The sequence below is a fragment of the Centruroides sculpturatus genome, unplaced genomic scaffold (genome assembly GCF_000671375.1).
Source record: "Centruroides sculpturatus isolate CEXI.00-Female unplaced genomic scaffold, Cexi_2.0 scaffold804, whole genome shotgun sequence".
NCBI classification, from domain to species: Eukaryota; Metazoa; Arthropoda; class Arachnida; order Scorpiones; family Buthidae; genus Centruroides; species Centruroides sculpturatus.
In genome coordinates this window covers 1,177-73,265 of record NW_019385046.1, presented here as the reverse complement: position 1 = coordinate 73,265, position 72,089 = coordinate 1,177, and the positions used below count along the sequence as shown (strand labels likewise).

Below are 72,089 nucleotides of genomic sequence, written 5' to 3'. Positions count from 1 at the left end.
TGATAGTACTAGGTATGTTACCTTACAGTGAATACTTTTCCTGGAGATTGTTTTAAAATTAATTATTTAGGTTTTTCTTGTGTTCTATTAGTCTGTTTTGTAAAATTATGCAGACAGTTTTTTTTTTCCAACTGCATAATATATAATAAAGAAATTTCTTTTATGTATGAGTTCTATAGCCCATTTATATCTTGAAAATGAGCATATTCCTAGTCATTGTTTATAGAACAAATAAATTTTATATTTGTGTTAAAACAGACTTCAGGTAATTCTTAAGTTGGAACTATCAGAAAAGCTTTCAGTCACACTTTTGGCAATTATAATCATTCTAAATTGCATATTTGCCTTGTATCATAGCAGAGAAACTCTTCATACTCTGTTCTATTTTGTTACCAATAAGGTCAGATGCAAATCTTATAAAACAGATCCTTTCCATCTGCTGTCTGGACCAGATTTCATGTATTAGTTTTACCTTTGTTAATTTCTTAGCCATTCCTGTTCTCAACATTTTATTATTGTTACTATGAATATTTCTGCTATATTGGGATTAACTATAACCTTTCAACAACAAATAAATGAAACCATGAGTTTTATTTAAAATTAAAATATATTTGTTTCTTTGCAGACACACTAAGGTGACATATATCAACACTTGGCAACAAGTGTTGATATATGTCACCTTAGTGTGTCTGCAAAGAAACAGCTTAATAACAACAACACGGTTTCATCAGAATCAAATTAAAATATATATATATACAGTGGTGATATTCAGCGGGTTCGCACAGGTTCGGCCGAACCCGTTGTTAACATTTTCAAAGTTTTCCGAACCCGTTGTTAAACACACGTAACATTTCTCGGTGGTTTTGTTTCTTTTAAAAAATATATTAAAAAATACGTATTATACTCTGTAACACTACTAAACTAGAGCCTTATACCCCGTTCGCCATGGTGCAACATCCATCGACCGTTTCAATCTCGACTGAAATGAGATTTAATCGCGATCGACTCGAGAGTTCTTGAAACTAGGTCCAGTCATACGAGAGATCCCACAATCCCACGCGCGCGAGAAAATACAAGATGGCTGCGGAACACGTGTTGGGCTATCGACAGCGAAATAAAAAAGATATTGTATCTTGAGAAACGATGACATCTGTCTATTATTATAATAATACCTAATGATAAAATAAATGATTTAGAAAAGTTTTTTCTTGAGAAAAAGTCATAGGGAAAGCAGTTAACTCCTTGGGACTCTAGCAATTTTTGATATTAATGTAATTAAACATAAAAAATACTTAAAACTGAAAAAACGAAAGAAATGCGTTAATTTTGAAGAAAAAGCTTCAGATTTTATTTTCCTTTGTCTCGTCTTTCTGTGAAATCTTACGCTGATGAGTCATTGTTTAAACAGCTGGATGACCTTGAACACAGCTGGAGTCCGATTTTCCGGGACATTCTCATAGAAGTCTCGGGAGGCGATAGGTTTATAGTAGGGTGAATACTAGTTGGCCGTATATTTTTAAATATTTTTAAAAAATTAAAATTTTTATTGCGATTTCCGACCCCCCGACTTAATTAAACTTATATATAATAAAATCTATTAATTAAAAAAATTTAGAAACTATCGGAGGTCGTTTTTGACATCAGAAACTAGCTTTAAATAACTTTACCGAAGTAAAATCCGTGCGCTACAACTTTAGAACGATGAATGAAATTTGATATCAAACTCCCATTAAAAAACAATTAAAAAGCAATTAAGGGTGAATCGTGCGTCATTAAAGGTAAATTAAAATCGCGATAAAATTTTTTCGCACGGGAAAAAAATTTTGAAAAAATTTGGAGACTTAAAAAACATTTCAAAAATAAAAAAAAAACAAAACATTTTTAGGGGGTCCAAACGCCCGTGTTTTATTAACGCTATGTAACTTGCCCGAGATATCTCGGGCTTGGGGCTTAGGAAACATTTTCTGTTAGCGAACCCTTTGTTAAATATTTCGAATATCACCACTGTATATATATATATATATTCTTAAATCTTTTAGATTTTAATTTGTGTTTGTTTGTTTAGTTAGGAATAGCTAATAAAGGAGGATTTTACACAGTTGATCAACAAATGTGTCAAATCACTGCAGCTTTTGCTGGGAATCTTGTTGCAGATGTGGTTTTATATCCATCAGAAACAGTTCTTCACAGGTATTTATATATTTTTAATATTACTAAAAAAATTTATTTAAATAAAATTATATTTATTTCATTAAATTCTAACTTAAAGTTATTAAATAAATATTTTTTGAATACAGAAGAGTTTATTCTTTTCATTATAATAATTTACATAATTAAAATTACACTTTCAATTATATTTGAGTTTATTTCTTAATCTTTCAATAAAGAGAGAATAAAAAGGTATTGATTATGAAGATTAATTTGTCCACAACACAGACATTTATATATTTAAAATTTTAGTACACTGGAAAAACTGAAGAGGAATGTGTAGAATGCCTCTTAGAACGAGGTCTGCAGGACTAGACAAAAAAAAAAAAAGACAAGTCAGCTTGACAAATATACTAGGCTTTTAATCCTTTCCTGTTGACAAATCACAATATATACATAGAACGTAAACTATCACGCGATTGACAATTTCCAATGCACATCTAATAACAATATAATATTTCACATGTTTTCACATTCCTCTCTCTTTCATCCTCTCCTTTCAGGGGCTCACAGCATGTGACAAAAAATCAAAAGGTGTGTAACACAACATAAAAAATAAACTTACTCACGACACTTTTTTTACCACATATAAATAATGGAAAAGAAAACTAATACATTCGGGCGAATCTCCCACCGATCTTCTTTTCCTTGAGTATGTTCTATATTGACATTAAAGTGTCCTTGGTTGGATGGAAATGGATTTCTGTCCCATCGGCCTCTTCCCTTAGTTCTCTCATGCTCGCCACCTCAATCTCTTATTGTTCACAGGTAACCAGAACAAAGCAACGGGGGGAAAAAAGGTTCCTTCCACATGCGAATCATGACCTTTTATACCAAGCCAAGCAGATATCCTCCCCCATGTGACCTCTGCTGGCCAATCCAGTTGCCAACATAATGTGAACTGGAAAAAGGAGGTATCATGAATGAAAACAAAGGGGTCGAGGGAAAGAATGAAACACAAAAATACGTAGTTGCAAAGCACTACAAATGTTCTAAAAACTTTCAGGTACATTCAAAATGCATTTTTATTTAACCAGATGGTTTTAACACAAATTACACAGATAATTTTAATTAAGAAAATTTATTTGTTTTTTAAATAGAAGATTTTTGACTTGTTGAAAGATTTTTAAGAAATAAACTCAAATATAATTGAGAGTAACTTTTAATTATAATTAAAAAAATTGCTGAAACAAAGATTAGAATAAGTTACATAATAAATAGTCAAAATACAAACTGTCAGAATTTAAACAACAAAATTTAATTTATGAGTACAGGAAATCTTCATTTGATTTGAACTCAGTTCGAAATCCTGTTAGTTCATAACTGTACTTTTGTCTTGGCCAGGGATATAGAAGTTTGTGTGTTCAGGAATTTGATTAGTTTGAAATACAGTAGAGCATCGATTATCTGACCCCCAATCAACTGTCACATTGGTTAACTGACTGCATTCTAGTCAGCAAATTCAAATGTTCACTGGTGATGCAGTGCTATAATATTTGGCTGTCTTGGCAACTTTAATATTATTTTCGTTAAATTTTTGGTGTTTTAGCTGGCAACACTAGCTCGACCATGAAAGGGATGCCAGTATTTAAACGAGGCTTAATTTTCTAATTATGAGTGGTTGTTTGTTTTGTAAGCAATAAAACAATTTAAAAATAATTTTTAACGACAAAATAACGACGATTATTATTTTAAAAAAATTTTGTTAGGCTTAACATCAATGAAAATTCAACGTAAAGTAGGTTAATAGCGATATACTAATTACGTGAGATATAATAATATACTATACTAATAATGTATTTTTTCATACTTTTCGGTTATCCGTTTTTTCAGTTATCCGACCAACCCCAGTTCCCAATTGAGTCAGATAATCGATGCTCTACTGTATGGCTACTATGTAACTCGAAATGAAAATTCTGCCCAAACTGTGATGTGCCTGCATTAACTCATTCATTTAAATTAAAGTGCTTCCATGCTATAAGAGAATAAAAGACCAAGAACAACTCTAATTTGGTCAATATGATTTTCCTGTTACAGTAACACATTTTCAGATGTCATCTTACCCATGGACAACTCTCTTTTATCTCGTAAAACACAGCTGGTTTTTGGGATTGCAAAATTGAGCTACAAGTAACAGATTGAGATATTTGTAGGACTTTAGGCTACCAATTAAACACACTTAGAACACCTTTTAAATGTGCAGCTGTATTTATTAAATTCTAATGTTTTCAGTCATATTTAATGACATTTATCAAGAATAAAAACAGAAAAAATTGAACTCTGAGAAAATTTGAATTAACGATACATGAGTTTTGGAACATTTTTAAAAGGATATTCTATGGGAATAAAGGCTGTCATTATATAAGCACAGTAGCTATTAGAATGTTAAAAAATAATATGACATTCAAGATATAAAATAACAGTAAAAATAACAATAAAAAAATACAAACAGACATAAAGTACCAAACATAAAGAATGTGTTGATCAAATACATTAACTTAAGTATGTTGCCGCTTTGCTACCATTCTTTACGCTTAAAATATGCTTGATCACCAGGCTGCCGATAGTTTGCTTGCATCTTGGAAGTTGATAGCTAGTCTTTTTTGGCTGGTTTTGCAGATATGCCAGGCTTCAGCGTACCAGGAGGTGCTTTTTGTCGCAAACTATTTGTATCAATCTTGCATGGTCCCATTTAGCTTTGACCTCTTGGGGGTCAGCTAAGATGTAAGTTGCCAGCGCTGTGCACGGCTGTTCACGTCTTATGTTTCTCTGGTGTTCTTACAGCCTTTCCTTGAAGGATCTTCCGGTGGCTCCGATGTAGAACATCTTATTCTGCAACCGTGTCTCTGTAACAGGGATTCTGTAGACTCCTGGAAGAGAGTTCTTGTCCAAGGCATTTTTGTCTGCCCTTAGCAATTGGTAAATAGTAGAATTCCTTTTATATTTGTAAAAAAGTTTTGTTTTTAGAATTTTGCCGGATGATAATTTATTTTAATCACAAAAGACAGTCTGTCCAAAAATTATTTTTTGAAACCACCATTTATTCTGATCATGTGTTCCAGAACACCATTGACAACCCGACCTTTCTTTGTAGCCTTTATATTCACTTGATAAATGCGCTGTTAAATGTAAATTTTGGCCTTATCCCTCTGGTGATGAATTACTTGTAAAAAAGGACTGAAATTCCCTAACTGGAAAGGATGCAAGTTCAAGACGTCTGTAAGGCCGCCAGTTCCAATTCTTTACTTTTAATGTTTTAATTGGATATTTTTGTGTGTTTTTTAAAAGAATGTTTTAGCCTGATGACCTAGTAGCCTACAAAGAAAGGTTGGGTTGTTGATGGTGTTCTGGAACACATGATCAGAATAAATGGTGGTTTCAAAAAATAATTTTTGGACAGACTGTGTCTTTTGTGATTAAAATAAATTATCGTCCGTTCCTTTTATATATTATTCTTTTGTTTGTAGTGGCTCCTATTTGCCTATAGATGCTGCTCAGTGAGGCCTTATATTCCATCAGTGTGAACTCTTCTGTATTTTGTAAATTTCACAACGTGCTGTGTGTCTTAACTTGGCTATTAACTTAATATTAACCCCATACCTCTTAGCTAGTTTATTGATATAACACAGCTCTTTGTTTCTGTCTTGGGTACTGCTGCAATGTGAGTAAGCTCATGCGATGAGTGCCCAGAATGCGGCTAGTTTATACGTTGGTGGGTTGTGCAAATTCCATGGGAAAAAAATCGGGTTGTACATAGGCTTTCTATAGACTTTACAACTTGACAGCAAAGGGGAGTTTTTTCCTAAAGTCTATAGAAAGCCTATGTACAACCCGATTTTTTTCGTAAAGTAAAGTATCAGCAGCCTGGTGATCAAGCATATTTTAAGCATCAAGAATGTTATCAAAGCGGCAACATACTTAAGGGTTCTACCCTTAAGTTAATGTATTTGATCAACACATTCTTTATGTTTGGTACTTTGTCTGTTTGTATTTTTTTATTGTTATTTTCATTTTTACGGTTATTTTATAAGTTGAATGTCATATTATTTTTTAACGTTCTAATAGCTACTGTGGTTATATGATGACAGCCTTTATGTAGAGATGACACTCTTTATTCCCATAGAATATCCTTTTAAAAACGTTCCAAAACACATGTATCGTTAAATCAAATTTTCACAGTTTAATTTTTTTCTGTTTTTATTCTTGATAAAGGTCATTAAATATGACCAAAAATGTTAGAATTTAATAAATATGGCTGCACATTTAAAAGGTGTTCTGAGTGTGTTTTAATTGGTAAGAAATGCCATCTACAATGAGTTCTTTAGGCTACTGCATTTGCGTGACATACTACTAGTTTGTAGCCCAAATTATTTTTAAAGTGGACATTTTGAGGAATTCTGCTTTACATTTTATAAAAACTATCTGGCAACCTCACCAGGTTGCCAGATAGTTTTTATAAAATTAATAATTAATGAATCAATCTTGCATGGTTCTTGCCAGACATGTGCTGTTTACCTGCAGTTTATTTATATTTTTACTATTATTAATTAATAATTAATGAAAACAGCATTTGGCATATTGTACAAGAAATATGTAATTGCGGATAATTTGAAGTCTTGATTATTTTGTCACTTGAATTTTGAACTAACAAGGATTTCCTGTATCTATCAAAACTTCATATATACAGGTTGATTTTTAATTTACAAACTTTAAATTGCTTCTTAATAATAGTCATTATCGTCACTCTGGTATTGATGATTCTTTTTTTTTATAATATATTATAAAAAATTTTTATGAAATTAGGATTATTTCAATACAGTGCTATTCAATATAATTTTTAGTATATTTATGAAATTACTTGTCAACTTTATCATCATCAACCAATAATAATTTAATTTCCATTGTATGAGCCAAGAAATAATCTTGATTCCATCATCTATTTTCTTCTATTATTTAAAAGTTTAAAAATTGCTAAGAAAAATATACATAATTGATAAACAATATTTATTATTATTTTTTTTATTTTGTTTGTAAATGACTCTGCTCTTCTACATTATAAATTTTATTATAGTATTAACTTTTATATTAGAATTTTAAAATTTAGCCTACAGTATATATTTCATTAATGACAGGAGTATTGAATTTTCGATTTATAACTTTATTATTTTTTTTAGTAAACAATCACAAAATTTTGTGATGATTTTTTAATTTTTTTAAATAAAATGCAATTGGAAAACTTATTTATTTATTCCAAAATCAGATTATTATTTTGTCCAAAATATGAACTGCTATTAAAATTTTTATTATGATGAAAAGTGATACTTAAATTAAAAGTGACTTGTAGAATAATTATAAATTGCTTTTTAAAGCTAACATTAAAAATTTAAGCCATTTTAATGATGATTTAGAACGTTATTACTTGCCATTAATAAAATATTTTTTGTGTAGAATTAGAATCATTTTCAAAAGAAAAGTGTTAAGACAAATTAAATAAATATAATGTTTTTTATTTATTTCACTATTTTAAATTTGCATCAATTTGTTTCACTTTCTATTTGAATTAGAATTAACAATATTTAATATTTTTCCTTTTTTATAGAATGCCAAATTTATGAAGTGTAGATTCGACTCCCCCCCCATAACACTGTTGATAATTCCGTTTTATATGAATTCCATGTTGTACGAGTCACTTAGATTTTACAAATACATGTGCCATTCACAGCCTGGCACATGTATTTGTAAAATCTGAGTGACTCATACAATATGGAATTCATATAAAACGGAACTATCAACAGTGTTATGGGGGGTCAACTGTACTTTGTTATATAACTCCAACATATAAACTGTTGGAGGAAATGACTGGATAGTTTTTACGGGAACAAAATATACCAAAATTACTAGAATAACTCCCAAAAAAATTTGCAAAAGTACACACAGTAAAAATTCTTTATTCATTTGTTGGGGGGAACTTCTAGAGCATTCATATATAAAAGCAAATCCTTATCTTATATTAACAAGTCTTGACTTGATTAGTGTAATGCACTGCTGACAAAGTACTCCTGTTAGCATTATATGTAACTGATGTTAATGAAATAACAAAACTTTTCAATTTTAGTATAGAAATAATCATAATTTTTATTTCTTCAAATTTTTAAAGTGTGAAATTTTTAGATATTAAAATTCTTTCATAGAACTATAAATATTGTCTTTAGAAAGTAAATATCAATATATTTTTCTTTATTTAGGTTATACTTGCAAGGGACAAGAACTATTATTGATAATCTTGACACCGGAACTTCAGTTACACCAGTCATCTCAACCTATCAGGGCGTGTTTGACTGCTTCCATACAATTGTACAAGAAGAGGGTGCCGCTGGGCTTTACAAAGGTTTTGGCGCTCTGATATTGCAATATTCCATTTATGGGATGTTGTTAAAAATTACCAGAATGTTAATTTTGCAAGTGAATTGTGCATTTAATAATGAAACAAAAAGACAAGATTAAGTCAGAATTACTTTTTTTTATAACTTTGTTATAAAATATTTAAACTTTTTAGTATTCATTTTAAATAAAAAATTTTTTGTAATTTTTTGAAAATGTATATAAAATTAACAAAATGACTTAAGGAAAATAAATTGATGAATTTGCATTAAATTTTAATTATTATTATGATTTTTTTTAGAAAGAATTTATTCTGTATTTGTGTTAATTAATGATGATATTTCAATTAAAACAAAATCAGGTTTGAGTAATTCTACTTCATAAACAAAAATCAGTGTCTTAATGTATTTTCTGCATTAATGTAAGTTCGTATATCATATATTTTGATAAATTTTGAAAAAATATAAAATTTAAATAAATTGTCAGCATATTTATTCTAGTAAGTTACCTTATTTCATAATCTGTCAACATATTTAATTGATATGATTCTTTTTAATTTTGTAACATGTTATATTTACTGTTTATATATTGAGCTTTCTTTAAGATAGCTGCTTTAAGATCGTTCATAATAACAGATAGGTATGTAAATCATGTTTTCAACTATAATTACAGATGTCCAATCAAATTAATCACAGATATAAACAATTATGCAATATTTATTTGTTGTTTATTTTTATACATATTTGCAAATCATTTAATTTTTGACTGTTCAATGCTATATTTCATATTTATTCACTCACAAATCCAGTATACAAGTTTAGATTCAGGTCTTACTGTAGGCTTTTGTTTCTAGATTATAAAATTAACAAACTTCTACGCACTATTGATATAAATCATCTATGACATCAGAATGGTGTTGGATTATCAACATTTTTGCATATTTGCAAAATTAAATAAGTTACATGCAGTCTAAACTTGCAGATGTTACTGTACATTTTGTACCAGTGCAGTTGGTATAAAATGTGTGACAATGTACTACCTTACACAAAGTCTTATACCAAAATTGCATTATTTATCTCTGATCCATGGTTAACCTCCTGATGTGTAACAATGTGCACATCTTCACCCCCACCTTTACCTTAATTTCGACCAGAAGTCTTTGGCACATCACATTTTCATACAAATTTCAATATATACAAAGCAGAAGTTCATACATAGTTAATCTGGGCCTAAGCTGCCCCTAAGCTTTCATATCTGGTCTGACTTTCATCTATCTAACACCATTCTCAAGATTAAGGATGGACAGATGGTCAACAGTGGGAATTTACAGCTCCACAATTTTTCAAATTGTAGCCCAAAAATACTAGTATGCCAGATTATTATTGGACAATTGCAAACTATTAGTTAGTCCAACATCCTCTGAAAATTAACAAATATCTACAGTTTAATAAGCCTTAAACTGGAGTAAAGTAGTTCTAACTAGTTTAAGTTTTAGAGTTCTAACCTGTTCCAGCAACAATTATTTATTTATTCATCAAAGATTTTTGGCTATGAGTAGACATTCTGCAGTATGTTAAAAGTATAGTATCATTTGTGCACTATTAATTAATTAAGTAATAATTTATTTAATAAAAGGAATTAACTAGTATTTTGGAAAATTTATTTGATTTTAAATTACAAGAAAGCAAAATGATTCTTACTAACAATTAAAGTGAATTCATTAGTTAACTCAAGACTTCAGTATCATAGAATAGTTTTGTGTTGGTGTATGGCCTTTCATGTGATTGCTAAACAGATTAAAGAAAATATGTAGGAATGGTGTTAATGTGTATTAAAATTCACTTTTAGTATATAATTGAATCATTAAGGTTGGTGCACACCAGCCACTGTAATACATGGTGCTATAATAATAGCAAACTCAATACAGTACAGTAGAGCATCGTTTATTTGAAAGCTGATCAACTGAAAGCATTCCAATTGGACTGTGCTGAATTGAATGTTTTTGATGCTAGATTAACTTCCAAAATATAATTTTTTGTTTTTATATTTTTCAATATATTTATTTTGTTTGTACAAACTAAAGAAATCATTTTTCACAATACAATAGCCATGATTATTATATTAAAAAATATACGTTAGGCTTAACATCAATGAACATTCAATGCGAAGCGACACACAATGGAGAAAAATTTAAACATGGAATAGGTTAATATATTTTTTTGTACATAATCTGTTATCTGAAAAATAAGTTATCTGAACAACCCCAGTTTCCAATTGATTCAGATAAACGATGCTCTACTGTATTTAACAAATGAAGTTCCACACTGCATATAGTTTACATTGTTACTGGTAATATTTAAATTGTCACCATTACAAATAATGTCTGAATTATCACTTTATTTTATATCTTAATATCAGAAAATACATCACCAATATTGTTTTCAGTTGCAAACATTCAAAAATGAAGAAAATAAGAATTTTATACCAAGTATAAAATTATAACAAAATTTAATTAAATAAATTTATACGCTAATAATTATTATATAAGAATATACAATAATGTGTTAATGGTCTGGACTGCCAGAAATACAGGATGCAAAATAAGCAATTAAAAGTTGGAATTGGTCATAAGTTATGTAATCAAAATATAAAATTGCAATTGTTTGATGAAAAGCGATTATTTCCATTAATATACATCTCAATTGGGCAAAAAGACAAATCCAGTAGTTATTTATATTTGATAGTTAATGTCTTGGTCAAGTTTTAGTGGAAAAGCTTTAGTTCTTTCAGAATGCAAGTCTAATTCACTAAAAATTTGCTTCATTTTGTGGGTTCTGTCTTTTTTTGGTTTTCTTGACATTCTGAGCTTTATGGTGATGAAATCTATAATTTCATAATACATCAATCTTCTCCAGTCATTTCTGTATTGTTTTCATCATTTATCCAAAGAGAAGTTAGGATATTTGCAATCCTGGATACGTTTCTGGTGTAATTTCTATTGACTATTTCAATTTTGGATGTTGTCTAACACTTCTTGAAAGTCAGAAAGTTAACAAATTATCTAAAGATAATTTATTAACTTATCACATGTAGGCGAGGGCTGTCCACTTCTTGCCTGTTTGTCTCCAAATCTGGATTGCATGTGTTAAAATGACATTGAAAGGGAATTTCATTTTCTTTTGCAATGTCAATAGTCAGCCAGAATAATTTCTAACATTTCTAAAAATAATTTTGAGATAAACTAATGAAGTAAAAACTGTCTGGATATTGAAATCATGTCCTCTTAGTTATCCTATCAATTGAATATTTCATTGATCTTATTATCATTTTTCTCTAATGCTCCTGTGGATAAACATTTCAATTCAGATTCTGTGGAAATGGAAGTTTTCAGAAAAATCATCTAGAACACAGGACCACCACAGTGTTTTGTGATGTGAATAAGCATGATTAACACTTCTGGCAACAAATATGTATTATTCCCTGAGACAACATATGATAGACATCTTAATCCATGTATTTGAATGTAATATGCAGATTGTTGGCACATCATGGCTTACATTCCAATCACAGAGGACAGTCAAATTTATTATAGACTTATCAGATGCTAATTTCTTAGAAAGATTATTTGTTTTATTTCATACATAGAGGGAAAAAGTCTGGATGGTGGTGCTGTGCAAAAAATTTCTTTAATAAACATAGGATTAGTAAATGTAGATTTCTTATGTTTCTCTTATAAAGGTGAGTAGTATAATTTTCTCTCAAAAAAGTTAGTATTAGAATAAATTGCTTGCATTATTAAATGAAATGATTTAACATAAAAATAAAAGATAATGTTGATATTGTCATATTTTATAAACTAAACTAATAAATAAAATCCAAATTGAGTAAGTTCAAATAAACCACAATTTTTTTTTTTTTTGGAGTAATGAATTGATGTAATTAATTGTAAACTTTTCTTACATTTCTCCCTGTCATATTCTTATATAATGCTTATATTCCACTGAAGTACATTTTACTAATTATTCTTTTACTGTTTTATATGATCCTCAGATGCATCTGCAATTGGGACTAGAGAGTTCTGCAGATTTCGGCACAAAGAAATTCTTCACAGAAAGTCCAAGAGCTGGAAATATCTGGAGATATAATGGTAAACATTACAAATAGTGGAATTTCTGACAGTTCAAATGCCATAGAAGTGTCTCATCTTATAAGTTTAAATTAAATTATTCTAAATTAATTTCTTAAGTTTTATCAATAATTAACTTTCAGATGATATAAATACAGCATTTTTTAGTTAGACATTCTTAGAAAAAAAAAATACTGTATATTAGCTATTGGCATCATGTCATTTTAGAGAACTTAATACTTTTATAAAAATCTTAATTTATCATATAATCAATTTTGTTTTTTATTTTTTAAAAATAATATATTAATAATTTACAAAATATTTCCTGTAAGAGGAGCTGTCCATAAATTACATAATGCAGATGTGGGTATGCAGGTAATTTTTATGATATGTTATAAGGGGTTGGGGGTGTTTACAAAAATATTTAATGCTAGGATCTTAACCCTTGGATAACAGAATGATTCATTTTTGTTTCTGAAGTGTTGCATAGCAAACCATTACTGTTTGTCACTGATTTGTATGTTATACATGCAATTAGTAAAATAATGTAATGTTCATTACCCCATTCTTTAGTACAATTAAAAAGGATATGTGTAATTTTGGGAGTGGATATATGTGACAATGTGTTATGGACAGAGATATATTCATAAACAAAAAAGTGCCAGACCAGATAATGATTTTATGGGACACCTGAGGCCTCCCACTGGGGATGTCACCTGAAAAACTTCCTTTTAAAGGGGTTCATCAGGTGATGCTCTCAGTGAGAGGTCCAAGAGGCTCTGCCCCTGGATCTCCTCCTGGATCTTTTGGTGTAGAATTGTTGTACCAAGTTGACTTTTGATAACTAATAGTGAGGCTGTGGCCAAAGTTTTCATCTTTAAAACGTGAATGTTGAACATCAAGCACCACTATCTTGTAAGTGACATTCAATGTTCACATTTTAGAGATGAAAACTTTGGCCACAACCTCGCTAATAACTTTTATAAAGTTATGAAATTAATTATTAAAATTCTTACCTAAATTTGTTCGTAAGTTAAGGATCTTAATTAATAGTTCATTAAATATTTGTAGATTGATGATCAGATCTTAAATAATAATAAATGAAGGCAGCCATTTTCAAAGCAGACATGAATTAATTAATTTAACATGCCTGAAACATCATGCTGCTTAAGCTCCAGTATTTAGAAGAGTGCTTGCTTCCTGTTTTGGTTGTGTGTGTGAGAGCCTAGACTTGATGAAAAGTTTGGGGGTAAAAAATTAAATTTTTCCAAAATTTATTTGTGGTAAAATTTTCTCAGCAAAAAAATAATTTAATTGTCAGAGGATATGATCATATCTTTAGCNATTTCAATTCAGATTCTGTGGAAATGGAAGTTTTCAGAAAAATCATCTAGAACACAGGACCACCACAGTGTTTTGTGATGTGAATAAGCATGATTAACACTTCTGGCAACAAATATGTATTATTCCCTGAGACAACATATGATAGACATCTTAATCCATGTATTTGAATGTAATATGCAGATTGTTGGCACATCATGGCTTACATTCCAATCACAGAGGACAGTCAAATTTATTATAGACTTATCAGATGCTAATTTCTTAGAAAGATTATTTGTTTTATTTCATACATAGAGGGAAAAAGTCTGGATGGTGGTGCTGTGCAAAAAATTTCTTTAATAAACATAGGATTAGTAAATGTAGATTTCTTATGTTTCTCTTATAAAGGTGAGTAGTATAATTTTCTCTCAAAAAAGTTAGTATTAGAATAAATTGCTTGCATTATTAAATGAAATGATTTAACATAAAAATAAAAGATAATGTTGATATTGTCATATTTTATAAACTAAACTAATAAATAAAATCCAAATTGAGTAAGTTCAAATAAACCACAATTTTTTTTTTTTTTGGAGTAATGAATTGATGTAATTAATTGTAAACTTTTCTTACATTTCTCCCTGTCATATTCTTATATAATGCTTATATTCCACTGAAGTACATTTTACTAATTATTCTTTTACTGTTTTATATGATCCTCAGATGCATCTGCAATTGGGACTAGAGAGTTCTGCAGATTTCGGCACAAAGAAATTCTTCACAGAAAGTCCAAGAGCTGGAAATATCTGGAGATATAATGGTAAACATTACAAATAGTGGAATTTCTGACAGTTCAAATGCCATAGAAGTGTCTCATCTTATAAGTTTAAATTAAATTATTCTAAATTAATTTCTTAAGTTTTATCAATAATTAACTTTCAGATGATATAAATACAGCATTTTTTAGTTAGACATTCTTAGAAAAAAAAAATACTGTATATTAGCTATTGGCATCATGTCATTTTAGAGAACTTAATACTTTTATAAAAATCTTAATTTATCATATAATCAATTTTGTTTTTTATTTTTTAAAAATAATATATTAATAATTTACAAAATATTTCCTGTAAGAGGAGCTGTCCATAAATTACATAATGCAGATGTGGGTATGCAGGTAATTTTTATGATATGTTATAAGGGGTTGGGGGTGTTTACAAAAATATTTAATGCTAGGATCTTAACCCTTGGATAACAGAATGATTCATTTTTGTTTCTGAAGTGTTGCATAGCAAACCATTACTGTTTGTCACTGATTTGTATGTTATACATGCAATTAGTAAAATAATGTAATGTTCATTACCCCATTCTTTAGTACAATTAAAAAGGATATGTGTAATTTTGGGAGTGGATATATGTGACAATGTGTTATGGACAGAGATATATTCATAAACAAAAAAGTGCCAGACCAGATAATGATTTTATGGGACACCTGAGGCCTCCCACTGGGGATGTCACCTGAAAAACTTCCTTTTAAAGGGGTTCATCAGGTGATGCTCTCAGTGAGAGGTCCAAGAGGCTCTGCCCCTGGATCTCCTCCTGGATCTTTTGGTGTAGAATTGTTGTACCAAGTTGACTTTTGATAACTAATAGTGAGGCTGTGGCCAAAGTTTTCATCTTTAAAACGTGAATGTTGAACATCAAGCACCACTATCTTGTAAGTGACATTCAATGTTCACATTTTAGAGATGAAAACTTTGGCCACAACCTCGCTAATAACTTTTATAAAGTTATGAAATTAATTATTAAAATTCTTACCTAAATTTGTTCGTAAGTTAAGGATCTTAATTAATAGTTCATTAAATATTTGTAGATTGATGATCAGATCTTAAATAATAATAAATGAAGGCAGCCATTTTCAAAGCAGACATGAATTAATTAATTTAACATGCCTGAAACATCATGCTGCTTAAGCTCCAGTATTTAGAAGAGTGCTTGCTTCCTGTTTTGGTTGTGTGTGTGAGAGCCTAGACTTGATGAAAAGTTTGGGGGTAAAAAATTAAATTTTTCCAAAATTTATTTGTGGTAAAATTTTCTCAGCAAAAAAATAATTTAATTGTCAGAGGATATGATCATATCTTTAGCAGGAGTCGCTTCCTTTCCCAGGTGACACATCAAATGTGTCACCAGGAACCTAACAACAAAAATTATTATTGGACAGAGAAATCAACATTACCAAAAATGGGCAGGAGAAGAAAGAGGGGAGAATCCCCAAATAAAAAGAAAATGTCCAATGATGACACAGAGAGTTTGTTCATCTCCAGAGTTCACCACTCATCTTGGATACATCGCCCATACTGCCAATCCTAACAAGTTATCCTCTCAATCCTACTGGACTGCTATCAACGCTCCAGTTTGACTTGTCGAATGATCCTGAACAAACAGTCCTGTGGACCATTGATTTGCTGAAATTCCAATTTAACAAAAGAACCAATCTCCTTGAATTTCACAAGGTATTTATCCACCTGCAAATAATTGTGAACTCTCTCTCTCAGTAAGGGACTTGCAATATTAATGATAATGGCTAAGTTGTAGAGATATAAAACTAGCTACAAATCCTTATAAAGCCTTATGAACTCTTGTACATAGATGTAATTTACTTATCTAATAAATGGGTATTTGTTAATGTTAATCTAATAGTTGAGTGCACTTCTTCCACCGGTTGTCTCTCAAACCTTCTCCATCTTGAGTCTGAGTGCCTACATGTGACCACTCATGCAAGAAATTGAACTTAACAGCCATCGAGGTTTCTGTGTCTGTTCTTAAAGACACAGTGGTGTCAGACCTGATGACTTAATTATTGCCGATGCAATGTTGACTGTTCGGTCCCATGGTACAGAAGTATGGGGGCGCTTTGCGCATTGTCGTGTGTGTGTAAATTGGAACGGAGGTAAACAAATTATTTAATTTACTTTTGGAAATCATGATTATATACAGATAAATGTAGTTGGTAATATAAAAATTAGTTAATTTTGTAATTTTTATATGCTACTTGCCTTTGAAAAATAGAGCACCATTTTGTCTTTCAAAAAATTTTTAGAGTGGCATCTGGATAACCCTAGCACAATCATGCTAGTGGTTACAAGAAGGTGGATAGTAGTTGAAAAGTATAAAAATAGCATTACATAATTTATGGACGGTCCCAAAGAACAAAAAGTAATAATAATGAATATACCATGGTTAATCATGTTTTGATTTATTATTATTAATCTGGGTTAATATAGAAAAATGATTTTAGTAGACACAAGCAATAGAGTTAATAGAATGTTTTTAACTTAATGTTTAAAAGTTTTTATTAAACATTGTTTTACAGAATTCTGGTCACCAGAAGATTCAAAGTATTGCTACGTCAGCAGCACAGATTTCAGTGCTAGTTAATGGACATTTTATTGAGAGACCATTATGGAATGCATTTATAAATTTAGAAGAGACTTCCTTAGTGAGCGATGTGATTTATGAAGAGGAAGAAATTGACTCTGAGGATGGGTTATCGGAATGTTGTCATATTATTAAAGAAACAAATCCTGTTAAGGCACAGACAACTCAAGAAATTGAAAAAGAAAATGATGAGTACAATATTGAAATGAGTGTATCGATGATGGCTTATGTAGCAGATTGTATTGAAGAAACAAATGAAGTGAAAGAATTGAAGGTAAGTTTAAAAATACAGTGGTACCTCGGTATACGTCTGCTTTAGAATACGTCCAGTTTGGAATACTTCCTGTTTGGACGAAACAAATTTTGCTCGGTATACAACTTTTGTTCGGTATACGACTTAATTCAATTATACGCGCCATCTATGAACAAGTAACACTTTCGGTGTACTAGACTAGACTAGACTAGACTAGACGTTCGCGATGCCACAGTTTCTAACTTTGTTAAATTTCTTCTGATTTTAATTTGTAAGTAATATTTTATTATTTTTATTAATCATGAATTGCAAAAAGGCAAGTGAAAAGCAACAGAAAACTAAAAAAATGACTAGAATCACAATGGAACTGAAAAAGAAATTGTTGAGGAATATGAAGGTGGCATGCGTGTTTGAGATTTAACTGTTGCATACCGTATTCCGAGAACGACCATATCGACAATCGCGAAAAATAAAGACATTATTAAATCTGCTAACATTGCGAAAGAGATTAAATCAATTTTTAAACAGAGATCGAAGACATTAGATCATGTTGAGAAATTGCTTTTGCTTTGGATAACTGTAAAACAGTGTGCTGGGGACAGCATATCAGAAGCAATTATTTGCGAGAAAGCTAAAAAGATACGTGCTGATCTCATGAAAAATCAAGCAGGAACTAGCCAGAAAAGCGAGGTGTTTAAAGCCAGGCATTTTTTCATGAGAACAGATTAATCATTTTTACATTACTTTTTATGGGAAAGGTTGGTTTGGTATATGTCCTATTCGGTATAAGTCCAAACATTAGGAATGGATTAAGGTCGTATACCAAGGTTCCCCTGTAGTAGATATGTTACGTTTGATGATTTCCTTTTGTAATATTTTTCAAATTGTTTTTTATATATAATGATTATTAAATTTTCAAAATAATTTATTTCAGGGTTGTGCACACAGGAGGTTTCGGGGTTTAACCCCCCTCCAGGATCATCAAGGGAGGGGAGCTGGGGCCCAGAGAAAATTTAGGAGTTAATAGTGGTTTTTACCCCTATAAATTAATATTTTTACTAACAAAAAATAAAGTCCTTAAGACTGCTTTTCATTAATATAAAAACATTTCTACGTATTTCATTCATTCAAAAAAATGACCTGCTGTACCCTTGTGCCCCATATGAGCTCTTGATTGCCCTATCCCTCCCATTTGGCAGTTCAAACAGAAAGAATATTACTATGTTAATAAAACAATATATTAAGTGTGTATATTTTGTACCTGTTCAGTTCTTTAGTCTACTGTATTGTTACTACATACACCTGTATTGTAAAAGTTAAACTATGTTATGAATAAATAATGCTTTTTTTTTAAATACCACCATTTTAAAGTCTTGTGTGGACCTGATTATTATTAACAGTTTTGAAATAAATTATTAATCATTGTTATATATAAAGTTGTCTAGATATTAAAATAATTCTGATTGTTTTTTATCAGAATCTATAGATGTAATATTTTACATCTATAGATTCATGTTTCTTTGACATAGTAATTCATTTTGAGTTGTTTTTTATGACTATAATGAATTATTTTTGAGAATTTTTTTTATTCAATGAAAAATATTTTAATTTTTTCTTGCTACTGTTTGAGTAACAATTTAAACTCAGTCGTACATGATTCATAGAACATTTAATAATTACTCTTTGACAAGAACTGACATAAATTATCTTAACAAAAAAATTAAATAATTGCAAGAAGAGAGAATATCCTAACATAGTATAATTTATAATACTGCCCAATGTTTATTTACTTATGGTAGTTAAAAAATTTATTTTTATTTGATACAATGATGGCTTACCGATATGAAATTTCCTATAGAATTGATAGACGTCAATAAAATTATATACAAAGGTTTCCAAGAGGTTTACATATATTCATTTTCTAAACTTGCAATAAATAAGTGATATTTTAATGTATAAAAAAACTCGTATCAATGTATTCACTGTTTTTTTTTTCTAGAGTTTGCATCAGATGGAAACTATGTAAAAGTATTTTGAATGACTAAACAATATTGTTGGCTAAAATTCTGTGTATAAGGTGTGGCAGAAAATCCTACAAGTGTTTATTATACATATATGGATTAGATAATCTATATATTTATATTAAACACTTATAGAATTGTGACATCAACAGTAAAAATGAAATCATTATTTATAAAAGTTGCCTTTGTCTCAGAAAAGTGACTTTTCTCTCTTTATTTTTTATATTTTACTTATGATGTGTAACATAAATACCAGAGGTAAACACATTTAATATTTCTTGGATTTTAGAACTAAATTTTTTCTATATGTAAATCTTTTCTACAAGTCGGAAATGTCAGCATATAAAATTATGTAGAAGTCCAGATGCAAACAGTTTCTCCAGATAACATTGGATAAGGAGTATGCTAATTACAATAATCTAATACAAGTATGTGGTTTGGTTCTCAAGATTAATATGTTGTTTTAATGCTGGATATTAAATGAATAATAATTAAATTTAGAATTTTCTTCTTCAATTTCCCTAATGATGAGTATATGGAAAATATGTTCTTTTAAGAATTTGTTGGTTCATTTGAATAAAGCACCACAATACAAGGACAATCTCCTCAACTTATGCCTTCTGGGAGGACTTCCTTTGGGGAAACTGGCTTCTATTTAAGTATTAGACACAAGAATAAAACCCAGAAAACTTCTCACAGCCAGCCCATTGGATAGGCACAAGCCCAAGACCAACTACCAATGTTCAGTGTTTTTTATCTACTCAGCCTTGGTGGGCTCTATTTTATGAATTAATCAGAATCTGTAACATTAAGAAAACAATTTCAGAAAATTTCAACTGTTATTTTTCTTAGCTAATATCATATTAAATTGAAAGTTTTATTTGCAACTTCCTGCCAAAAATGTGCTGAAAATTTTAAAAGATTTTAATTACTTCTGATTAATAGCTTTGCAATTTGGTTGCCAATTTAAAGAAAGAAAAAAAAAACAAGTTGATGTAATAAATCAGATCAGAAAATTACACCAGTTACAGGAATCATGTAATTTAACCAATCAATTATATTTTCAAAACTTTATATGCTTATATTATAATTATAAAAATTTGTAAAAAAACATTCTTATAAAAAAAAATACCAGCAATTGTAATGTATAGATGTTAAAATTTAATAACAATAACTGGCCCACCAGTGGCCAAACGGTTCCATTCCCTGAACACTGACAGTTCAGTCATAGGTTTGCACCTCGCAAGGATGGGCTGGTCACATGGAGTTTTCCACGTTTTCTCCACATCTTTAACATCTGAATAGGGGCCAGTTACCATAAAATGACCTCTCTGAAGGCATTCCCCATAGGCATATCGCCCAAGTGTTGTGTTGCCGTAACTTAACTAAACAAACAAACAATAACTTTTAACAATGATAAATTTTAATTGCATTAAATTGAAGTTAAAATGTACAAGGGCTATTTTTTTAAATAAGGTCTGTTTGTGAATGAGAGTGAGAATGACGCATGATTGCAGCAGTGTGCATGAGCATCTGCTTTCAGCATTCCTTGCGCATGTTTAGATGCCATTTGCAGTCGTTTCGTCTATCTGTGTGCTGAACTGTAGAAGTTTATAATGTTTAAGAAAATTGAGTCGCCCGCCGACCATAAGATATGATCTGTTATTTGATTTCAACACGAAAGATCATGGTAACTGTCTTTTGGGACAAGAAAGGGACTTTGTTGGTGGATTTTATGCCAAGAGGCACAACAATCAATTCTGATGCTTATTGTGTGACCTTAGAAAACTCCGCTGTGTCATACAAGACAAGCAGCGTGGCCTAATGTCTTCTGGCGGCAGGCGGCAGATTTCTTTGAAATTGGAATTAAAAAGATTTTTGAGTGGTATGACAAATCTTTGAACAAAAATGGAAATTATGTAGAAAAGTAGATAAAAGTATGTAGAATATGGGAAAAAATATATTTTAATGATATTTACAGTATTTTTCTTCTTATTAAAAAACGGACCTTATTTAAAAAATAGCCCGCATATTAATTTATTTAAAGAATAACTAACATATTCAGCAGTTTTAAATGAAATTAAAAATTTATTTTGATACATGATACAAAAATTTTAACTTGTGATTAAACAATTTTGAATATTCTTGTATAATCTGAAAAGAAAATTTTATTTTTTAAAAATTAATCTGTTAATAAAATTAATTTAGTAATAAATAATTTTTCTTATTTATTTGGAGCTAAATCATGAACAATAATTAATTTAGCATTTAGTACCATATTCATACATATTGTGAAATACACATTTTTTTTCATTTTATGGAAATTAAATATTCTTTGAATTGAATTTACAATTAAGTTATAAAGAATACTCAATTCTCTAAGATATTTAATCAAAATTCATTAACTATTTCCTTTTATATAATTAAAAAATTATAAAATTTTTATAAGAATAAAAGTAAATATATTTCCGAGTAATAAAACAAATCTGATAGTTCAAAATATTTATTTTATAACCAATCTCCAAAATTTTAATGACAATTTTTATTGTTTAAATTTGTTAAAATTCAATTTGTTGTTTGAATTAAATTAAAATGATTTTAATGGATTTTTTAATAAATTTTTTGAAAAATATTAATAATTTGATTTTAATGAATTAAAATTTCAGAATTGTTTTATTTCTGTTAGGAATCATTTGGATTAAATATTAGAGTAAACAAATTCACCACAGATTTGGAACTTACATAATCATTGAATTAAACAAAAATGAATAGATTAAATTAGTAAGTAAATAAATTATAATATAATAACATATGTAATTCAAATATGATATATATGAAAAACAGAAAATATATTTCCCAAATTTATCATGATGATTTACAAATTTTTCTGTAAATTCTAAATTCCACACGTAGATATACCCTTTTAATAATGGCTCTAATTTTCTTAAGTTCTTTGTGTATTTTCACATAATAAAAAAGCTGTAAATTTTTTTGATCTGTTAAATTCAAAATAGTTGATTTAATTAAATAAGATTGATGTTTTGAATGAACAGATCAAAAAATTTGGCTTTTTCAGCTGCAGAATTAGTTTTTGTTTCCTAAGGATGTTATTTAATTGTTACTTTTTTCAGAAATTATGGTATATTAGTACTTTAAAAGTTACATATTTAACTTTTAATGATAAATTTATCAACTTTTGTTATTAGTCTAAATCTGTGGATCTTGAATGATGATGTTCTATAAATTAAAAATTATATAAGAAAATATTCAAGTTATACAGGAAAAAATTATGTATTTGAGATAATATACAATTTTGTTTCAATTAAGTCTGTCTATATTATAGATTATAAATACAGTTTAAAATATACAACTAAAAATATAAGGATTTCAAGGAAACATTAAATATACTTGAATAGGACTTGATTCTAAATTTTGTTAACAGAAATCTGTTAACTGATAAAGAAAATTACTTATATATCAACTGAATTCAGAAAAAATAAATTATTATTATTATTTATAACACATTGTATAAAACTGATTTACTATTTACCATTGTGACGAGGAAATTTGCCGAGTTTTCTCTAAATATCCTCGATATATTCGTCCGTCTGTTCCTTGTAATGGAACCTCTTCCCTGATATTAAATTTCAATATTCAATAAAATTTATTTGGATAGATATAAATATAACGATAGCTTTTAAATATTTTAAAAATGTGTTTAGATGGTAAAACATTTGATAAAATTTTCTCTAAAGAATAAATTTTGTATGATGGAAAATTTGTAGATTTTCAAGAATCTAGTATAAAAATACACTCAACTAGCAATGGCAAATCTGTAAACCATGTAATGATTTCAAGGTACCACAACAGTTTTTATAAATTATTTAAAAAATGTTTGGTAGATTTCAAAATTTTGCATATACAGGGTATCTCAGTTAAATGTTTCAGAACTTCTAAGAGGGGTAGGGTGCATCCTGATGACTCGGAATCATATAGCAATGTGGGGTCAGAAATGCTTTCCTGAAGCGGTGATGTACACAGAAACAGTTAATCTCTGGTGCAGGCTTGCAAAGAAATTATGGCTGGAAATATGCCTCGTCAGATATCGTTTCACTTACAAGTGTTGTGTGGCTGGCCCACTACAATCTGCAGCCCTGTACACCAAATGCATATAGGCTAACTCTGTGTCCTTGTGCGAAATGATAATTCCCTGCAAGAACACTCGGAACTTTCACACAATGCCATCTACAGCGTCAAGAGAGCATTTCCAACCCCACATTGCTATATGATTCCAAGTCGTCAGGATGCACCCTACCCTTCATAGAAGTTCTGAAACATTTAACTGAGACACCATGTATAGTGTAAAAGCAGATCCTAAAGCTGTTGGAAAGAGTCTTACGGGTCACTAATTATAAACCTCGGACAGAAAAGTTATCATCAAATAAACAACAGCAGATATCCTATTAAATGAAATACAGTATTTGTTTCCATTATAGTTGCATTATTATTATTAATTTCATTTACATAGAATTTGTTGTTTGTTTTTGTTTTGATAGTTTAGAAAGTTCAGTAAAATTTCTTTTCTTTTTTTTTCTAAAGTACTCAAATTAAATATTTGACCTGTGATTTGGAATTACTAAATTTCAAATTTGATTTTGAACTACTATTGGAAAAAGACTTGCCACTGCATTAGACTTTTGCTAATCTGGCCATTCCTTGTGCAGAGGGGTTCCAAATTAGTGTGTGTCAAATTTACTGAGTGTATAGGCCTGAAGCCAACGAATGACATCTCCAAAAAGAATCAGTATCAAAGGGCAAGTCCTTTTGTACCGATTCTTTTTGGCGGCAGATGGGCAAACAATATGGTGTGCTGACATGTGATACTGTGCACAGAAATGAAACCTGAGTAAACGATAAACAGGATGTGTGACATGACAAACATTTTCGTGGATATCAAAACACAAAGGCAATTACACTGGGGTATGCCTGATAATCGTGAGAAAAGATTAGCAAGAGTGTACTGTACAGTCGACCCCCCCCTATAACGTGCGTTCCTATAATGACAATTCCTATAACGTAGCGAAAAAATTGTAGCAACATTCGTATAAAGCAGCTCCTAAAACGTCTTCGCCGACTCGTTTCGCGACAAGATTGATAGTCTGGACCAATAGTGGATGAGCAGCCAAACTACTTTCCTCCGACCCTGCGCCACGCTACGGAGCGGCTAAATTGAGTTTGCTATCGTCTGTTTAGTATTATATATAAATTATATATAAATTAGGTACTGTACATATAATTATATAATAATTATATATAAATTAGGTACTGTATATATAATTATATATTAACTTAATTTATTGTAACTTTATTATAATTATATATATGCTTTCTGCCGCCTGGCAACACGCTACGGAGATTTTAGGCTAGTAAGTTGAGTTTATTATCGTCTGTACAGTATGTAAATTAGGTACCGTAAGTCTAATACAGCACTAATTTTATACATTTCTTGTGAAAGAAACACTTCTTATTCAACGGCCATAAAAATTATTTATATTAATGATGTCTCCAAAGGTCAAGTTATTTTTCTGCGAAAAATTATTTATCAGAAATCGCGGCCGCCGTTTCGTGTGCTGTTCCGCGATGAAGACAAGCTTTGAACAACGGCGTAGTCGAATGGTGCACACTCAGTAAGTATTCCTATAATTTTTTGTTTATAACATAGTTTATACAGATTATTCCCAAAAAATTATACGTGTTTTGGAAATGTTGAGTGGAATTAGTCTAGAATCGGTTAATTTTATAGAAGAAAACCTTTCAAACAGCCTTAGTCCGTGAAGTTCACACCTATCACGCTGCGATTGGCTCATGTATTTAATCATTCCTACAACGTAAAATTCGATTAGCGTGGAACGTATCTAAGCGTCATAGGGGGTCTACTGTATTTTAATAAATTTTCTGTAAACTTTTTTGTATTATGATGGTAAAACTAAAAGAATAAACTGATACTTACCAGGCCTTATTTCCATCTGGACTGAAAAATAAAATCAGAATTAATATATATTAGAATAATTTTTAATATTTATTAGTTTAATGTCAAAGCTAATGTATAAATGCATATGCATGCTTATTGCATATCCTACTTTACATTTGCCTGAAGTTAATTATGCATAATTTTATATTGTTAAAATACATGTTGTTATTCAAAGACTTTTTAGTAATTTGCATGCAATTATTTTTCTAATATAAAATTAATTTATAAAAATTTGTCCAGATATTTTTGATTATTGAAAGCAGCTAATTGCAGATTTTGGATTTGTTTAGAAAATTAACACAATGAAAAGTTAAAATTTTTTTCATTACTAAATTTTCATGAAAGTTATTTAATTATAATATATAAAATGAAAACATGCAAGTGAATTTTAAAAAATAAATTACAATTGAGATTAATTAACTTTAAACATGTAATTATTATTATGATATTGAAGGAAGAGTTTTAAAAATAGATAAATATTTTTAAAAGTGGATGTAATCTTTAATAAGATAAACTTTAAAAGATATACTAACCCAGTTATTGCAGTCTTTTTCAAATAAAAGGATTGTGTTTTCAGTTTATGATAGCCTTCAGATAGGTTACCTTTGTTTACTGGTGGCAAAAAACCTTCACTAAATAAAAAAATGAATTATAAATTGCAAATTACTTATGTTACATTACACATACAATCTATATTTAATTATATAGGTAGTATGTTAGTTTATATGTTACCTATTATGTGGCATTTCAAATTGTAACAATGGATTTTGGCTTCCATCACTTATAACAGCACTGAAATAGAATAAATGTGTTAATGAAATCCATATACATTGCAATTTAATTAATATGAACTGATTTCTATCAATCTATGATATAAAATATTATTTTTATTCAAATATTTTTAAATATAGTAAAAATAAATGGTTCTCTCATTGTCTACTTGCTTCTGTATATAATATTTGTGCAATTCTGTATATAAATACATATAAACACAATAGTCTTACTCAACAAGCATAAGAGGAAACATCAATAAAAATTTATTATTTTGTTTTCAATATATGCCATTTCCTTGATTCTAGAATGCACTATTTTACTTATCTGAAATAGAGATGTAATGCACTATCAATTGTAAGACATTTTTAGTCCAAAATAGTACTTTTAATCAGAAGTCACTGCAAGTGGACCATGTGATGTAGTATGCACCAATAACAATTCTTTTTGGTTATACTGCTCAACGGTCTTGTCATTCATATTTGTTTTGCTGATAGTGAGCATTTAATTTAAGTTCTTTTTATTATATTAAAGTGCTTCAAAATTTCATTCTAATGCTACATTATAATGTCAAATTATATATGCAGCAGAAGATTATGGAAACAGAGTTGCCAAACTATCTGCTTTGTATGATTTAAATTCTTTTCTTAACTTGTTACTTGACCAATTTTATTAGAATTTGTTGTTTAAAAATTTTTTCCTTTGGAAATTAATTTTAAGATGTTTTTTAATAACTTTTTGGTATGTCTTAGAATCATCTTAGAAATATCTTAGAATTGAAGAAATATGGTATAATAAATTATTTCATTATTTTTAATTTGAACAATACAAGTGTATACAAAGTATTTTATTGTTATGAGCATATTCATTAATCATATATAGGATACAGACACAGTATTTGAGACAAATTAAGCATATAGGTTAAATCTAAATCTGTTTTTATTATTGTAACTTTACTTAATATAAATTTATAATCATCAATAACTGTTTTTAAAATGCTCCAATGGATTTCTCTTCATATTCAGCAAAGTCTCATTTTACTTTCCCTGGGTGTTATCTATACATAACAAGAGAAAGTATTGGAATCTTGTCAAATTTGATCATCTGAGTTTTTTGCAAATCTTCACATTTTGAGACCCCCTGAATCAAAAAAGTAGAAAAAACATTCCATGGGTGTTGGTGTCTATTTCGTTTAATATCTCAGGATGGGATAAAGATTAAGAAATAAAATTTGGCATAGTAACTTGTATTTAAGGGACATTGATGCTATTAAACTTTGATGGTTAAAGGTTGAGAGGTTGGGGAAATAGAGGAGATTGTGCCATATCTTGAGAAGAATCAGACTTAATGAATTTTACTTGTAATTGGCATTTACAATTTTTTTTATAAAACTCATCACTACACTCAAAATTAAGCTTTATGCCATTTTATAATAATACTGTAATAATAATAATAAAAATCTCATAACAGATGGCACCCCACACAATTTTATTTATTATGATTTAATAACATATAATTCATACTTAATAACATATAATTTTAGTTATTATGATTTAATAACATATTAAATCATAATAACTATTCCTATAACTATAAATTCCTGGCTGTTAAAAAATAACTTTTAACAGCCAGGAAAGTTATGCAACTCATTACTGGATTTTTTTTATTCATTGGTATCTTGCACTCAAGGAAATATGATGGTATGTTAAGCATTTATTAACAGGCTAAATATTTTTGAATTTCAATAATTCTTGTATTTTAAATTTATTTACATATTCAAAATTGTCGAGATAATTAATTACTACCAAATATCTGAAATAGAAATCATTGATTTTGTTAAGCAGATTAAGATTCAATTATGTTTTTACCCTAAATTATTAAAATAAAGTAGTTTTATTATTTTATTTTAATGTCTTAAAGGATGATGATTTTTATCTAAGAAAATATTTGAATTTTTGTAAACACAGTAAAGCCCCTCTAAAAGACCATCCTACATAAAAACCACTTTTGTCCAGAGCAGCAAATCCCTAATTTCTATGTATCTCAACCCCCCTCAACTGGACCATTCCTACTTCCAACTGCAACCACCCAATTATGACCACATAAAAACAAATCTTTCTCTGCAACATACAGCAGTGTTTCAATTAGTGTGTGGTGAAAGCTAAGTTGTCTCAGATTAAATTAACAGGATAAAAAAATTGTTGGAAATTATGATCTGTCTGATGTGTACAACATGAGTGAGACTGTTTTGTTCTTCAGAGCTTTTCCCTATAAAATGCTTACAAGAAAAAGTGTGTAGTGTAAAGGAGTTAAACTTGCAAAAGAACGATTAACACAGTTTGCCTTTTGTGTAGCACAACTGGTGAGAAGGAGCCTCCTGTAAAGCTTTCTGGCCAAGATGTTTTAGGAACATAGATGTCACAGTTAAAACTTCACTGATTATGAATTGAGTGACATGGATGATCACTGTGTTTTTTCAGAACAGCTTGAAAGATTGAATGATAAAATTAAAAAGAACAGCAAGATTCTCCATGCAATACAAAAATCAAGCTTCAAATGATGAACTTAAGTTTTCTCCAGAAAATACGACTGCTCTACTTCAACCATTTAGAGTAGGAAATCATTCGAGCATTCAAAATTCAGTATTGTAAGCAGTACCTTAAGGCTATTATTGTTCAAATCAGGTTGCATGCCATATTTCTGCTAGTGCTGGCCTGAGATTTAACCTAAAACAATCAAGAAATGTTTCCAGTAATATGGTTTCAAAATTCACAAAATTCCTTTGTTTGCAGTTGTTTGAGTATTTAATTTAGTAAGCAAAAACCAGAGAGGGGGTGAGAAAGTTATTTGCTCTAAAAATTTAGAGGGAAATTGGGAGGAATATCTGTTTAAGGAATATGACATGGAGAATGAAGAACAGGATGCTTATAACAATGAATGGTACAATGAACATACAGGATGATTACAACAATGAATGGCCAGAACCTTTTCCTATGAAACTAAGTGATTTTTTGGAAGTGCTTGCCAGTCAAAAGCTACTGACAAATAATTTAGGAAATACACATCTTTAAACTTTTTTTGGTGCAAAGTAAAAAAGGAATTTGAAAAAGAAATTGTATTGCAAAAAGTTACATGCTTAAAACAAGTGCTGTTTTTTTTTCATTTGGACTAATACAAGATTAAAATACACTATACTTTAAGATATTGTATTTATTATTTGATTTAATTAAAACCCCTTCAGAGTAATCCCTCATAAAAACCACTTTTGCTCAGAACCATTGATGGCTGTAAAGTAGGGATTTTACTGTGGGTATAATGTTCATCTATAAAAAAAGAAAGTCTTGATAGATTAGTTGTTTCAAATTTTGACCTTTGACTTTTCAAAATTATTTATTTAAAAAGGAATCAAATTTATTGACTCAGGCTGTTTTTAGAGACATTTTTTTTAGCATTTATATGATCAGAATTATAATTATTTTGCATTTTTTCAATCAATGAGTTGAATTTATATGAAACAAAAAGGCATGAAGCAAGAAGATTCAGAATGTAAATCTCAAGTATGGTGAACTGAAAAAGTTAGGATGGTGATGATTTTTATTTTATAAGTTTAATGTTATGATATTCTACATAGAATTTGAAAAATACTTACTTCTTATTAAATTGTTTCAATGGTCTATCACATGAAATGCATCTACTGAAAAATAAAATTAATGTTTTAAATACTAGTAAGTCCTGTAGAATATATTTTAAACTGTTTAACATTATTACAGCTTGAGATATTTACACTTTAACTCCTGCAGCAGAACGCTCTTCCTCATCATCTCTAAGTAGTTTCAATTTTGTGATGATAATTTTTAAACGTTCCTTCAGTATTTCGCGATGTTTATCCATTTCTGATATTTCAAGTTTTTTATCTAAAAGTATCTTTATTTTTTGAAAATTTCTTTCTGTTTCTTGTTCCTATATTAGTTATATGATTTAGTAATGTATATAAATTGTCTTCTATCATCATTAATAACAATTCAGTATTAGTATTTATAGTTTTTATAAATTCAATTTTTTTAATGCAAAATAAGATTGAATTAGTGAAATACTAAAACATACAATGAACATATACAGTATATTAGACAGTTTGTGGTTCTATGTAATTTTTTTAATATAATTATCACATAACATAACACAGGTCTGCAAGTAAAAAACTGCATAGGATTTTTATACATTTTCTTATAGATTTCAACTTGGTAAAAACGAAAAAAATTCCATCTTGTCAATTTTTTTTGTTACACTCAAGTTTTTGTTTGTATCTAGCGTAAAATTCCTAGTTAACTTAAAATTTAGTTTTTTTTTTTTTAATTTAAAATATGGCCTTAAAACGAAGCTTCTCACATTAATTCTATCAATTATAGCTGCACTTGGCAATAAAAAAAAAATGTTAATGGTTGAAGAGAGTAAAGGTAGGGGGAGGTGAGTTAAGTAGTTATAGCGTTAGGAGAAAGGTTGCATGATCATGTAGAAACAGGTTAAAAGTTGATAGTTATATTACTGGTGAGGTTGAGCATGTTTTGACATGCTATCTGGGATAATAGGAATAAATATAAACAACCTACTGTTGGATTAGATCATGTTTCAACAAGCTAAAAAAGTTCAGTATCTCACTGGCCATCTAATGCCACACTCAGTTCATATCCAGCATTCAAACGCTACTGTGCTTGTATTTTTATTTCTGGAATATGCCTCTCAGAGGTTATATAATTTCTCCCGACAGCTTCTGTTATATTTGTGGTGAATACACAATAAAAAATCAACAAAGAAACCTAAGTGAGTTTGTGAAGAAAGTTTATTTTGCGTATTTCAAATTGAAACTTGTGTAAGATCCGAATAGTCCCTGGGTCTAATTAACAATTTAAATATAAAATTAAATTTATGAAGTAAAATATTATTTTGTTTTGGTGTGAAAATATCGTTTTTCTAACGTGGGAAAACTGATAAAAGAGCCACTTCCTTTAACGGAAGTTGAAGCATCCTTTGTTTTTCCACTTATCTAACACAAATCTCACCACACTGGGAATTGGCGACCCCTCAATAATTCCCCTTTTCATCCGTTCATGTGAGTGAAGACAAATAAGCTGATTGGTCACAAATCATGAGATATAGTCAAAGATCGGCAGGATTCGGGGAGTTCGTCGGGGAATCTCATATTGGAAGGAAGTTCCCATACTTGGAGATCAAGACAAAGCATGGGCTCTGCATAAGATGCGAGGAAGATCTTTGTTTGTGGTTTAAGGGTAAGAAAAACTCATTTTGTTTTGGCATTCCTATGATATGGCATGAACAGAAAAATCACACAACCGACTGCTACTTCTGTTCGGTAGATGTTAAAGGATTTAATACAAAAAATGAAAATAAAATATTTTACCCTAACCTTGTCTCAGCTATTCGTCCAGTGTCCCATGGTTCTGAAAAACCAGTTCCATAGCCACCTTCTAATTTAGATGACATCCTGAATGCAGAGCCATAACTAGGGTATGGCCAATGTGGCCCCCGCCATAGGTACCGATTTAATAAAGGCGCCAACGAGAAGGTTTCGAAATAATATGTATTCGAAATTAATAACCCAAAAAGTTCTTATATTTATATTTATATAGTATTTAAGTGTCATTAGATAATTTTTTACAATAGCATTTTTTTTAGAATAAAATTATTTTTTTTTAATAATAAAAATTAAAAAGGCACTATTTTTATTCTTGGCCATAGGCATCCAAAATCCTAGTTACGGCTCTGCCTGAATGAGTCAAAGGACTCAGGCACATTAGCTTCCCAGGACGAATCTAGCTCAGATTTTTCTGTTGACAAAGGACCTCAAATTTTTTCTCAGAGTGAGCTCAATGACTTAGTAAGAGACTTAGATCTTTCAAAAGATGCAGCTGAATTGCTAGGATCAAGGCTAAAAACCAAAAACCTGCTATCATCTGGGACCTCATTTTTGTGGTACAGGCATCGAGAGAGAGAAAATTTACTCAGTTTTTCTCCAAAGAGGAAAATCTAGTTTATTGTAATGATGTTCATGGGCTCATGAAGTGCGTTGAAACAGAATGATTCATCAGAATGGCGCATATTCATTGATTTGTCTAAAACTAGCCTCAAAGCAGTATTGCTGCATAATGGAAATGTATTTGTATCTCTTCCTATGGGATACTCAGTTCATATGGGAGAAATAGTGTTGCCACCTTTTCAAATTGCTGACCCGGACAGCAGGTGAGGTTTGTTCGAACAGAAGTTCCTGACACATGCACAATGTCATTTTGCACTGCAAAGAATAACGTGCAGTGCATGCCAGTTCTAAATCAGTTATAGTTAGGGACTAGGGAGACTTGGGTAGGAGTAATGTAAGTAACCTAAATTAAGAAAAAACAACTAGAGATGACTTAGCTCTATTGGATATTGGAGATGTGTGCGAATATGAATCGTACAAGCAAAAATAAAAATAAGAGAAAAAAGATCAACAGGCAACAGGTTGTACTCGATATTCCCAGACAAAATTAATAGCTCACACAGACAGTGAGTCAATTCCTGGACTGTCCGGGTGGTAACACTAAGGAGAAAACTATACTGACTTGGCTCTGATTCTTGAGAAAATTAAATATCAAGAGCATCAATGGATGGCTTGTGGAGATTTCAAAAAACTAACATGTTGTTGGGTCAGCAGGGAGGTTATGCAAAATATCCTTGCTTTTGTTGTTTATGGGATAGTAGAGCAAGACAGCTGCGCTGGACAAAAACTGACTGGCCACCATGAGACAGTTTAACCCCTGGTGAGAAAAATGTCATCAATACAACATTGGTTCCCCCAGAAAAAATGTTATTACCACCTCTTCATATTAAATTGGGGCTATAAAGCAGTTTGTCAAATCACTGCCAAGAGATGGGGAATATTTCAGATATCTGTGTTCCAAGTTCTCGAAACTTTCTGAAGCCAAGTTAAAAGAGGGAGTTTTCACTGCCCCCAACATAAGAAAACTTTTATATGATCCCCTCTTTTTGGAAACAATGGGAGAAAAGGAAAAAAAGTATGGGACTCTTTCTAGAATATAGTACATAAGTTTTTGGGGAATACTAAGTATCCTGACTACAACATCATTGTACAATGCATGCTGGCAGCATATGAAGCTCAAGGATGCAAGATGAGCATAAAAGTTCATTTCTTACATTCCCATATTGACTATTTTCCCAAAAACTTAGGAGCCTACAGTGACAAACAGGGTGAAAGATTTCACCAGGATGTCCATGATATCGAGAGACGTTACCAAGGAAAATGGGATGTCAATATGTTAGCTGACTACTGTTGGATGCTCAATCGAGAAACCAGAGAATGAAATCGGAAACGAGCTTGGAGCATCAAAGAGAAGAAGAAAAGGTATCATAAAAAAAAGGAGTAGACCTAAAATTGTGTATAAATATCAGAAACAATTTTTTGATTAGTTGTAAGAAAATATAATATATTTAGTTCATTGTAATAAATAAGAGTTTTTATCAAAAATTTGTTTTTATTTTGCAAAAACTATACGTGATGGGATGTTATGGAAGTCATTTTTAGAATCTCCAATCTTTAAAACATATAATTTGGCAAAAATATCCCATGCAGCTGGAAAAAAATTTTTTTTTGCAGATCTGTGTAATTCTTTACACAGATCTGCAAAAAAAAATTCTTTATAAAGATGACTATCTTTATAAAGAATTACACAGGTCTGTAAAAAATGTCTTTCATGCAAAAAAATTCAATGTCTTACAATCTTAAATTTAAATGAAAAAAATTTGGGTGCATATATATGTAAGATATGGGACCAATTCTAAACAAACACTTTATTGCAGAACATATCTACAATCCAAAAAAGCAATTAATATATGCTAGCAAATGTAAAGTTCAACAAGGTATACAACAAGAGGAAGATTTCACATGCGGGCTGATGAGAAAATAAATATAGTTTTTGCAGGAATTGTATCTGTGGTTATTTGAATCCTTTATATATTAATTAGCTTAACATCTGTTGTTTATAATTATGCAATTTCCAAATACACTAGCATAATTTAAAATTTGGGTATTTAATAAATAATCTGTCTTCAGATTACTTAAAAATGTCTAGAATAATAATTAATGTTACTGACAGATAACAAAAAGACATACTTGTATTAATTATTTTAATTAGCTTGATTCTAATTTGATTCTTTTTTTGGACTTATGTTTTGTAGTCAAAAATCTTATCTGGGTACATTTTTTAAAATATATAGTAATCTCATGTTGTATCGCTCATTTAAGGAGACAAACCAAATCAGCAATACAGTATATCAAATAATAATCAATGTGTCTAGCCACTTGTTTTTTCTAATTTTTAACTCCATAATGACTCGCTTTTTTGTAGGTTGTACTTTATACGATGGTAATTTTAAGATTAATACTGGAATAAGGTAATATTTTATTTCTTTGCCAGTAAAAATCCATATTTTTTAAAAAGTATTAGCTGAAGTGCTTTTATATTTGGAAGACAAAAAGGTGTGATATAATTAAACATGTTATATACAAATTATGAAATTATATAATAATTTAAAATTGTGTATTTATAAAATTTATTAAATTACATGCTTTTGCATATATTTATGATGATGATATTCAGATTTTCAATGGAAAGTTGAACAATATCATTTACATTAAGTTTTTTAAGCTAATTTCTGACATTTGTTTTATCAAAATAATTTTGAAAATATGAAGTATAAACATCATAGAATAAAGATGCTGCAAGATAATTTAACGTAATTCATTAATTTTAGACATTTATTCATGTAATGTTTGATATAGTAAGTTCTTTTGAAATATTATTCCCTATTCAAGAATTTGAGATTTTGATATGATGATGATAAGGATAGCTAATGTAACAATTAAAATATGATTTGTAACTCTAAATTTTTGTAAAGAAACTATTTTTTTCAAAAACAAAAAGTTTATTGAAAAACTGGAATCATAAACTAAAGAAGTAAAACAATGTCTTCTTGATGAGAACAGAGTTAATATGCTATGCATGAAACAGATCACTTAGTCTTCTTGATGTAACTTGCTGTACTCATGTTTAAAAGATTGTAATAATTGCATACCATTCATGCATTTTGATAGTATAGAAATAGTATGTTAGCATTGATGATGTAAACAAAACAGATTATATATTTATTAATCTATAAGGCAACTTTTTAACAGCTTAAAAGAAATTTATAAATATTGTTTTTTTATACTTACAATGGTCACTATTGCAGTGAACCAGCTGTTAAATTATTTGAATCTCATCACTGATGTATATGTATTAACTATCAGTATCAAGAAGGAATAATATATTAGATTTTGCATATATAACTTCAATATGAAATGATTTGTAAAGAAAATAATTTTGTTTTTTGCATTAAAAAGATAATGAGAGCCTTCTTACTGCTCATAGAGTGAAAAAATTAAGTGTTGATGACATATTAATTGAGAAAAATATAGTTTACGAATTAAAAAATTTTTTTTTATTAATCTTTGTTTAAAATATTTTATCATAGATTTAAAATCTGCAGCTTTGGAATAATAATTGTTTTTCAAGGAATTTTATAAACCAAAAATTAGATGATAAAACATCTGCTTATGTTACCTCATAACTCTGAAAAATCATATCGACTCAACTAATAAAGGATTTTGATGAAAATTTGCCATGTGTCTTTGGAATAAAACTCAATACTGTAAGGTCTCGTTTTATGTGGTGGATATGTTCTACAGAAAAGCGCATATAAAAAATTCGCATAAAAAAAGACTTTACTTGCCTTGAAAAAGTAGGGATACGTTCCGAAATTTTCTAAAATCGCATAAAACCAAAACAACGAGTTAAAATTAACTTAAAACCGCATAAAAAAGTTTGCAGAAATTAAAAGAAATAGGCTGCTTATTACTGCAACTTGAAATCAGCAAAATTTAAACTCGCTACTTATTATAAAAATGAACAAAACACCGCTAAAATAAAATTTAATTTCAAAACAATTACAGTTTATACCTTTCAATGCGAAACTCAGAATGATGTAATAGCGACTTGTCGATGGTAATTATCATGTACTGTACATACTTCATTAGATCGAACTGTACAAGGGGAATCCCCGAATTGCAAAAGCTCACTCTAAAAACAAATCACTGACATCTGGATGTGAAGAGTTAATTAAAATTTAATTAATTTAATTCTTTCGTTTTTTTTTCAGTTTTAAGTATTTTTTATGTTTAATTACATTTATATCAAAAATTGCTAGAAACTAAAGCGATTAAGGTAGATCTAGCTGTCCTTTACATCCATAAACGTTATATGTCAGTGGAACAAATGGAGCTATATGTATGTTTGTCCAAGAAATTTTTGGATGAAATACAAACCACACAACTTCAAAATCGCATAAAAATAATCCACATAAAAAGAGACCTTACGGTACTAGTGTTTACTATGCCACAAAGTAATTTTTAAAATTTATGTTCATACACTTTTGTTTGGCATATTACTAAAATATTGAGCTTTGGAATGTTTATATGTATATACATTTTCATTATTATTTCTAAATATGAATTTCTTATTGTGTAAGTGGAAATATTAAAATGTATAGCATTCATACTTTTTTATTACTTTATATTATTTTAATAATAATAAATTTTAAGCTTACTTGAGCAGCTATTTTGGCAATTACATCAACAAATTGCAAATTTATTTCTTCACAGGAAGCCACATGTGTTGATTTATCAAGTTTTTCTTCAAGTTGGGATTTATCTGCTTTTCTATCTAAGCCATCAAGCATTTCAGATCTGTCTACTTTGCAGTTTCGTATATCTTCCACACGATATTGTATGTCCTATACATATCAATATACATATCAATTAACAAGTAGTTTGACTACAATAACATTATACTATTATTAATTATAAGTTACGATTACCAAAATTTGAAAGTTTTGTATAAAAATTGTTTGGATTTCAAAAACAAAAATAAACTTAATGGATCATATTATTTTATTTTTATATGATGAAAACTGTGTAAAATGTTTTGTTTGGAGTTATAAACACACAAGATTTGATTTCTTTTCTGTTCTATTCACTTTATTGAACATGCAAATAATTTTTCTGTGTTCTTTTTCTGCTATTACCAAGTTATTTTAGTTTAAATCCATTTATTCTCCTTGTTTACTAGATAAACTTTGTTTTTTCAAGAACAATTGTTCCTACATCTACTGCCACTTATTAATGAAAATATTTAAATCAAATGACTATAATGATATAATAATTACTGGTATTAAAATAAATAAACTGTTTAAATATAATATGATATATATTGTAAGATAAAGATTGATGAAGGGCACTCAAAAATATCAAATTTGATATTTTTTTCTTTACAATTATAAATATTTTTCTGATTGAGACAAATATTTCTGTCATTGATGATGTAATATCTATGATACACAGATTAATTCCATAATGAATGTGTTGAATGATAATTAAATCATCTGTTGTTCCTAACATCGAATAACAATATTGAAGACAATAGGAAAAATAAGAATGATAAAATATGGACTTGTTCCTGTAGCTGTCTATAGTGGCCTAACTCTCCATTAGTTTCATCCACTTGTTTCCAATATAGACTATTCATAACAAAAATTTCATAATAATTCAATCTCCACAAAGAGCCAACCCCTTGGACCATTTCCCACTTGACTCCCTAGCTTTGCTTACTTCACTCAACCTCATATGGGTGGTTTATGGGCAGCCCACCTTCATACCTGTGCTCACTTGGCTCCTCTCATAATCCAACCTCCATACCCCTACTTGCTTCCCTTCTCTTGGGCCAATCCTCTTGCTATAGTGCATATAAATCACTTGGTCATCAAAGCACTGAACCAAGGGTATAGAGAGAAACCAGGAGGAATGATTACCCTTCCTTGAGATCTGCTCTTCCTTTTTTTTTTTCTTCTTCTTTACATTCTTGAATAACAAATTTTTCAAACTAAAAATATTTAATGAGAATAAATTAATTTTAATAATCATTATGCTGAAGTAACTATAATCTGAACAAGATGATGGTCCTTCTATGAAGAGTTCTCCTTAATTGTAATTGTCATCTTTCACTGGCAACATATAAATTGCTTTCTCATTAACAGTCACCATGTTACAGCAATACTCATTGGAAACAGTGTTGTCATCAATAGAGTAAAATTTTTTGAATTGCTGACAAACTCTCCTTCTCAGTCTTTGCAATTCTACTGAGAAGATTTCTCTGCATCTCATTTGTAAATATGCAAACTTTTGCTTGGACAAAGTTATTTATCTGAGTTCTCTTTTCTTGAGCTGGGTGTCTGTCAGCTTTCCTTTAGAAGTTTGATCCCTTTAAAGAAAGATAACAAACTTTTGAAGTAATTTTTATGTGGTGAACTATAGATTTTTCTGATTTAAAGGTCTTCTGGCTTTTGTCCCCCACTTGTACAAACTACAGTCTGCTGTATTTGATGCAAAAACATATTGTCATAGCTATTCCCATTAATTTTTTATTAAGCATATTACAGTAATACCTCAAGATACGAAATTAATCCATTCCTAAACTGAGATTGTATCATGAAAATGTCGTAAGGTGAATCATTTTTCCCCATACGATTATATGTAAAATCAAATAATTCGTTCCAACAGGAAAAAAACACTCATATTAAAGGTAAGTAGTACATTGAAAAAAAAATAACTTTAGTAAGGAAAACACTGAAAAATGCATTTGTAGTTGTAAATGTATAAATAAACATAATAGAATAATAACCGATAAAAAAAATTGTAGTTTTATTTGCACTTTATCTTTAAGGATAGACCACGGTGGAGGTGTAAACTGGTGGTGGAGAAGAGGGAGAGGGGAAATGATACTAAAACTTAACTTGACATAACACAATGTAATAATAACTTAAAAATAACTTAACACTAATTTTTTAACTTTTCTGTTTTATATATATTTTTAAAATTTTTTATTCACTGTTTTTTGCCGTCTTTCCTTTACCTCCACCAACACTTTTACTGGATAGAGGTCTCTTGGTAAAATATCTATCCAAAGAGGTTTGGCTTTGCCTACTTTTTAAAATGTTTCTAAAATGACTTAGGCAAATGTCATTAAACTGAGCAGCAATACAGTCAGTGTGAACTTTTTTGGAATGTTTCTCTTTAATAAAATCAGTCACTTTCTGATAATACCTCAAGATTTCCTTTATCGAGCAAGATCCTTCCACAATGAAGCAAACACGCGGACTGAGACCAATGAATAGAAGTGAGTAAAAAAGGGCGCTGCAAACTAATGTAACGTCGTATGGTGAGGTTTTGTTCATACCATAGAGCGAAATTATGTTCAAATTTCATGTCATATCCTGAAAATTTCATATGCTGGGGCGTTCGTATCCTGAGGCACTGTACCACTGTAATTTGGTTAATAAAGTGTATGCATGTAATATATATATAAAACTTCTTTTCCATCTTTCAGCACAAAACAGCCCTTTTCTCTCAGCCATCATGGACTTGGCCATGTTTAAAACAAAGTTGGATGATGATAGCCAAATCTGATATAAAGGATCTGGGTGAATTACCCATAAAAATTTAAGGTTTTGACTTTGATTCAAACCAATTTCTCTCAGAATGGCAAGCTGATATCTTTACTGCATTGTCCATCTAGCCATAATTATAGGAGCATTGAAATAGTGAATTTAGTATTGAATAATGAAATCCCTTAATGATACAAAACTAATTTTATATATGTATTACTGATGTTTCATATGAAATGATTATATTTTTATTCATAAAGACTTTGTAGGATAGGATTAACTATTGTAATTATGTCAAAATATGTTGCAAATAATAATAATCTTACTATACAGTAAGTTTTCTTAATATCTACAGTAGATGTGAAGAAAATTATCATACTTAATTTATGATGATATCTACAAATGTAAAGTTATAGGTAGTGAATTATTTTATCCTGTATCTTAGAAACAAATCCTATAATAATTCAATTATTGTGACAATGATTATCATCAGCATCAGTTAGACTGATATAAAATAATTTAACAATTGAAATTTATAAGAACCTATTCATTTATTTTTAACAAATTTAACTTCAAAATTTGAAATAAATAGCTAAAATAATTTATATACTTTTATATGTTGTTTTCTATAAAATTTATACATAGAGCACCAAGAAAATTTATAAATTTTTAATATATTTTGTATTTGTTAAAGCATAATAAAGTAATAATGATACCATAAAATTATATGTAACCCTATTAACACAATGATTGTACTTAATTATTATACTAGTAAATGAGAGGCATTCAAGGCATTCAAATTTTTTCTAATGTTAATTCTAACATACCATTCATAGCTGAATAAGAAATGGTAATTAGCCAACGTACAAATTTTGCAACAAATGGACTAAATAGTTAAACTCTACACTCTTAAAAATCTCTAAAAACATATTTTGTGCTCACTGATAACTTTGCATTAAGTAATTTTCCTATTCAAATACCACTATCTCACTAATCAGATAGAAAGGGATAGAATCAACTTCAATTCACAGCCTGTTATGGTTTGGGGATTAAAGTTAATTTGACCAAAAGTAATAGTAGTAGACTTCCTTCTGGATGAAAGGATGGTCCCTGAAAATTTTCATTTTATTTGCTCAAAATGTATCAAAATGCATGAAGAGCTAGCTTGCTTACTTTCTCCTTTATATATTAGATTATTTATATACAATACATCTATATTTTTTGAATATCAATATTTGATATTACCTCTATAACTGAAAATTTTTTCAATTCTTGAAAGATTTCTTTTAGTTGTTCTCCAATTTCAAAAAGATTCTGTTTTCCCTAAACACAGTGAAGTAATAAGATTATTAAACATGTTTAACATTGAAATAAATGATATATCAGATATATTTTTATTTAATTCAGTTTTCCTCAAAGTAAAAACTTCCAGAGAAACTCTATACTTTTGAGCATATACCTTCATCAGGAATCAACATATATTAACCTCCAATGATTGGCATATGGTGCTAGAGCAGGGATGTCCAACCAGTTGCCCGTGGACCTCACTGTGGCCCACTTAATATTTTTATGTGACCCACTGCACCCTAAACTTTTTATGTACATTTTCATTTATTTTGGTAAAGTACATTGTAAAAATTATTCTTGTTTCACTGGATACACTTTGAAGTCGTAATGATGTAATTGTTGCTAGAAAACTATACTACCCCACATACATAACATACTGTTGTGAACAGTTCTTTTCATGCATGTAAAACATCAAAACCGAAATAGATTGAGTAATTTGAACAGAAATAGGTTGAGTAATTCTCATTTAACTAGCATTCTTAGAATTAAGACTAGTACCAAAAAATAGATATTGACAATGCAAGGAAGGCAATATCAAAAATCGCATTGAATTTATTTATATTTTGTGTGAGTATAATTTTTTTACTGTCAATAAAACAGTATTTTGTGTTGTTATACATATTTTATTAAAATTTGATATTCACATTTTGAACTTTTTAAAAGCACATATTTATATAAAGTACCTTTTTTTGACCCATTGAATATACTGTACCTATATTTATAATTTGGCCCATTAGGAAAAAAAGTTGGACAACCCTGTACTAGAGTTTTCAGAGAAGATTTTGCTCTAAGAAAAATCAATTTGAAGTAGATTTATGTTTGAGGAGCCTCCTTAACAAATATGTTCTTCATTTACCTCTGTTATCATATCAGCTTGCAGTTTTGTTATTCCATTAATAGTAGTAGTTATCTCTTGTAACTTTTTATTTGTTTCATTTGACATTTCCTCGTATTTGGTCAGTTTTTGCGTAGATTCAAATATATGTATATTCAATTTTTCTGCAATATTTTCTTTTACAGACAATGTATCTTGTGATATTTCTTCTCTCTTATCACACAATTCTTGCACAACTTTTATGATTTTTTGAATTTTCTCTTCAATAGCAGAAATCTTTACGTAATGATATATGTTGTATACACAGCAGAGTTTTAATATTAATAAAATTAATTATTATTTTATTGTCATTTTGAAAAATGATTCTGATATTTGTAATTTTATTCATTCATTCATTTAAATTAAAATAAAGTTAAATAATATAATCCCATTAATATAAACTTTACCTTCAACTGACTAGAATCAAATTCAATCCTTCCTTTAATATCTTGCGGCATATCAGACAATTCAAAATGTTGCTGTATATCAGCTGTCTGAAGGTCTTCTTCTAAAATTAATTAAATTAACTTTTAAATTAAAAAATAAGTAAACTTTTTTTTTAATTATTATGTTTTAAGTTGTTACCTATTAAATCTTAAATTTACTTAGGATTAATGATTATTAGTATATAACATATAAATTTAAATCTGTTATGCAGAATTCTACTATGATTTATTTTAATAATAGTAATAATATAAAAAAAGTAATTTAAGCTAGTGATATAAAGATTGCTGCAAATTCTCCATGATAGTGGATGCAGATAATAAAATATTATACTATGAAGAATAAATCTTAAATGTACAGTATCCCTCTTATATCAATCCTTATTATATTGCTCATTTGTATATAGTTTTTTTTTTGTGTTCTAAATATAAAAGTGCTTTAGCCAACAACTTTTAAAAAATTGGTTGCCATTGAATTTCTGCTGGCAAAGAAATGTTACTTTATTCTGGTCATTGATCTTGAAGAAGCAAGTCGCACAGAGCTTGAGAACAGACAAAACAGGTAGATAGATACATTGATTATGTTGTGCCATCTGATATATCACTCATTTTGTTTCACCTAACATGTATGATACAGCAAGGACTAATATGTAGAATTTTTATGCTGTACTATAAAATTTTCTGTATTATAGAACTATAGGTTGTTAGACTGTGTGTGTGTGTGTATTATGCATGCAAGCAAGCCATGACATGCTATGGAGAGCGATTTATTGAGTCTTGGGATAGGCTTTCCAGGCATCTCAATCCCTTTGCCTCATGATGCTCTTGGTTTACCATCTTTTTTCCTCTTTTTAAAAATGAAATTACATAAATTGACATTTTAAAGTTTAAAATTAAAATTTTAATGTATAGGGGTCAGAGCTGGACTCTATATATGTCAGCCCCCACAACTTCAGCCCAGGCTTCCCCTCCTCTTCATTGGCTCCAAATATGCATGTACTGTACACAGTGCTGGCCCGAGGCAAAGTTTTAGGATGGAGCAAGATCCTATTATGGCACCCCCCTTGGTTGCCCCTAATTTATACCCTTTAATTTTCTTTACCACTGAGGCTCCCCCTAGGACTTAGAGCCTGGAGCAGTTCTCCCTATGGTAAGGCCAGCTCTGCATGTACAGTACAGTATGTATGTACACAGTGTATAATATATATACACACCTTACCTAATCTAACCTGTGTTTTTGTTTGTTTTATCTGAATTCAAATAGTTTTTGATTGATCAACATGATATTATTTTTAACCTCTATAAAACAAATCTTTTAATTTATTTTCAATAAAAGAAATTTGAGTGTTAATATTTTTCACTGATTTATGTAGCATATATTTCATATTTTTTTTTTAATAAGAGTAAAGTATTGTTTCTTTTTGATACTTATTGATAAAAGTTATAACATTAATTGTAATTGTATAGCTCCAGTTTTTCATAGAAAAAAAAAATTATATTTGAAAGCATAAACCCTAATTGTTCCAATTTATAATTTATATTAATTTTTACATAAATTTTATATAAACTAAACTTAGACATCCAGATGACTGAGTGGTTAAGACATCATCTTCTATAACTGAAAATTTTTTCAATTCTTGAAAGATTTCTTTTAGTTGTTCTCCAATTTCAAAAAGATTCTGTTTTCCCTAAACACAGTGAAGTAATAAGATTATTAAACATGTTTAACATTGAAATAAATGATATATCAGATATATTTTTATTTAATTCAGTTTTCCTCAAAGTAAAAACTTCCAGAGAAACTCTATACTTTTGAGCATATACCTTCATCAGGAATCAACATATATTAACCTCCAATGATTGGCATATGGTGCTAGAGCAGGGATGTCCAACCAGTTGCCCGTGGACCTCACTGTGGCCCACTTAATATTTTTATGTGACCCACTGCACCCTAAACTTTTTATGTACATTTTCATTTATTTTGGTAAAGTACATTGTAAAAATTATTCTTGTTTCACTGGATACACTTTGAAGTCGTAATGATGTAATTGTTGCTAGAAAACTATACTACCCCACATACATAACATACTGTTGTGAACAGTTCTTTTCATGCATGTAAAACATCAAAACCGAAATAGATTGAGTAATTTGAACAGAAATAGGTTGAGTAATTCTCATTTAACTAGCATTCTTAGAATTAAGACTAGTACCAAAAAATAGATATTGACAATGCAAGGAAGGCAATATCAAAAATCGCATTGAATTTATTTATATTTTGTGTGAGTATAATTTTTTTACTGTCAATAAAACAGTATTTTGTGTTGTTATACATATTTTATTAAAATTTGATATTCACATTTTGAACTTTTTAAAAGCACATATTTATATAAAGTACCTTTTTTTGACCCATTGAATATACTGTACCTATATTTATAATTTGGCCCATTAGGAAAAAAAGTTGGACAACCCTGTACTAGAGTTTTCAGAGAAGATTTTGCTCTAAGAAAAATCAATTTGAAGTAGATTTATGTTTGAGGAGCCTCCTTAACAAATATGTTCTTCATTTACCTCTGTTATCATATCAGCTTGCAGTTTTGTTATTCCATTAATAGTAGTAGTTATCTCTTGTAACTTTTTATTTGTTTCATTTGACATTTCCTCGTATTTGGTCAGTTTTTGCGTAGATTCAAATATATGTATATTCAATTTTTCTGCAATATTTTCTTTTACAGACAATGTATCTTGTGATATTTCTTCTCTCTTATCACACAATTCTTGCACAACTTTTATGATTTTTTGAATTTTCTCTTCAATAGCAGAAATCTTTACGTAATGATATATGTTGTATACACAGCAGAGTTTTANTTCTCTGTGGCTCGTCTTTACAATGCATGAGTTTGCTGATTTAAAAAATTCGGCTAGATCTCGCTATTAAATATAGCAAAGATTTAAAAATGTACGAATTCACAAGTGAAATTGAAAGTTTTAATTTTGAAGTAACGACTGTTATACAAAATATAGAAACTGCATCCCGCTTAATATTCTACAGGCTCTTCATGATTTTGGTTTAATCGAGTCTTACCCAAATATCAATGTCGTTCTTCAAATATTTCTAACTCTTCCCGTTTCTATTGCTTCGTGCGAGAGAAGTTTTAGCAAGTTAATTAAACTTAATAAAAAAATATTTAAGATCAACTATCGGATAAGAACGATTATCCAATATTTCTATTATTTCAATAGAATACAATATCGTTAAAAATATTAATTATGATGGTGTAATTAATGAATTTGTTGAAATGAAAGCCAGAAAAATTCAATTAAAATAAATCTTATTAAAAATCTATTTATTAAAAATCTATGTTTTATTATTTTCCTGAAACCAAATAAATTAAGGGGCCTAAATGCAAATTCTTGCACAGGGCACAAGAATGGCAAGTTACGGCTCTGATCACACATAGCGGTCTCTTAAACTCTTAGGCAACTCCTTGCTGACTCTGAAATCTCCACCATCAATATAATTTGTATTTGTTCCTCTTTACTCAGTGCCATGCTTAACCTGTAAAAGAGTAAACAAAAACCAACATAACTCCTTTGGTTCCAGACTTATGGGCAGAGCCGTAACTAGGCACTCGCACAGGGCCCACTTGGAAGGGGAGGCCCAAACTGCTGTTCACAAGAAATTATATTTTTGAATTTAAAATTTTTCCGCCTTTCTACAGCGCGGTTTGGCGATTACATTTCACCTTACTTAGACTCTAGATGTCTGCTCACCAGTGTTCCCAACTGTGGCGACTTTTAGAGGGACATAGTGAGGTAGCGGAGCGGAGACCTCAGACAAATCAGCCAAAAGTAGCGACTTTTGAGATTTTTTAATTTATTGTTTGAGAAATATAAATTTGTTTATAGTTTTCAAATTTACAGATTTTTCTCTACTTTATAGAGCTCTCTGGCAATTACTAATAATATTACGATATACAAAACTGTATTTCTAGATTTTTCTACAGTGTGCAGAGCTAGAAATCTGTAAAGGTAACATTTTGTAACAAAAATAAATATGCCCGAGGATTTCTTTAAAAATTACTAAATTGAAAACGGTAACTCCCGAATAAAATCTTAGTCTCGAGGTTGTAAAAGGCGTGCAGAGATTCTGACATCATTTTTTGCTTTACAGTGGTACCTCAGGATACGAACGCCCCAGCATATGAAATTTTCAGAGTACGACATAAATTTTGAACATAATTTTTCTTCATGGTACGAACAAAAACTCACCATACGACGTTACATTAGTTCGCAGCGCCATTTTTTATTCACTTCTGTTCATTAGTCTCAGTCTGCGTGTTTGCTTCGTCGCTCGATAAAGGAAATCTTGAGGTATTATCAGAAAGTGACTGATTTTATTGAAAAGAAACATTCTGAAAAGGTTCACACTGGCCGTATTGCTGCTCGGAGTAATGACATTTGCCTAAATCAGGGGTCGCCAAAGTGGTCGATATGGACCCCCAGGGGTCGATGCAACATCATTGGGGGGGTCGATGCGGCTAAGGGGTCACAATTTTTTTTTTGTTTAGACAGAGACCACAAACCACAACGTTTTTTTTTTCGCTCATACACTTGTAATAAAACTTTACGGTGGGGGTCAATGTGAGGCTTTGGAAAGTGATTGGGGGTCGACGGTTAAAAAAGTTTGGCGACCCCTGGCCTAAACCATTTTAGAAACTAGGCAAAGCCAGAACTCTTTTGATAGATATTTTACCGAGCGACCTCTATCCAGTGAAGTGAAAGTGCTGGGTTTTTTTTTGTACTCTTTCGCCCTGTGGGCACTAGGGGGTCTCTTTTTGCAAGCATATTATGGGTTCGGCCAGGCCCACAATGGGGCTGCCGGGTAGTGAGGGATGAGGCCCGACATATCCGAACGGACCAACCCCCGAAAAATTCCTGGGGATTTTTCGGCCCGTTCAGATTCGAGCCCGAGTCCCCCAGAGAGGTAGGCTACCATCTTGACCGTTCGGCCATTTGGCGGCGTTAAAGTGCTGGTGGAAGTGAAGGAAATACGGTAAAACGCATTGAATAAAGTATTAAAAAATATATATATATAACAGAAAAGTTAAAAAATTAGTGTTAGGCCCTGTACACACTAGGCGTTTTTCAACGAGCGTTTAGCGGAGCATGCGCACTGGCTCGGTTTGGAAATGGATGTGGAAGTGATTGCTTGTGTGTGGCTCCTCTATCGTCGCTATAAAAGACGACGGCGGAGGCAAAGAGAATTTTGGGTGCACCCAATATTACGAGATAGACTGACGCATGAAATGTTTGCGACGTTGTATCCAAAACTAAGACAAAATAAATTCAAGTTTTTTAATTCTTTTAAAATATCTATAAAATCCTTTGACGATGGTTGGTCTCTTTTAGATTTCATCAATAAATAGATCAGTATCGAAATGATCGTTCTCCATTTCAGCACATATATCTCAAAGCGCTCGGCTGACGCCCGCAAAACGCGCGATCGCATGTACGGTAACATGGCAGCACATATATCTCAAAGCGCCCGTAAAGCGCTCGCAAAACGCGCGTTTTAACAAAAATCTATAAGCGCTCGCAAAACGCGCGCTTGGCTTTTGAGTGTGTACGGCTACATAGAACTCTTGGTTCTTTTAAACGCGCGTTTAACGCGCGTTGAAAAACGCCTAGTGTGTACAGGGTCTTAAGTTATTTTTAAGTTATTGTTACATTATGTTATGTAAGTTAAGTTTTAGTATCATTTCCCTTCTCCCTCTCCTCCTCCACCAGTTTACACCTCCACCGATGTCTATCCTTAGAGGTAAAGTGCAAATAAAACTACATTTTTTAAAATCAATTATTATTCTATTATAGTTATTTATACATTTACAACTACAAAATGCATTTTTCAGTGTTTTCCTTACTAAAGTGATTTTTTTTCAATGTACTACTTAGCTTTAATTTGAGTGTGTTTTTCATGTTGGAACGAATTATTTGGTTTTACATGTAATCGTATGGGGAAAAAATGATTCACCTTACGACATTTTCATGATACGATCTCAGTTTCGGAACGGATTAATTTCGTATCCTGAGGTACCACTGTATAGTGGTACGCATATGTGGTGTATACCTGAACGACTGATTAAGCGGTAAGCGAACTATGCGGGCGCGTAGTGCCCCGAAGGGGCTCCCGCAGTCTTTAAAATGCTACTGAAAAAAGGGATTGCGAAAACGCAGAAGATAGAAATAGTCCAGAAAAACGCTTCGATATATATAGATGCATGGAAGTAATAAATGATATAGCTTTATGGCCAACAATATTAACAGATGCTATTATTGATCATATTCTTAAAACAAACCAAAAAGTATAGAAAAGGGATTTCTTAATAAACGAAAAAAAAAAAAAAAATTAAGATAATGGAAATAGATAAAACACCAAATGAAAGAAGTAACTTGACACCCAAAAAATTATTTAAAATACGAATTTACAGTGTTCTTGACACACTATTGTGTCAAATAGATTGGCGTTATGAAAAAATGAAAACTATCTGTGACGATTTTTGCTTTCTCTGTGGCTCGTCTTTACAATACACGAGTGTTGCTGATTTAAAAAAAAAATCGGCTGCAGATCTCGCTATTAAATATAGCAAAGATTTAAAAAAGTACGAATTCAGAAGTGAAATCGAAAATTTTAATTTTGAAGTAACGACTCTTATACAAAATATAGAAACTGCATCTCCGCTTAATATTCTACAGGCTCTTCGTGATTTTGGTTTAATTGAGTCTTACCCAAATATCAATGTCGCTCTTGAATATTTCTAACTCTTCCCATTTCTATTGCTTCGTGCGAGAGAAGTTTTAGCAAGTTAAACTTAATAAAAAATTATTTAAGATCAACTAGCGAACAAGAACGATTATCCAATATTTCTATTATTTCAATAGAATACAATATCGTTAAAAATATTAATTATGAAGGTGTAATTAATGAATTTGCTGAAATGAAAGCCAGAAAAATTCAATTAAAATAAATCTTATTAAAAACCTATTGCATTTGTTTTATTATTTTCCCAAAACCAAATAAATTAAGGGGCCTAAATGCAAATTCTTGCACAGGACACAGGAATGGTTAGTTACGGCTCTGCTTATGAAATATATTGTATCAAAGAGTAAGGATGACAAATCTACGGCATGCATGCCCAAAGTGTATGTCAGAATTCATTCGGCATGTCGTACAATTTTTGTTAATTTTTTACTGTATGAATTTTAGTATCTTACTCTGTTTTGATTGGTTATCTGTTCAGTTTATCATCATGTTCAATCAGCTTTTCTTAGTTTATTCTATTTAGAGTAGACCTTATATTTATTGATACTTCATTTCTTTAAAAATAGTCAAAGTCTTAGATTGTCTTTCACTCAAAAAGACAATGTTTTATTGGAAGAAGTTGCAGGGAATTAAAAGTTTGAAAATTGTGCATATCTCATAACATATTTTCAATAGTGGATCCAGATTTATTTAGAAGGGATGCCAAAAGGAAATAATGTGCTATACAAAATTTTTTACTGCCTGAGATACCAGGCTTTACAGGAAAAAACCAAGAATGTGTGTGCGGCTGCACCCCGCGAATCCCCCGAAATCGGTCTCTGCATATGTTCTGCCAGTTAGACAGTGGCGCATTATAGCTTCGTGCGGTCTAGGCAAATTTGAATTAGGAGCTCCATGTACGATGTTGACTTAAGACATTTAGACTTCAAGGGATTTTTTTGGGAAAAATATTTTCTTATAAAATATTGGTTTGGGGCCCTCTGCTAGTGGGAGCCCCAGGTATTTACTCTTTTTGTTCATAGGATATCTACTGGAGTGAGAAAAATTGTTTAAAACAATCGATCGATCAATCAAATCACAATATACAAAAATAAAACAATATAATTTACGAAGTTTCATTTAAATAATAATTTTAAAAATCGTTTTAAAGAACCTTAATAACTTAATTAACTTATATTCCAAAGTCTTTAAGAGCACTTAATTTTTGTCTGAATGCTTAAAAATTCCATATTTTCTCTCGAAAGGAATTCAATTTTTAAAAAGTTTCAACTTGCGGAAAAATAACGCAGAAAAGCCGTCAACAGTGGCGTACTGTAGTGGGGGCGGCAGGAACGGCCCGCCCCGGGCGACACTTTTTAGGGGGCGGCAAAATTGCACAATAAATAATAATATCTTGTAAAAATTTGAAACATCCTAATCTATACTTGCATCGCGCCTACGATAGTGCTATCGTCCGGCGAAGTATCGATAGTATCGTGTAGTGAATCGGCTCGCCGGGTGAACTAGTAACTTTTTCATCCGAGGAATTCATGCGAAACCTGTTGATCTTTTTTTTATTTCGCTTGTACGATTCATTCGCGTTCATATACACCATTAATATCCAATAGAACTATTTTAAACAGGTCGCTGCACTACCACCGAATTTTTCATTGCTTGTTCTGTGACAAAACTGAATTTTGGTCTTATAAATTGAAATACCTAAATAAGGGGGGGCCGAAATTTTCCTCCGCCCCGGGCGGCTGACACCCACGGTACGCCACTGGCTGTCAAGGGAATAGAAAATGGAATCTATATTTTCCGTTATCGAAAGGAGAAAGAAAGAATGATAGTGACGTCGCGATCGCACTCAAGTTTTATTTAACGACGCGTTGTCTAATCGAGAAACAATAGTTTTAATCATATTAGTATGATTGCAGCACTGAATAAATAGAAAATAGTTGCTCCGTTAACCTTTGAAGGACATTTCAACAAGCTTGATGCAATGTACCGGTACTTCAAAGATCAAGATCGGTAGCTCAAGACGTACTCAAGCTATAACGTTGTTGCATACAATTGAAAAGAGCGGAAGTGGCCACATGAACATAAATTTAAAGTCCGTTTTGTACAAAATGTCGAACTATACAGAAATGTTAATATGTAAATTGATGAAAAGATCATTATTCGGGTATCCCCAGAGGGAGCAAATGGGGTACTTGTCCTCCCCTGGGATCGTGCAGAAAATTCCACAAATTATAGAATGCATTGAAATATACAGTGCCGCATTTAGTGTTGCCACCTTTTCAAAATCGCTGACCCGGACGGCAGGTCAGGTTTGTTCGAACAGAAGTTCCTGACGTATGCGCAATGTCATTTTACAATGTGAAGACTAACGTGCATGTCGGTTCTAAATCAGTTACAATTAGGGACTAGGGACTTGCGTAAGTAACCTATGTAACCTAAATTAAGAAACAACAGGTACAGATGACTTAGACTTAGCTCTATTGGATATTGGAGATGTGTACGATCCTACATTCCAAAAGAAAAAGGTCAACAGGTTGCGCTCCACACGTCGGTGTAAACAGACTAACATGGCATACTTGCAGTTCTTTCGCTGTTAAAATAGTGTGAATTTGTAAAAATATTTGCAAGAACTTTGTTTCATCATAATTTCACAATTTATACGAAATTCCCGGACAAAATTATTAGTTTACTCGAAAAGTGAGTCAATTCCCGGACTGTCCGGGTGAAAACCGGACGGGTGGTAACACTAGCCGCATTATAGCTTTACGAGGCCCAGGCGAATTTGAATTAGTAGGCTTCGTGTATAGTGTTGACTTCAGACATTTTTATTTGGGGGAAATATTTTCTTATAAAAGATTGGTTTGAGACCGTGTCAATGAAAGCCCAGGTAACTGCCCTTTTTGCCTCTAGGGTAACACACTACTAGAGACATGTAATCTTACACTCTCGACCAGGGACGCTTTGTCTATCTTTTCGTATTGATGCAATACTGTATTCTATAATCTGCTTGTGAAAAACCTGAAAACTCCTCCAAAATTTTTAATAATTAAATAAAAATTTACTGATGTAATTATTTGTTTTCAAATTTTTTCCCATCCCCATAAAACTTTCTGCGGACGCCTGTGCTCATTACTGTGAAACACTGCTCATGATAAATAATTAATCAAAGGAATTCTGAAATAGAAAAATCTAGTGAATAGTTTTTCACTAAGACAGGTAAATAAAGTATAAAAGTGGCTACACACGTGACTATTTGAGATGAACGCGCACTTTTTGTTTCCGTTTAGTTTTGAAATATTTTTCTACTAAAGTGTCACGTGACATGAACTGGTTCAGAGAATTGTCCCACTCAAAAGTTGATACCACGTGATATTCTCAAAACGTTTGCGTTGCCGCTCACGGAATTGTTAACTGGCACCCAGATCTTACTGATAAAAGCATTAATAAATAAAATATTTCGAACCTTTAAAATCTCTCTGATGTCATTAATATCATCTACGATCTCGAGCATTTTGAAATCGCCTTCGACCTGTGGCAAAAATTTGTTTACAGTCAATCGTTTGCAAATATAATAAAATCGATTGCTCATATATAAAGAACACTCCGACGAATTTAATTAAAATTACAATTTGATTTCATTTAATATGCCTAAAAAGTGATAAGTTACCTTCTCACTGAATTGTAATAATTGCTCCTCGAATTCTTCTAATTGAGTGTTCGTAATTGTGATGTATTTCTCGTGATCCTCTATAATCCTTTGTAAAACGTCTTCGGAAACACAGGCCTCTATTTTGCGTATGATATTATTCTAGAAATTAGTTAAATCTTATTGAAAAGTGTTGTATTTTATACTTTTTTTGACATCTACAGAAATTATCTTCAGACTTTTCTGTAGAATTGTAAAGTTTTTATGTGACATTGGGTGCATTTAGGTACCAAGCAGATAAGCAGCTTGCTTGCTTAACTACTTGGCACCTAGGTGCACACAATGTAAAATAAATTCATATGATATAAATTTCTTAAACATATTGTAAACATAAAAAGGTATGTTATGTATATACACTAGAGCATCGATTATCCGACTCAATTGGGGACTGGGGTTGGTCGGATAATTGAAAAGTCGGATAACCGAAAAGTATGAAAAAATCCATTATTAGTGTAGTATATTATTATATCCCATGTAATTAGTATATTAGTATATCGCTATTAACCTACTTCGTGTTGAATTTTCATCAATGTTAAGCCTAACAAAAAATTTTTTAAAAATAATAATCGTCACTATTGTATCGTTAAAAATTAGAAAATTAAGCCTCGTTTAAATACTGGCTCTCTTTCATTGTCGAGCCAGTGTTGCCAGCTAAAACATGTAAAATTAATATTAAAGTAGCCAAGACATAGCCAAATATTGTAGCGCCACATCACTAGCGGACATTTGAATTTGCCAACTAGAATGCGGTCAGTTAACAGTTAACAGACGGTTCTTAATCGGGGGTCGGATAATCGATGATCTACTGTATATATATAAAAAACAAAAATTCTTACTGTTTTCTCCTTAAGTTCTTCTAGATTTATCTGTAAATCCTTCATATAACAACTCTATTTAAAATAAAAATAAACTGTTTTAATAACAAATAAATAAATAAAGGGGGAAACGAAAAGACACTAGTTGACACAATCTGACTGAATTTTTTTCATCGGTTTGACATTTTGGATAAGACCCACCAGTGGCCGAGAGGTTAAAAGCATTGAATACTGGTAATTGGTCGCGGGTTCGACTCTGGCCAACAGCTGGCCACGTGAAGTTTTCTTCACGTATCTAACACCTAATAAGGGCCAGTTTCCCGTAGAAAGTCCTCTGGAGAGGTGTCCCCTTGGCAGATAGCCCGATTGTTGCTTTGCTTTATTTTATCAATTATTTCATCCAATCCATTTTGGATAACGGAAATTCGCAGCTCTGGTATAAAGTTAAATAAAATCACAGATATATAACTTTGCGTATCAGTAAGTTGAAAGTTTCTGAAGTTCCAACCGGATTCTGATCCATCTTCCAGAGAGGCCTCAGGTCATCCAATTCATGATTTCCAAAGCTTACTGGTACGCAAAGTTATATATCTGGCTAAGTCCATCCTTCTTAAGAAGGATGTTAAGAAGGATGGACTTAGCCTCAAAAGCCTGTTAAACCGTTTCGCCACTGCTTAATTATAAAATTTTAACGTAATAAAAGTTACATCTTTTGTTCTTCTTCTCTCTGTGTCTCTTCTGAAATGTTCGAGGTCCCTGGCTTGTTCATCGATAATATCAACAATCTATTTAAAGAAACATTAAATATATTAAGACAATTTCATCCAATTATATTTAATAATGATTGTGATTAAAACCTTTTCTAATCCTCCTTCTAAAGCAGTTACTCTGCTGTTGATAGCAGTCATTTTCCAAAACTCTGTCATGTCTTCTTGAAATGCTGATGGTCCTTTAAAAGACGATTCATTAGAAGCTACACTTCTCATGGAATTTTCTTTGGAAATTAGTAATTCATCTTCTTCCTCTGCAAACTCGTTTATAACCTCATCGAATACCTCCTCCTCCTCCTCGAAGCTTGGATTATGGTCTTTTGATAATTTCGAATAACCTTCTTCTGCTTCGAACTTTTCCTGAATTGATGGGCTACTGCCTGAAATATTTTCTGCATTAGGAACTTCATCGTCCAATTCTAATTTTTTAAACTCATCTTCCACCGATTGGGCAATGAATGATGGATGTCGAGGAGACACAGGCATTTCTATTTTTTGAGGTTTCATATCTGTAACGTTAAGCTTTGAGCGAATATTTTCGAGGCCCATTTCTTTAATCAATATATGCAATATGGTTCTTAATATTCCAAAATTGACCACTCCGATTATCGGCGTGCTCAAAGCTAATTCCACCATTTGTGGAAGAGAGTACATTTGAATCGTCATAGCAGGTGTGATCCAGAATATAAATTTTTGAAAGTTTTTTAAAATTTATTAATGATTATAAATCAGAGAGAGTAAAATTAAAAACATTAAAAAGAGAACAAAGATGAAGTTACTTTAAAATTTCTTACTGAAATTTTCTATGGTAATGTTAGTTTTGTCAAATATCCCAACTGAAAAATTAAACTTTAACTAATTGTTTCGTTTATTTTTATTGTTATCTCAATAATGTATTTAAAAACTTCCGAAATTCGATCATTTCTCTTCAAATTCTAAATTCCCTTTTTTTTATTTCTTATGCCAATGAATTAATTTAAATATGCACTAGTGTATTAGAAGAAAACAATTCAATCGAATTTATGAAAATTATAATTAATATTTTGCACTATCGGCAAAATCTGCCGATTTCAATTATCCTCACAGTCAATTGAAACGGGTGGATTTAAGGAGGGTGAGCAGCTGCATCACCACCTGAGGATTTTTATGAGTAAAACCGGGTACTTCAGGTAGTATAAAATTTTGTGAGGTATATTGTTTCCTTTCTTCGATCCTCTACAGATTTCTGAATCCGCTACTGAAATTGTTGCTTTATTTTAAATTTATTAAAGACTATATCATCCAATTATCGATCAATAAATTTGAGGACAATCTAAAAATTATTAAAGTAAAAATATAACTATTTAATTACAATTGAGTTTATTGGTGTGTTATTGTGGGTAGTACCGACCGAAGTATCATATCCCATTGCGGGTCTTTAATTTTTTGCTCTTTCTGCCCTGTGCACACTTAAGGTCTTTTTCCATACCCATCGTGGATTCGAACAGGTCCATAATGGGAGCGATGGACGGGACCTGATACATCTAACTTGTAAGACACTGTCCTGGGGAGTTGCTCGCCCGGATTTAATCCCATGTCCTTCAGAGCGCTAGTCTGACGCCATAACTCTCTCGCTATCTGGCCTCTTCTCATTTCGGGCCTGACCCGTAATGGAAAGAGCTAGGCACCATATGACCTACTACGTGCGAGTGCCTGGCATTACAATAATAATTATTAATTAAAATTAATTAATATGATATAAGTGAAAACAGTGTTGAATGATGCCCGCTTTTAACCAATATCTATGTAATTTTTTTCTTTGATTAGAATTCATTCCATTTTGATTTTATAAAATTGCTTCACTAATTAATACTATAGTTTACATAAGGTATATTCAGATCGATCGAATGCGCTGCTCCTTTTAATGATCGATCATTTCATACATACACACTGTATACCACCAGGAGCCGCCGGAATGTTTTAAAGGGCAAAGATTCAGTATTACCGATCAAACTCCTAGATCGCGATTAAAGTGTGTTTAATATAAACTACTAAAAACCGAAGGGTCGAAGGTCTTCCCTTGCCCATGCCTGGCGGTATCCCTGTATGTGACAATCTAATTTGATCCATAACCATTCTTAAATTATAAGAAAACTTTTAATGATTCTCAAATTACTCGAATTCATCGGGACCTTATTAAGAACGTTACGATTATTCTTAAATTAAATCAACTAATAATTTCTGATTGATGCATTAAAAATTCAGATAGACCATAGAAAGAATTTCAAATAAAATTAAGCACGATGTAGAAAATTGCCATATTTCCATGGAAACGTATCGATTTTTTATATTATTAACGAAGCAAATGCACTTATTAAATTTAACGATCAAATCATATCATCAAAAACGATGCTGGAGTGTAATTTTCGCATGCACAACAAATGAGGATCTTCAATGGATAATATATTGCAACCGACAGTTTCTACACTAGAGATATTTGGAATTTATTACCATTCAGACAAAACTCGAAAATCATTTATCGTATATTATCGTAAGAGTTTAATCCTTATATTTTGGGTTTTTTTCTTCTTATCCATCATAGACCTAATTTTTGGCATATGGACCATTTTTTTAATCGGAGATTGGAGTCGAGTATGGAGAGGATATATTGTAGTATGCCGCATCATATTATCGGTTCTGTATTTCTTTTGTTCGTGGGTATTGACTTATTGGCCTTGCAATGGTAAGTCTATGGAAAAATTCAATCAAATTTGGCACTCGAGAGAGCTAAAAGCCATCGAAGAAGCTATCAAAATTAAAATATATCAACATCAATGTAGCATTTTGCTGTGTATGGGTTATATGTATGCAATTTTGGTATGCTTGTTACCATTTTTGAACACATATTACAGGATTAAACATGCCATGTTTAATGATGCCGACATCCTTGCTGTGTTTCTTATCACTATCCTAAGTTTGTTTTCATTAGGAATTTGTGGTTACTCGGTTGCATATTTTACTCTTCTGTGTAGGGGTTTGGTGGAAGGTTTCTTGGCAGTTTCTGAAAATATCGAACACTTAAGAAAATCCGGACGTTCCGTTTGTATTTTATTATTACAAGATAACATTCGTCAATATCAGTGTCTCTGTCAAATGGTTCAGCTCATTAATAAAATATTCAGTCGCTTTGTATTCGTCATGTACATTACTTTCTTGTTAATTTCTTGTTTAATTTATTATCTTTACTTGTTTCTGAAAGGCTTACATGGGCTGAGAATTATATTGCTCTGCTTAATTATCTTTTTCTCTGCAGTTATAAGCTGTAGCTCTTTGACAGCCGCCGATGTAGCGCAAGCGGTTAGAATTTAGAAACATTTAAAATCATAAATATTTAATATTTTTCAAGTAAAATATACAATTTTCTTTTTTACTTTTCAGGCTTATAAGCCCCAATCTTCAATTTACAGACTTATCATATATGGTAAAATTTCTCCAAAAGAACAGATAAAGGTAAATGCTCCAAACACATTACAAATTTTACTTAGATTGAAAGTTTATTCTTCAGATTTTAACACACTTAAAGAATTTACTGTTTTTTTATCATTCTGTAAATTTAAATTCCTGGTTATACTTAAATAATAAAAGTACAACAGCTTTAAAGCATATATAGTAGTTATGGAAGTTTAATTTGGTATGATTGGAATCATAAAAAATTAATTATATTTTCCAACTAAAATGGAAAAATTAGATTAAATAATGATCCTATCTTAATTATATACATAGATAATTTTTAAAAAGTATTTTTCAAATGCTAGTTTTTATTAATCAAATTTATGAGATACCACTGCAATGAGGATTCAAATCCCAATGGATGAAGGATGGAGAAAACTTTGATGTTAATTATGATTAGATTACATAAGCCAAATAATTAAATCTATAAATTAAATTTAACAATAAATGTAAGAGATTTTTTTAAAGTTAAAATACATTTAAATATCAAAATTTGCAGATGCATACTGTCATGAAGGGTCTAATGGTTAATAAAGTTGGAATATCTTGCATGGATTTCTTTATTCTGACCAGAAATGGTATTCTAAAGGTAAATGAAAATTTTGTTGCATTTAAATAAATTTAACCTTTTGTTTTGGATCTATATTCTTAATATATGTGATAGAAATATTGAAGTAAATACAAAATAGCACTCCAAATTTAGTATATTACAGTGTGTGATGTTTTGTGGCAAACAAAAAATTAATTTATATTATAAAAATTTTCAACACAATAATTAATCTGAATTCTAAGGAATCAAATATACTAAATATAGGGTCTTCCAAAAATATGTAAAATTTTAAATTATTGAAATTATTATCTGAAAATATTATAACATACATTGGAGAACTTGACAGTTTTCCAGTGTTTTAATGTCACACATTATAGTTTCTCAATGTGTGCATACCACATCACACAGTGCATATCCAACCAATAATCAGATTCTTCCTATGTTTGATACAGCATATCTGCTGTCACTCCTCCCATGGTGGCAACAATTCTATGGCTTCCGTACATTACTTGTATTGCAGGATGATGAATGATTTCAACTTTCTTGGATATGTTTTCGACTTGGCAAAACAAAATGCATTCTCTGTTGTTGAGTCTCTGTTTTCGTTTTTTATGAGAGTTTCTAGAAGCTGTAGACAACAAGACATTTGAATGCAGATGGGAAATGAAACTTGACAGTTACACTATCAATTGGTGTACATTATATATTTCTTAGGTAATAGCTGATATAATTACAGTAATTTAGAATGATAGCATTCATTTTGGAAGACCCTGTATATCTGAAATTGATTATTTCAAAAATTTTAAAGTCAAGATTTATTTTTATTATTGGACTTTAGTTTTCACAATAAAATTTTTTTATCTCAATGTAACAAATAATTTGTTCTTTGAAAAATTTTAATTTTTTTAAAGTTAAAATATTGATAAAATAAACAAACAACTAAACATGTCTCAAGTCTTGAAGAATTTCAGTTTTTAAGAATAAATAGTAGTAAAATTATCCTGGATATGAGAAATTTATAATCTTTTAGCAGGATGTTTGTCTAAGTGAAATTACTTTTAATTGGGCTGCAATTTGAAAAAATTGTAGACCTATAAATTCTCACTGTTGTCTGTCTGTCTTTCCTTAATCTCGAGAACAGAGTAAGATGAAAGCTGAGACCAGATATGGAAACTTTAGGGACAGGAGAATGATTAACAATATGAACTGCCGATGCAAACCAGAAATGTTGCATTATTTCAATAAAAAATTTGCTGTGTGTTAGATAGATGACTGGCACAACTCTATTGTTACAGGAAAAGTATGATGTACAGGGGTAAGCCACTACTAATTTGAGGTGAAAAGCATATATTTTAAATGAAATAAACTAAAAATATGATTAAAAATTGCAGCCGAGCATTGGGACGATGTCACAATAACGGCTTGTTGTATATGATAATTTATTATGTTTGCTAATTTCACACCAATTGTTAAGAAGTATGCACACAAGATTCTTTTTTTGTTTGCTATTAATTCACTTTGAAAATTGAAGCCCAGTGAGCAAAAATTGTAACCTATAAATTCCTATTGGTGTTGGCTTTCTGTCCTTCCTTAATATCGAGAATGGAGTTAGATAGATGAAAGTCAAGACCAGAAATAGAAAGCTTAGGAGCAGGAGGCCTCAATTAACTACATATGAACTTATGGTTTGAATCGGAAGTCACTTTATTTCAATTCAAAAATTTTCTCCTGAATGAAGTTAAATAAATGACTGGGATGACTCTATTGTTAACAGGAAAAGTATGGTATATAGGGGCAAGACTACTAAAATTGAGAGCATTGTGACAACATCACAATAATTGCTCATTGAATATAATTTATCTTTCCATCTGATCCATGATAATTAAATAATTTCTCAAACATATGATTTTAAAAAGTTACAGTAGTGAATATTGTAAATAATTAATAAAATATTTGTGAATTTTTACAGGTTTTCACAACTCTTGTATCTTATGTTTTAATTTTGGTTCAAGTTCAGCAACTGGATATTGAAGAGGAATGTTAAAATGTAAGTATTATTTTATGTCTTAGATAAATTTTCATTTAACAGTAACATTTTTCTTATAAAACCTAATAACTTTAGAATTAATTAAATCTTTCCACAATATGAACATAAAAGAAAAACAAATAATGATATAAAAATTTAGTTAATGGTTATAAAGTCAACCCCCCTATAACACTGTTGATAGTTCCGTTTTATATGAATTCCTCAATTATATGAGTCACTCAGATTTTACAAATACATGTGTCAGGCTATGAATGGCTCATGTATTTGTAAAATCTAAGTGACTCATACAACATGGAATTCATATAAAATGGAATAATCAACAGCATTATAGGAGGGTCAACTGTATATGTGATTGAGCAGTTTATCAGGGGAATTTAATACTTTTGTACAACCTCGCAATAGTACAATCAAGATTAATAAACATTTATTTGACAACAAATTTATTTAAAAATGTACATATAATAAAATGAGTTATATTAGAAAAATAAATTAATCGTCCACATCAAATTTAATCTTTTTACCCTGAAAAGGCAGAATTTTGGTCTTTTGTTTTTTCTTTGCTTCCCATGATGGATGAAGGTTGGATTCTGAAATTATGAAAAAAAGCAAAGATTTTAATTAATTGTAAACATTATAACAAACAATTTCATATAAAAAGGAAACAATACGGGTAAATGTGTGCAAAGCACTGTATATACTGTACTATTAAATTAATGCAATACCACATATCATAATAGATGTGATTTTAAACGATAAAGCTGCTTTGGTAAAGCAGAAATCCCTAAGTGAATCAAATACAATTCTGTGTTATCTATGACAAAACATTTTTACTAAACAATCAAGTTGTTGTTGAACTAAGCACCGCACAGTGGTCTCATTGATTACAGACTAAATATGCAGCACTCTTTTCAGTTGATTTTCTCACTGCAACAAAAACAGTTGCCTCCACAGTGGAAATGTGTGAATTTGAATGCTTATAACTTAATTGTCACATCATATAATGTTTTGATCACTATGAATTGATATTCTGTTTGTACTAATTTTTCTTTTAAAATACTCATTAGTAAAATATAAAATCTAGCGACAGGGTTGTTGTAAATTTTAAAGGTTTCTCACCACAGCTGTAAAAATCTAAATAACTTAATAGATTGTCCGTTGTTTTCTAACTAATTCGTTTTAGGACCAGGTGTTGTCCATGGAAATTTCCAAAATTTACAACTTTTCGGTCACTCTCATTGAATTGGAAAAATTTGTCTTTATTATATCTAATATTATGAAGAAATCAGTCCCCACCATACTTGGCTAGAGATTAGTTCGGTTAAGCTTTTAAGTAAAATTCCGACTCTTTCAGCAGGGTTTTATTTATGTCCCTAATTCCCTAATCTCTTAATTATTTAACTACTTCTTAAGTAGAAATAAGTCGAAACCAGTTACTTTGTACTTGAATATTTGTAGTTTTGGGAAAGAAGTAGAAAGACAAATTTTTATGACAATGGATATATAAATCATAAATTTAAGGAAAATAAATTCTAGAGCTTTTTTTGTACCTTGTGCATCTTTCATTAAATTTAATTGTAAATGATGCTGCCAAAGTAACAGTTAATTTTTTAAATTGTACAAGAATTGTGCACCTTTTTTCTGCATTCCCTTATAGATGGGACATACAGATTTCAATGTTAAATTAGTGATATTGCAATTTAGTAATACAAGATAGGAGAGTAGAATAAAAATATCAAATATTTTAATGGATTTTTTTAAACTCCTGTCAACTATCATAAAAACATACCAGTAAACTGCTATTGGTTGGGTTAAGTTATAAATCTACTCGCGATTACATAATGGGGCAAGGGCGGCCAAATCTAGCATACAGCCCAGAAACAGTAGAATCATTGGGAGCGTTATACGATATTTTGGTGTGTAGCATCCACCAGCTAAATCGCATGAGGTTAATGCTCTGTAAAGCACATGCGCAAATGTGTATAATCTGGCTGCTTGGAAACTGTCCCATATTCGACAATAAAACGCTTCTATTCTGCCATTGATATTCGAATATACAATAGCAATACTATCGTTTTTTTCACATGTAGTACAAAAATTTGTAATAAGATACATAATGCGGTTATAATAAAGTATAAATTTTAATTAATTCAAAGTACTGTACATTAAAATATGAAAATAATCGTGCAACTATGTATTTATATTTTAGAAAATACAAGAGAAGCGGCACTTCCACTGCTTCCAAGGACGGCCACTGGAATATTTAATTTTTATTTAGCAAAACAGTGTCTAAAATCATAGTGACTTATATATATAATGAGTTTTTACTTTCTTTTATTTAAAACTAGAATGGTGGTTTTTTTCTTTGGAAGAAAATTGAAAATAAGATTCAATCTAATATCTGTATTACATTCATTTTGTTTCAATAAAAATCTCATTCTTGTACATTTTGAAACTATTTTCAGTGAGAATGGTCAAAATGACCAGCTATAGCTGCTCTGCATGTGAGGAAAGTATGGCTATTCTTGTGTTAAATTATAAAAAAATTAATTCATATGTATTCGCAATTTACCTTGATTTAAATCTTCTCTTCTTTTGTTGCTTTTAAAAGAAGAAAGATTATTCTCTCTTGAATTTTCTTTTCCTTTTTCCGACTTTCTTGTTGTTCTGTTTTTTTTAGAAAAGAATTTCAAAAAGATAAGTTTAAATTAATGTAATACTCATAACACTATAATAAAGTATTAATTACCTTTTGTTGTGAACTTGCTTAGAAAATGATTTTGGTTTAACTTTACTAGGAAATTTTCTTCTATTGTTTGATAAACTGCTAACAAACTGAGTTTTCATCTTTGAGTGAATAGGATATTCATTTTCTGAAACAGAATGTTCACTATTGTCATCATTGTTATTGTCTGAATTATCTCCATCGCTGTCATTTCCATTTGAGAAAAAAGAATCCAATAACTTTTGTTTGGTTAAGTCAAATTTAGAAATGTCATCTTGCACTGCAGAATTAATGAAAATATCATCATCCTTATTCAATTTATCCAAATCTATCTGAAGAATTTGCATACTTCCTTCAACTTTGTTGGGAATTTCTTTTATTTCTTTGCACAATCTTTTTGCAGGAATATTTTTAATTGTCTCACCAATAGTATCATCGACCTGATCCTTGTCAGTCTCTGATACAGACATACTTTGAATTTTTTTTAATTTTTCTTTTTTTGGAAAACTTTGCTTATTTTTTGAATTGGACATACTGTTTAATTTTTCTTTTTCTAATTCATTTTGCTTGTTTGTGTTTTCTGAATTTTCTAAACTGTTATCATTTTCAGAATCACACTCACGATTTACTTTATTTATATCATTCTTACCGGCATTTGCTGTTTTAACTTTTAATAAACTTCTTTTTTCCCATTTCTTTAAAACTGAGGGTAAAAGTGTTTGTAATTCAGGATTTTCACTACGAAACTGTGCAATTTTCTCTTGAACTTTTTTATGACTTATTAGACGAGCGAGAGTTCTTTCCTCGATGGAAGTATCTTTCTGTAAATTAAAACAAAATAATAATATTACTTAAACATTGTAAAACTACACATATACAGTAAAATAATTAGATTATATTTATGACATGAACAGGTTAGATTTCCAAGGTTTTATGTAGAAATATTCATAAGTCAGAAACTAACCTAGAAAGTACAATTGTGCACGTAATAACCACTTATTGTTAGTGTTTGATCCTTCAATATACAGTGAAACCTTTATATTCATCATTAATCTGTTCTAAGGACCTAACAAATATGGAATATGACAAATATAGAAACAATTTTTCTCGTAATAAATAACTGACATTCAATTAATCCATTCTCATTCTGAAAAAAGATACAAGAATAGAAATAGTTAAATAAATAAAACTCACGCCAAAATTGTATAGCTTCTTGATAACAAGCACTGAGTTCAGCGTTAACACGATTTTCTTATATCGCAAGTACTTTTGATGAGTATTATATCGTCGTCCTCAGGCAAAAAAGAACAAATTTGAAAAAATAGAATGTGCAGATCTGAGGACGACGATATAATACTCATCGAAAGTACTTGCGATATAAGAAAATCGTGTTAACGCTGAACTCAGTGCTTGTTATCAAAAAGCAGTACAAGAATAAAAATTATGTTGTTTATAAAACTTTTTCTTTGTTGTACTAAATAAAACACAGTTTAGTGGTAGAAGGGGAAGAACAGTATTATTAATATAGTATTATTGTTTAGAAGACATATCAATTAAAACATTAGATAATTCCAATTATGATCATGGGGTCTGTTTTGCCGATGATTCAATAACACTCAATTTAATAAAGAACTTGTCTAGTGTTGTGTTTTTTTGTCTGCTTTTTAAAACTTTTCTGAAGTAGACAATTACATTATCATTGAATGTATTTGTATTTTGGTTAACTATAGCAACATTTGGGTGCCACTTTGGAACGAATGGAACTTGGTTTCTCACATTGATGATTTTTCAATAACTCAACAACACACATGAGGACAACCGCAAAAAGCAGACTGATTGACTATAGCTATCTAACACAGCTAGCTGATTGGCATGGGTGTGCAATTGTAGTGCCATTTCTGGTGTTGGGAATGGCAACGAATACAGAAAATACTGACATATATAGAAAAATAAAAAAGTCATCAAAATGTAACAAATATCAAATATTACAAATATAGAGGTTCCACTGTACTTAATAGAATGCACTATGCTCATTTACCCACTTTCTATTGCTTAGTAGCAGCCATTTCAAAGACAGTTTTTTTCCACCTAATGCACTTAGTTTTATAAAGTCCAGTTTAGTTTCCTCAGTAATTAAACAACTTTTGCATTTATCTCCACTGCTAGATTTACTATTATGTTTCGGACATATTTTTGAAGCACTAATTGTAAACAATAATGAAAAATGCCATTATTCTGATATTACCAACACCACCCCGAGTGGCAATGGAATCTCAGAATTTGTACAAAAATGAAAAATGATGATAAGTGACAGAAATAAGCCCATGTTAATTATTTATTAAAAATTTATTATTACTGGCCAAAACCCAACTTCAATGCCACCCCAAGAGAACTTCATAACTGTGCAAAATTTAAATTTAAGATGTATGGTCAAATTGTTTGCAAGTCTGAAAGTCTGTAAGTAGGGAAGCACCTGCATACACACAAAAGAAAAATCATTTCATATGAAAATAACATAGAGAAAGCCTTTCAATAAAAGGATATCATCTTTGTGATTACAGGTATACCTCGCCTTACGTCGGTAATTGGTTCCAGGAAAACGACGTAAGTCGAATTTACTTGTCTCCGAATCTACTTATCACTAGACTAAACCGTAAATTACCATTCCCGGTTCTGTATTTTATTTATTAATGCATTTTTAATAATATATGGTTAATAATAATCTATTTTAAGCTTACAAACAAATAAATTTTAGTTTTTAATATAGTACAAAAAAATACAGTATGCATGTACTGTAAATACAGTACATACTTGTATATATTTTAATATGATTTTATGTGCTTTAAACGTTTATCTAGTGATATTATGACTTCAATATTTGTGGCGGACAGACGTAAAGTCGAATAAAATGACTTAAACTTGATTTTTATTTTTCGATATACTTTTTTAACAAGCGACGTATAATCGGGAACGACGTAAGTCGAGGTATGCCTGTATATCAGTTAATTTAAAATACTTCATTCAGTTATAATTGACACTGTCAGTACAGCAGAATTTCACTTTCATGATTATAGGAAATGCCATAATTTTTGTTGATCAGCTCTATGTCATATAATATAGTAACCATCTTTTGTCTCTAATTAGTTTGGTTAGAAGCTTCCGTTCCACCCTTGGCAGCATGATCGTATGCAGACTGGAAATGAATTATATTTGAACAAAATACATTTAGGAATGAGCCCATATTTTCAGCATTGCAGCAGGAACCAGAACTGTGCCTATTGTTTTAGCAACCATTCATTGAGTTTTAGTAATGTAAAGAAGTGCCTCCTTGAAGAGTTTATGACATAAGAAAATTAAACACATTTTATGTCAAATGTTTATCTACTGTTTACACTAGATAAACATTTGCTGCAAAGCTGAAAATATGGACTCATTCCTAAATGTATTTTGCTCATATAATTAGTTTCCAGTCTGTGTACAATCCCTGCTGCCACTATATAGTAACCATCTTTGCATGACGAAGTGATGCTACAGTATTCCACCTCCCCTATAAAATATGAAGTCTTCTAAATAAGGGAAGTTATTACATTTAATATAGTGTTTCTGATGTTACTTTCACAGCACAAAAAGAGGTTTTGCCACTTCTTATTTTTAAATATTACTAAGTGACCAGTTTCAATGAACATGATTTTCATTAGCTAATAACAAAAGTGGAATTGTAGATGCCTTCTGGGACTGTTTGTCTAATTATATGGAAAATTTTTAAGCTATCTAGTGGTTAAATACAGAAACCTTGTTAAGGTAAAATAGACAAGATGGCTACAAAAAAAGAATGTCAATAGTAGATGGTTATTTCTGTATATTTTGTTAGTATTGTCTTTCAAGTTGTATTTTTTAGATGTTAATATTAATCTTGAATGTTTGTGTAAAACTATTTCATTTTACACAAACATTCCTGTTTTGAACAAATTAGACTTACAAATTTTGGTTCATTACAATGTACATTCTGACTCTATGGTAATTTTGCCAGTTTGATCTTTAAGATTTTAGTTTCACAATATGAGTAATTATATTTGTACCTTGTTTTTTAACAAAAACAATTTCTTAAGTGGTATATACTGATATCTTGTTAATTATGAATTATTTTTTTATAACCTGCTGCAAATAAAAATATGAACACGACTTTCACAGACATCATTCTTTATACCTCATTTGCTATCAGTGAAAGGTGTGAGAACAGATCTTTATTGTTTTTATTTATTAATGTTTATAATATCTTCATTTTGGGAAGGATAATGATAAAATTTTGGAACTGCTGTCATCAGGCAATGTTTCTGATTTTTCATGTTTGAACAGTGATGAGACTGATTGTGATGTTGGTGTTGAACAGCCTCATATTAGAATAGGTAGGTATAACTAAATAGTTTTTACAGTAACTACAGTACATCATTTTTATTAATGACTATTAAATATCATTTAGGTTCTATATTAGGTTTTGAATTCAGGTTCTATATTAGGTCAGGAAGAAGTAGAAGTGCAAAAGAATGATGATGCTGATCAACTGGATACATTAGCTTCATCACAACAGTTAGTAGACACCAGTACTGATAATGTTCTGTGTGATTGGGTTTTTTCTGGAAAAAAAAATCAAATGGAGAAGAAGACCATTTATACCACCAAATGTGAATACTGTATCCAACTCTTGTAACTCAATGAATCTACAGTTTGAAAAATATTTTATTGGGAGATATTCAGCTATGTTACAGATGCTTGTATAGAAAGCATGGTTGAAAAAAAACTAATATAAATTCAACTATAACAGAACAAATCATTCACATCTACAAATTTTAAAGAAGTTAGATCCTTTATAGGACTTCACATGATGATGGGCTACCTCAAATATCCCAAGATAAGAATGTACTGGGATTCAGCTCTACATTTAGATTTGTTTGTAAATGCCATGAGTAAAGAGAGATTTTTTCAGTTGAGAACAAATTTTGATGTAGTAAATGATTTACTAAGGCCAGAAAATTGTAAAGATAAATTTTATAAAGTCAGACCAATTTTTAACTTATAAGTAAATGCTTAGTAATCTGGAAACGGAAAATCAGCTGTACATTGATGAGCAAATGGTACCTACAAGGCCATTTGGCGATACAACAATATTGTAAAGGGAAACCTAATCCTTGGGATATAAAAATATTTTTGTTATTGGAAGAAGTGGCATCTGTTATGATTTTATTATAAACGAGATAGTCCAGGACACCCCCTAGTGGGTGTTCTAGCAGCAGCGGTGTCATTCATTAGTATAAATAATAAAATTCATATAAATAATAAATTCCTATTACAAACAAAAATAATAATATATACTGTTAATAAATATATTATAGCTGAAAATCATTGTTAGGGATGTCCCCTAGTGTGCATTCTAGTCATTCTGTGACAGATGCATAGCTAGAATTTTCCATTTTCCCAACATTATTTCCTTGTCTGTTGTTATTGTAAAGAAAAACATCATAGTTACTCAGAAGAAGTTTCAAGTTTAGATAACAAAATTGTGATATGCAAATGGTTTGACAATAGACTTATAATTTTGGCATTAAATTTTATAGGATGTGGTGCACAAGATAAAGTATGACAATGGGATAAAGAAAAAAAAAAATGAATATGTAACTGTGCAATGCTCTGAGATTGTTCGTCATTATAATCATGGGTGGTGTTGATAAATTGAAGTGTATAGACGCAAAAGTCACATTATCCAATTTTTGGCGGTATTGAGTTATTCATATCACCATATTCGTCTTGTAAAGGCAAATAAGACTGTAATAGTGTTGTTGTCCTAAATTCACATTTCTAGGCTGAAAAAATTGTTGAAAATTACGTTTTGAAGCATACGTCATATTATCCAACAGCTGTTTTGCAGCAAAATTCACTCTCTCTAATTCAACCAATCAGAGAACCCCTGGTGCACACCATCATGAGATTGTCTGCTCCAGTTCTGTTGATATTATGTTAACTATTTTGGTTTATAACTAACTATTTTGGTTGGTTTGGTTCTCCATATAAGTTTGTTGCAAAACTCACACTGACCATATTTTAAAGTTATATCCCAGTTTTCCCTCCTTTACAAAGAGTTTGAGGCTGTGTGCAAGTGGTTTCTATGCCAACAAAGATATCATTAAAAAAATTTGTTATAATATATCATGTATGTCAACAATAAATACTTTTTTGCATTTTTCCAAAAATCTTAAAAAGGTGAGAGTGTGACTTTTGCATCTACACCCTTCAATTAGATGTGTTAGTTAGTATGTATAGGGTATTTTTGAAATCTCAAAAATGGACACCAAGAATGTTATTTCAATGCAGTGGATTTACCATGCGTAAATAGTTGGTTGGTGTATATGAGGGGCATGGAAAGATTGAAAGAAAAGAAACCATTGGATTTGCTCCACTTTAAATTAAGAATTAGTGAGGGACTTGTTAGAATAGGTGCAGAAAATAAAAATAAACATGGCAGACCAAGAAGCAATGAACAACAAATGCCAAAGAAATTAAAAACAGAAATCGACCCTGCACAAGAGATTGCTCGCAATCTAATGAATCATTTTGCAGAATTTGATGAGAAAGAAGCCTCAAAATGCCAGGATACACTAAAAAAACTCACATATATTGTCAAAAATACAAAGTGCATTTATGTTTAGTAAAAGAAACTGCTTTAAAAATTTTCATACTACTGGAATACAGTTGAATCTGTTTGTCCATTCCAATGGACATTGTATCAAAATAACATTTTCTTCTTGTGTCGATTCCAGCCATCTTTGGACCACGTACAACTAATTATGACTTGCTTTTCCCTCTTCCCTTCCCTTTGTTCTTCTTCCTTTTTTTCTAATACCTCTTCATTCTCTCGCTCTGCTGTTGTCTTTGCTCCTGAGTGAAGAGTCTTCCACGTCTGTTACTTTCCTTTTCCTGAAAACCCTTGAAGTTCTTTATTTTGTTTCTAAACCTTTCCCTGTTCTGGATATCTTCTTCCGATATGCCCATTTCTGCCATGTCTTTTTGAGTGTCATTGATCCATTGATTCTTATTCTTTAGGTTGTTGAAATACGTAAAAATTTGTTTCGTTAGCCTATTTTCCCCCATTCTCTTTATATGCCCAAAGAAGCTTACTCGCCTTCTCCGAATTGTATCCGAGAGTCTTGGGATTTTTTGATAAAGCTCTTTATTGCTCCTTAGCACGTAGTTACCATGTTCATCTATTTTTGGCCCCAGAATTTTCCGAAGGATCTTCCTCTCTTTTTTCTCCATATTTTCTATTTCTCCCATTTTAAGAGTAGCAATACCTTCTGCTGCATAAAGTNTTGTAATTCAAACACAAATTATTTATTGTATTTATACAGACACTTGGCAAATCACAGAATTAAATTTTATTCAACTGAATAAAATTTAATTCTGTTTATTTGCCAAGTGTCTGTATAAATACAATAAATAATTTGTGTTTGAATTACAAAGATTACTGGCATGGTTTCAAAAATACCACAATAAAATTGTTTTTGATGCCTAGAAAAAATTCAGGTCTGAGAGGGTTAAATCATATAAAAAGGATTGTTATACACTATTTTAATTACCAATAATCAAAATGGCTATAAATCTTAGATTAGTTTCACTATTTAATTAGAAAAATGTTTGCATGTTTTGTTTATTAAAAGACTAGCAGACCCCGCCACGCGTTTTTGTGGCTCAAAATGTATCTATTATAAATGTATAACACTTCCCCGGGGGGGATTTTTCAAAAAATCCCTTCTTAGCGTACATTCTCTTGACGTACCCTATTAAAACACAATCAAAAACACAAAAAACCGCATTTGAAATAGTATAAATAAAAGCAGAGTTCTTTACTGTAAGCCTTAATCTTGTCCATCTTCCCCCAGTGAGGGAAATTTCAACATGTATCTATCTATATATATATAAATGCACATGTATGTCCCTATATTTCACTTTTCCGCCAAAACCACACATCGTACGTGAATGGTGTTTGTATGTGGTAGTAGCCCCAAGTCTCCATTCGTACACCAGGGGGGTTGCGTCTCGATAGCTATAAGGATACGGGAGATATGGACTTGAAAGTGGTTGAAAATGGCTTTCTATTTCGAATGTTTTGTTCGAACAGATTAAATTCAAACATGAAATTCGAATATTGGTTCGATTATAGAACGATCGTAAACGTTCCAGAAACGTTGAAAATAGTTTGTTTGACTGGACGTGAACAGACGTTCAGAAATAGAATCGGAACCAGGAATTGTTAATATAAAGCAGCATGCAAGATTTACAGGCTGTTTTTTGTGCTTTTGCGGGAAA

The 72,089-nt window shown here is 30.5% G+C and overlaps 7 protein-coding genes across 13 annotated transcripts in view; 3 read left to right on the top strand and 4 right to left on the bottom strand.

Moving 5' to 3' along the window:
• LOC111633870 (solute carrier family 25 member 46-like) overlaps window positions 1-8,767 on the top strand; it is a 32,839-nt gene extending 24,072 nt beyond the window's left edge. The window contains exons 8-9 of the mRNA XM_023378505.1: window positions 2,066-2,190; window positions 8,454-8,767. Of these exons, the coding sequence (XP_023234273.1) occupies window positions 2,066-2,190; window positions 8,454-8,712 (384 nt within the window). The 3' untranslated portion in view covers window positions 8,713-8,767. The remainder of the gene's footprint in view (window positions 1-2,065; window positions 2,191-8,453) is intronic.
• A 5,315-nt stretch (window positions 8,768-14,082) lies between these two features.
• LOC111633866 lies at window positions 14,083-19,072 on the top strand. The gene is made up of 4 exons (XM_023378500.1): window positions 14,083-14,443; window positions 14,756-14,852; window positions 17,403-17,741; window positions 18,655-19,072. Exons 2-4 carry the CDS (start codon window positions 14,850-14,852, stop codon window positions 18,742-18,744), a joined length of 432 nt encoding a protein of 143 aa, XP_023234268.1. The 5' UTR covers window positions 14,083-14,443; window positions 14,756-14,849; the 3' UTR covers window positions 18,745-19,072.
• Window positions 19,073-21,846: 2,774 nt separating this feature from the next.
• LOC111633871 (glutamine-rich protein 2-like) lies at window positions 21,847-42,877 on the bottom strand. Of its 3 annotated transcripts, XM_023378507.1 has the most exons (11): window positions 42,777-42,877; window positions 42,352-42,606; window positions 41,394-41,471; window positions 37,257-37,442; window positions 30,328-30,503; window positions 30,193-30,237; window positions 26,505-26,564; window positions 26,306-26,404; window positions 25,752-25,772; window positions 23,292-23,375; window positions 21,847-21,895 (listed from the first exon to the last, which is right to left on the bottom strand). In XM_023378507.1, coding segments are annotated over exons 1-11 (1,056 nt in total). In that variant the 5' UTR covers window positions 42,828-42,877; the 3' UTR covers window positions 21,847-21,894. The 3 variants fall into 3 exon arrangements, with proteins under 3 accessions (XP_023234275.1, XP_023234276.1, XP_023234274.1); XM_023378506.1 differs by lacking the exon at window positions 21,847-21,895 and having other exon boundaries at window positions 23,142-23,375; XM_023378508.1 differs by lacking the exons at window positions 21,847-21,895; window positions 42,352-42,606 and having other exon boundaries at window positions 23,139-23,375; window positions 42,777-42,864.
• A 1,482-nt stretch (window positions 42,878-44,359) lies between these two features.
• LOC111633873 lies at window positions 44,360-46,268 on the bottom strand. Its single transcript, XM_023378509.1, has 3 exons — window positions 46,253-46,268; window positions 45,381-45,712; window positions 44,360-44,500 (listed from the first exon to the last, which is right to left on the bottom strand). Exons 1-3 carry the CDS (start codon window positions 46,266-46,268, stop codon window positions 44,360-44,362), a joined length of 489 nt encoding a protein of 162 aa, XP_023234277.1.
• A 38-nt stretch (window positions 46,269-46,306) lies between these two features.
• Window positions 46,307-55,803, bottom strand: LOC111633868. Its single transcript, XM_023378503.1, has 6 exons — window positions 55,011-55,803; window positions 54,861-54,938; window positions 54,175-54,228; window positions 53,300-53,440; window positions 53,096-53,161; window positions 46,307-46,368 (listed from the first exon to the last, which is right to left on the bottom strand). The coding sequence occupies exons 1-6, from the start codon at window positions 55,587-55,589 to the stop codon at window positions 46,348-46,350; spliced, it is 939 nt and encodes a 312-aa protein (XP_023234271.1). The 5' UTR covers window positions 55,590-55,803; the 3' UTR covers window positions 46,307-46,347.
• Window positions 55,804-56,600: 797 nt separating this feature from the next.
• On the top strand, window positions 56,601-71,079 carry LOC111633867. 5 transcript variants are annotated; one of them, XR_002758121.1, is made up of 6 exons: window positions 56,601-58,259; window positions 58,341-58,412; window positions 58,912-59,001; window positions 60,932-61,009; window positions 68,088-68,137; window positions 68,249-71,079. XR_002758121.1 is itself a non-coding variant. In XM_023378501.1 (5 exons), the coding sequence occupies exons 1-4, from the start codon at window positions 57,357-57,359 to the stop codon at window positions 61,004-61,006; spliced, it is 1,140 nt and encodes a 379-aa protein (XP_023234269.1). In that variant the 5' UTR covers window positions 56,601-57,356; the 3' UTR covers window positions 61,007-61,009; window positions 68,088-71,079. The 5 variants fall into 5 exon arrangements, 1 of the variants encoding a protein (XP_023234269.1); XR_002758119.1 differs by having other exon boundaries at window positions 68,212-71,079; XR_002758120.1 differs by having other exon boundaries at window positions 68,237-68,270.
• LOC111633869 (probable ATP-dependent helicase PF08_0048) lies at window positions 61,304-64,573 on the bottom strand (the record flags this gene model as incomplete). The annotated part of the gene is made up of 3 exons (XM_023378504.1): window positions 61,304-61,596; window positions 63,579-63,673; window positions 63,756-64,573. Coding segments are annotated over 3 exons (1,011 nt in total), but the record flags the coding sequence as incomplete, so codon positions are not given.
• Window positions 71,080-72,089: the final 1,010 nt, after the last annotated feature.

Bases quoted from the DNA above. Each gene is read 5' to 3' on its own strand.
- LOC111633868 (XM_023378503.1), bottom strand. From the start codon at position 55,589: ATGACGATTCAAATGTACTCTCTTCCACAAATGGTGGAATTAGCTTTG. The intron at 54,939-55,010 runs GTTTTAATCACA...TTCTTTAAATAG, and splicing joins TAGAAGGAGGATTAGAAAAG to ATTGTTGATATTATCGATGA. The intron at 46,369-53,095 runs GTTCGAAATATT...ACTCTTTTACAG, and splicing joins ACATCAGAGAGATTTTAAAG to GTTAAGCATGGCACTGAGTA.
- LOC111633866 (XM_023378500.1), top strand. The intron at 17,742-18,654 runs GTAAGTTTAAAA...AATTTATTTCAG, and splicing joins ATGAAGTGAAAGAATTGAAG to GGTTGTGCACACAGGAGGTT.
- LOC111633871 (XM_023378506.1), bottom strand. From the start codon at position 42,827: ATGCCGCAAGATATTAAAGGAAGGATTGAATTTGATTCTAGTCAGTTG. The intron at 26,565-30,192 runs GTAAGTATTTTT...ATTCTATTTCAG, and splicing joins TTGAAACAATTTAATAAGAA to TGCTGTTATAAGTGATGGAA. The intron at 25,773-26,305 runs GTTAGTATATCT...TTTATTTTTCAG, and splicing joins AAAAAGACTGCAATAACTGG to TCCAGATGGAAATAAGGCCT.
- LOC111633867 (XM_023378501.1), top strand. From the start codon at position 57,357: ATGGATAATATATTGCAACCGACAGTTTCTACACTAGAGATATTTGGA. The intron at 58,413-58,911 runs GTAAATGCTCCA...CAAAATTTGCAG, and splicing joins CTCCAAAAGAACAGATAAAG to ATGCATACTGTCATGAAGGG. The intron at 59,002-60,931 runs GTAAATGAAAAT...GAATTTTTACAG, and splicing joins CCAGAAATGGTATTCTAAAG to GTTTTCACAACTCTTGTATC.